Here is a 71,573-nt window from a genome sequence, read left to right on the forward strand (position 1 = left end):
TCATAACCAGACTGACTGGTATGGTAAGGTATTACCTTTCTTTGATAAAATGCTCTTTGCCTTTCTCAACACTTAACGTGACCTTTATAAATATGACTAAAGGACAAGCATCACGCTGTTGCTGTATCTCCAAATGTCAAGTCTACAAGCTGTCCTGGGTGAGTTTGTTGTGAGAAGCTGCATTTTAGTGGCGGCCACACCTCTTAACTAGAGGTCACCAGGGTTTAAGCGCTGGGGTGACTGTCACTCTAGCGTCAGAGGATTTTACAGGAACACACAGCTTTTCTTATGGTGGGCTTTTTGACGTTTGCTCTGATGGTACGGGGGTTAAGCTGAAGGCTTCGTGAATGCTGGGCAAGCCATCTGACACTGAGGTATGCTTTTTGTCCACTTTTTTTTTTTATTATTAAATAAAGTTATTGCTTAACTGCCCAGACTAGACTTGATCTCCCACTGTAGCAGAATAGCTGAGAATATGGTACTGCATTTTGTTTATTTGGAGTCAAGAGTACAGGGTTCAAATATGGCCCAGGCTGACCTTCTTCTTCCTGTCTCTGCCTCGTGAGTGCTGGGGTTACAAGCCTGCGCTTGTGACCAGCAGAAAGATAAAGTTCTTGCAGATGAAGCTGTTAGCACCACAAAGCACTCACTGCTCCTGTACTGTTTCACTCAGGAATCCACTGAGCCCCACTGTGTGGAGTTTTGGTGGAAGTGGGAGAAAAAAGAGCCCTTGTCCTTAAGTAGCCCACACTTAATCTAATAAAGTAAGGCAAAAAAAACTCATAAACATGCAGTATACTAAGTTCCAACAGGTTCAGGATAGAGCTGCAAAGAAAACTGAGCTCAGAAAGCACGTAGCAATGCACTGTGTGCGTGCGTGCTGTGGGAGGGAAACAAAACTGCAGGGTATCTGAAAAATGTGGACTACGACAAATTCTACGGAAGGAACTGTGAAGGATCAGGCTGAAAAGGCAAGTTGATCCACGTGAAGTATCCTTGGAAACCGAGGTTAAAGAGTTATTTCATCCCAAGAGAAAGTGAGACGCCCCGAAACTTTAATGTATTTTCAAATTTTACCTCTGGAAAATCATGGGAATTCCTGTCTTTAAAGTTAAAAGGAGACATTCTTTCTTTTCAGCTGCACTTTGCAGGACAGGCTGGCCTTGAACTCTAGGCAATTTTCCTGCATCAGCTTCTCCGGTGCTGAGATTACAGACATGTACTACCAACCTCTGAATAATTATTTTAAAAATAATTTTATTTTGGGATTATTTCTCAACATCATAGATGAAAATATTTTAATAACATACAATGAAATTATAGCAGTTTTTAGACGGGTACTCTGGAATATGTTGTGCTGATAGCATATCTAACACAATTTTGCATTTTTCTATTACAGGAAAAAACAACAGTAAATGTCGATTGGATTTGCTTTCAAAAGACACTGCATCAATGAACAGTTTTTTCTTTCTTCTTCAAATTAGTAACTTGAAAAAAAATAAAGGCTTTTCTACAAGCATATATGAAATGGATATAGGTTTTGTGATCAAGTCTGTTGTTTCTAGGGAGTTAGTGAGTCAGAAAACCTTGGCTTTCAGTTCCCCGACAAAGCTGTTATTGTACGTCATTTGCATGTTTTCTTTGAACTACTGTGGCAGTTAGGGCCATCCTTCGGTAACTGCCTGTAGGACTCTATTCACAGCTCTGTCTTCGGGTTACTTAGTAATCACTGGATAAATGCACATTTTGTTTGTAAAGATTCCAGTTTTGTTATCTTTATTTCTGTAACATGTATGGATTTGAATCATAAAGGGCCCTTTTCTCTTTAGCTTCTAGTATTCCATTGCTCATTAAAACTTTTTTCTAAATAAGGTCATGCTATCTTAATCCAATTTGCAGCATGGTCAGGTACAGTGGAGCTGGGTTTAGATAGCAAAGCTGTAAGGGAGTGTGATGGTCTGTGTTGCCAACCTCCTAATGTCTACAATTACCTGGGAGATGGTCCTCTGAGCATGTCCTGACTGGGATGGGAAACTCATTCTCTGAGGGGCAGCATTCCCTAGGCTGGAGAACCTGGGCTTTGTAGGACTGGAGGAAGCAAACTGAGTCTGTGCACATACGTATCCATTGTTCCTTCCTTATTACAGAGGAGATGTGAACAACTTCCCCAAATTCTTGCTACTGTGACTCCCCTGCTATGCTGCACTACAGCATGGAACTCTGAGCAAAAAGGGACCCTCGCTCACTTTCTCCCCATATTGCTTTTGTCAGAGTAGTTTATCACATCAGTCTGAGAGAAACTAAGTCCCAGAGTGATGTAGTTTAGTGGAGAGCAAAACAAACCTCAGTATACTTTCTAAACGGAGAACTTCATGACGTAAGTTTACAGACGTCATGCAGTTTCCTGGATAGGTGTAGGAGTAAATCCTAAAATAAAACAGTCCTGAATGGTAGTTCTGTGTCCAAAAGCCCACAAGTTGCCTCATGGAGAACCCAAGTTGGCCCTACAGTTGAATATATAGGTATACACATTAATGTAAATCAAAGCCCAGGACGATGCATCCAGCTACAATGAAAACCTTGTGCATTCTTAGAAGCCTACTTATTTCCAGCAACACTGTATACAACCCAGCACATGCAACAGAGTGCTAACTCCTTGTTCTTTTAGAGCTAAATCATTGAGTACTTGGATAAATTTATTTCCTTGCTGTGCTCAACATTACATGATAATATAAAATGAGTAGGGAAGTGGGACCAAAGAAATGTGCTTTTTTCCTTGAACCAAACTTGGGTAGTAACAACTATATGCTAAATGAGTATGTGTTGAATTTTCTTGCTTCTTACTTTTTTCTTGCTACAATGTCCAATTACAGACCTACCGGGTACCTTTCCATACTGTTTCTTTTGACTTAATGTGCTGGCTGGTCTTATGTTAACTTGACACACAAACTAGAGTTATCTGAAAGGAGAGGAAAAACCTCAATTCAGAGAATGCCTCCATAAGTTCCTGCTGCATGGCATGTTCTTAAGCAGTGAGTGAGGGGAGAGGGCCCAGTGCACAAGCCAGTAAGCAGCACTCTTCATGGCCTCTGTATTAGCTCCTACCTCTAGGTTCCTGCCCTGCTTCAGTTCCTGTCCTGACTTCCTTTGATGACAAACAGCAATAGGGAAGTGTAAGGCAAGCAAACCCTTTCTTCTCCAACTTGCTTTTTAGTCATGTGTTTAGCTGTAGCAATAGGAACCCTAAGACACCTAAATACAGAAATTCCTTTTCTTTCTTTCCTTTTTTCCCCCCTTCAGATTTTCAAAACAGGGTTTCTCTGTGTAGTAGTCTTGGTTGTCCTGGCCTCACACTGTAGACCAGGCTAGCTTAGAGCTTCTGTCTCTCAAATGCTCGGATTAAAGGCACACATCACCACCACCAAGCCAAGTAAGTACAGGCATTTCTTAAAATAATTTGCGATGAACTATGAAAAGTACTCAAAAGCACTGCAAAATCATTTTCTTTTACAACAAAAGCATCAAATATCCAGGGAACTTTATTTTTAAACCATATATCAGACACAGCTTTCAGTGACCCAAACATGCATAATCCAACCTGAATATAAAATGTACTCAATACGTAAATTACATGAGACACAAAGGGAATGTAATTTTACAAATGTGAAATGATTGCTGGCTATCGCAATTAAACAAAGTAATTAAAACACTGTATGTCTGAAAACAAAAGTACCTTAAAGCCAATTATCTACCGTGAACCAAGGGAAATTCTGATATGGAATGATTTGATTCAAAGGAAATAAGGCACCTGCTATAAATTTAGAGAATATCTTTCGCTTTTAAAGTTATAACAAAATAGAATCAGTTAACCAGGACTTGCTTCAGAGGGAATCAAGTGCAGGGATTCACTTCCTGGGTGAAAAGAGGCAGGAACGCATCAGCCATGATCCTGTGGACCCACAGCAGCTTTCTAGTTCAAACACACACGTTCCTGTGCGTCCCTAGCCACCTTCACTCTCCTCATCTGAGGGGATCCAAAGTCCCCTGTGAGGTTTACACTGCTTACAGCACAGGTGGCACGTTTCCCTTCTGTTCCTTTGAAAACAGCTTATTTCAAAAGAGATCTCCTGAGGCAAATAACAAACATAAGCAGGCTTCTTCCACCCCATAAGCAGACATCGCTCCATCGCTTGGCTTCTGCACTAAGTTCTGGCTAAGTACCAGAAAACCCCAAACCTGCCTCATCACTCTCACCCTCACTATTAGTAAAAAGAAAATTTGATCATTCACAACCTACAAAGTCACACAAAGGAAGACTAGACTGATTCTTATCAGTAAATTCATGTAATTCCAAATGCTACTTTAGATTTACCTACAGCCCTAAGGGCATTTCAATCATAACTTTTTACTTGATGTGCCTTTTTGGTTAAAAGTGCAATTAACATGCTAAGATATCATATGGCACACTGGACTCAACATGATCCAACGAGGCATTCATTTCTTGTAGTCTTTCCCCCTTAATTTTGTCTAGCACAGTAAGCCCCTTGATGAGTTAATTCTGGTGAAATTCATATGACATAAGCAAACCATCCCTAATTTCATTCCATCATGATAGCTTTTAGCGAACCTGCAATTACTGATTAAGTTACAAAACACTCAACTGAGTTTCAAATGGGATCATAGGTGACTATACGTACTCATGCAAAATTCAAGGCTGTGTAACAGAAACATTATAGCTAAAACAGATGTGGCTGTCAGCATCTTTACTTAAATTATGTCCTTGAAGCTTAAAGAAAAAATTTAGATGACAATGATTGTGGTAAAACTAGGCCGTTGTAGTTGTCCATTTATAAGCACTTTATTATAGGATAGTTAGATGACCCTATAATGGAGTGTGCTTTCAATTCAAGAGAGTAATAAAGTGCCTAGCTATATAAAATCTTAAGATTCCAAAATTTAAGTTAAGCTAATTGCATTTACACATTAGGGTTAACAAACTTTATACCCTGTCAACACAGATTTAACCTAATTAGCCATAAGTTTTAATAACCACATAAAACTCATTCTGTACTGGCGAAGTATGGTCTACTACTGAAACTTAATAATCAAATTTTATTGCTTTATTCATGTGGTGCTTTTGCAAGGCACTGTGGTATGGACTAGAAAACCTGGAATGACTCTTGAAGAAACCTTGGAATGACACATGAAGGATGATATGAAAAAGTCATTCTGAGGCAGGATGATTTACTGAATTGTTTTTATCCAGGGCATCGAACATCAGGAATGAGTTCAAGTTAAGATTCACAGGAGAATGGAAACATCTTAAGGTCAGTCACTTCACATGCCCATCCTGATACTTTGAATAATCTGGAAGATTGCTGTAAAGAGAAAGAGCAAATATTAAAACAAGTTGAATAGAACAGGCCTCTCAACTAAAAAATAATCTATTGCAGTAGCTGCAGAGTCCACAATAATCGAACAGAAGGTTAAAAATGATAATCTGATTTTACTATAATAGGAAATGAAGGCACATTTATCGTAATTAAACAATTAAGGGCCTGTTTATGATTATTTAAACTATCATTATCATCTTGTGGTGCTGGGGATGGTACCCAGGGCCTCATGCCCTCTAGGTAAGTACTCGGCAAGTGAGCTACATCTCTAATTCAAATTATTTCTTCAATCGCAGCCTCCTTGAATTTTACCTGTAAGGTGTCCAAGAGAGCTTCCAGACACGAAATTATTTCAGAAATAACTTAAAATCACCCAAACAAACAAGTTTTTCTACCATACTTTTTTTTTTTCAGTTCATTTCTAACACATCCTTAAGGGCCTGGTTTCTAACATATGCACCTTTCTTCATTCTCAAAAGCTGAAATTCAATAACCTTTGGGTTATATAAATTGATTGGCTCTTTGCCATATGTCAAGAACACTTCCAGTTTTTAGTTTAGGAAAAAAGGCAAGGTGAAATGTTTAATGGAAATCTCTGTAATTGTAGAACACGGCAAATAAAAGCATTTGTCTCAATAATAACAGCTTGCATATTAAGTAATACACACAGCAGAAAGATACTCTGTAACACATCTGCATAGGCAAGGGCCTATCGCCCTAAGTGCTGCCTTAGTAACTAATGTTTCTTAACATACATTTTATTAACCTGAAGGCATTTGTCTCATACATTACACTGCCAAACAGGTATGTTTCCTCTACAGATCATCAGTTCTTTGTTCTAGCCTTACTTTCTATTGACATCGAGACCTTAGATACCGATACAGTTCAATCGAGTTATAGTATCCAGATGTTTGCGACGTTCGTAAGATTTTTTGCAACACCACTGATAATGGAGTTATAATACAAATCATACTTATTCTAAGAGTTGTCTGGTCTTTATTTCATTTCTTCTAACTGATCATTAGGAAGACCTCAGCTCTCTTTTTTGATCTTCTGTGTTCACCAATCAAGGTGAGAGAAATTTCTGGAGGCACCACCCTCTGTGGTACAAGTAATCTGCTTCCCAAGAAACAGTTCTGTGAAACTCTCAGCAGGTGGGTTGAGAACCACGCGGGTAGGACTCACCACTGATCAGTCACCACGTCATTCCAAACCAAGGGAGCCCCTAAGCACTTACCAGAGCCACAGACAACAAAAATGAAGAGGGCCAATAACCAGGGTCCTACCGACGCCTTTTCTTCGGGGGCATTTCTCTGCAAAAAAGGAAAATCCAGTTTCAAACGTAGAGAAACCCCTTAGATCCCGGGTTCCCAAGGCCCGCACCCCAGGCCAGGTGGTCAGCCCGGGAACTCACAGATCTCTCCACCCGCCCCAGATTCCACCGCAGCTGGAGTCCAGAGTCAGGCGGGTCTCGGGAGAACTCGCCGGGGCCCCGATCCCGGCGCGGGCAGGCCTCGGCCCCCGGCCCCCGGCCCGGAGCAGGGTGCCCGCTTTTCCTTACCGAGGTCTTGGCAACGTTTCCGCGCTGCGTAATGTTCTTGCTGTGCTTCTCGTTGGCCATACGGATCCTCTGCTTGGCGACCATCTTCGCGGCGCCACCTGCCCCAAGAACCCCTCGGACTCGCTCGCTCGCTGCTCCCGGGCCGCCAGGAGACTCGGCTCGCGGTACCAACGCCGCCTACGGCCACTGGGCCTGGACGCCGAGCGCTGGAGCACCAGATCACCGGCAGCCGCCGACCACGGCGTTCCGAGCAGCGAGGGGCGGCGCGCCGTGGGAGAGCGGGCCCGCGCAGGGACGAGAAGCAAAAATCCAACCACCGGGCAGTGCAGCCGGCAGCCTCGAACTAGTCCGGGTTCGGCTGCCAACGTCAGCACTGGACAGACCCCGCCCCGCGGAAGTGCGGACTCCGCCCGCTCCAGGGAGGGAGGGCGAGGGCCAGCCGCCCCGCAGCCGGGCCCTTCCACGCGCAGCAAAGCCAGGGGCCGGAGCTGCGCGTGCGCGCTCGGGAACCGGAAGTGAATTGGCCGGGAGGCTGGCGGCGGCGGCGGAAGCAGCGACTCCAAGTCTCTGTGCTTTGGGTAGACGTGTAGGGGCCGGGTTCGGCCTTCCTTGAACTCTCACCCCTGCGCGTGGGTTTCTCTTTCCGGGACAAGATGGCGCCGTCCACACCGCTGTTGACAGGTGAGTTCCGAAAGAGCGGGAGACTCTTTCTTCCGAGCGGTTTCTTTCTTGGTCTTTCCGCTGGAGAACTGCCTTGCAAGCCTTGGGAGTCCGACTTGTCTTTTTTCGTGGCTTGTCGAAGAACTGGACCGTGTTTTCGTTTACTTGGTAGTAGCATGCCAAGGGGAAGTGAAGTCTCCGTCTCCAATATTCCCTCCTCCCAGTTATCCATCCATCGCTCTTTATCTTCCACAGGAATAGCCAGATGACAGACCGTGCTCGTTAGATGTTGGACATCTGGTCTGCAATACTGGTATTGCTTGGACCTTTCTTAAATCACATGTCTGTGTAATAGAAGAAACGTGACTCCCCACATCAAACTCACCTGAACTTAAGTAATTTAAAATCAAGTACTCCCAGTTTTTATGAGGTTCGTAGGACTAAATAAGGAACGAGAAATTGCCAATATAGGTTACATTTCATGATGAAGATGTGGCTTAGGGTGGCAGCGGTGAGCCGGATAATGTTCAGTTGAAGCAGTTGTGAACATTTTAGAAGTAGACACAATTTGTGATGCTTTAAAGAAAACAAACTCTTTGACAACACCGGGAAAGGTGCTTTAGTATGGGATGGCTTGGGTGTGTAAAGTTGAATAAAGAAAAGTATTGAGATAGAAAAGAATAGGCAAAGGAAAAAAAGTCTTTGATAACTATATAGGAAGAAAGACAAAATCATTAGGAAAACATTTTTTGAGAATTGGGAGTTATGCCCTTCTGAGACATGCCAAAGCTTTTATACTTCTTGCCATCCTAGGAATGCATTTTAAGATCCATCCTTACTCTTGTTCTGTTAGACTATCATAATTTATTCACCAAATATTTGTAAGATGGTAGCTGTGGTCTTCTTAACACTATGCCAGACAGAGATTGTTTTGTTTCCTTTAGATTTATTATTTATGTATTAGTGTGTCTGAATGTGAGCATGTACACAGGGGTGCAGGCCTTAAGAGGCTCAGAAAAGGGCGTCGAATTCCTTGGAGTTGGAGTTACAGATGTGAGCCCTAGCCTAAGTGCGTGTGGAGAACTGAACAGAGTTCTTCTGGAAGAGAAGCAAGTACTCTTAATGCTGAGCCATCCCTCCAGCCCTCTGAGACAGTTTAAATGGCATAATTATGTAATTAGTTTCTCTAGCTTCATAAAGATAACTTTATTACTTAAAAGTTTTAATATTAAAAAAAGTTTTAGTATTAAGTGAACTCTTGAATTCTGTTTCAGTGCATTAAAAATCTATTAAATGTTCTGCCCTTTTGAGGCAGCGTAAAGTCCATCTTGTTTAGCCTAGCAGACGGCTCACTTTTAAACTTGACATTATTGCTTTGCCACCCTCTAGGCATACACCCCACCTTATTTTGTGTCCTCTTGGTACTTAATTGTTGGGTGAAGTCCTTTAAACTGTCGTTTTGGATTATCATGTCCCTTCTGTTGTTTTGGCAAGCTTCTTCCAAGCAACTTCCCACATTTTCTGGATAGCCACTTTCTGAGATCTTTTCCCCCCACAAAGAGAAATAAACAATAAACAACCAACCAAACAAACCAATAAAATTTTCGCAAAGGAAATTCTCTGTTCAAGTATTTTCCTTCCCTGCCAGACTGTAAACTTGATGTTAGGGGCTATGTCTTATTCATCCCTGTCTTTTCAATGCCTAGTCCAGAACCCAGCAAATAATAGACATTAAATACAGGAGAAATAATCAGTGACGACTAGATTGTGTCTAATCAAATTAACAAATAACCATTTTTAATTACAGTATTCAAAGTTGAAGTCTCTGTTCTGACTCTCTCATCGTGTATTCTTTGTGTGTGTGTGTGTGTGTGTGTGGCCATTATGCTTTTAATGGAGATAGAAAACATAGCAATGCAAAAGTATGCTTTATGTATCATTAACATAGTGATTAACTTGTGTTTTAATAATGTGAAATACAGTGTGTTAGACCTCAAAAAAGAAACTACAAAGTTCCTTGCAACCCAAATTTTGGAAAGCCTCCTTGAATTGTTTTTACCCCCCCAACTTTATAATACTCAGTGGCATATGGGGGACATAAGAAAATATGAGGCTTTTTTTAGCTGTGATTCAGAGCTTTAGTGAAGCTGTATGGTGTGTCATCACTATGGAACCATAAAGTCTTCACGTGTTCTTAGATGCCCCAGGATTAGTTGGCCAGGTTTACACTACAGATTTGCAGAGTCAGTATTATACTCAGAGATTTCTATCCCGTGTGTGGTCTCTATCTCTGTCTCTGTCTCTCTCTCTTTCTTACCAGCAAAACATACTGCTTACTCATTTAGACATTCTTAGTTTAAAAATATTAAATTCCCAAGTTTTGTTAAATTATACTTATGGGATTTATAGATCTGTGAATAATTTGGAGTTTAACAGTAACTCTTATTATTATGACTTTAAGTCAGAAATGGAAGAAAGACCAAAACATATAAAAAGTCTGTTTTGGTTTTTGTTTGTTTGTTTTTAAGATTTATTTATTATGTATACAGCGTTCTGCCTGCATGTACACCTACAGGCCAGAAGAAGGCACCAGATCTCATTATAGATGGCTGTGAGCCACCATGTGGTTGCCAGGAATTGAACTCGGGACCTTTGGAAAAGCAGCCAGTGCTCTTAATCTCTGAGCCATCTCTCCAGCCTGAAAAGTGTGTTTTAAACACTTGTTAAAAATTCAAGTATTGACATGACTCCAAAAATCTATTTTCTTTATTTCCTGGTTCTTGCTTTTATTAAAGGAGACAGATTTATCCTCAGGCAGATATTCACCCAGCTTAGTAACTGTAAAGGAAAGAACTTCTCTTTGTTTGGCCCACATTCCCAACAGAAATCTCAAGGCTGGCTGTCTTTGCCTTGGCTTAACTCTTCTTCATCCTTGCATCGGTCAACTATTAATCAAGAGCTTTGAATTTTCTTAAAGGAAATTTGTGTTTCCTAAAGAGTGACTTGATACTATGTATGTAAAAATTATATCCATTACACTAAATAGTCATCAAAATCATGGATTCATACAGAGTGTGAATACACTATTTAATCAATACACTATTTGTATCTTGTTCACTTTGTTACATTCAAATGCTTGTAATTATTCAGAATTCCTTATCAGAATGCTATATATAGAGAAAATGTTTTGAGTCCTCAGGTTTTTGTTCACTGTTCTAAAAGCAAAGCCATTTTTGGTAAATGCTGAAGATTTATTTATTTATTTATCTATTCATTTATTCATTCTAGATAGGGTCTCTCTGTGTTAGCCTTGACTGTCCTGGACTTGCTTTGTAGACCAGGCTGGCTTCGAACTCACAGTGTGATCCACCTGCCTCTGCTTCCCCAGTGCTGGGATTAAAGGTATGTGCCACCACGTCCGGTGGTAAATGTTGAAGTTTTAAAGTTTCAGTTTGCTTAATTTCTGCTATCCTGTCATCAAAGTTGACTAATTTGGCTCAAGATTTACTTGTCCAACAAAGGCAGATACCAAGAATAGGAGACTGCATGAGACACCGACTGTTACTGAGCCAGAAAAACACAGCAGTTTCTGCACTGTCTTCTAAAATGCTGCATGTTTTTTTCCTAAGACTTCAGTTCTGTGGGAGAGTGTGGTTGACGTGGGTTTTATTTTTCTTACTGTTTTTTCTTACTACTACTATTTTGGGGTTTACCATCTGCCCTAGTATGATGTATAGATCTTAAATACAAATTTTAGAAAAACCCTTATGGTTGTCTAGAACATCCTGAGTTCCCATAATGTTGCCAGAAATGAACAATATAGAGGATTGTGCTACCTGTTAAAAGTGCCACTAGAGCTGGGGAAAAGCTTTCCCCTTCTTGAATAGGTGGTGAGAAGATGAGATGAGGAAAAGCTTTCTGTTCTTTGTCTGTCTGTTTAAGCACATGTACTTGGGCTAGCAGTGATAGCAACAGAACAGTTTGATCACATTCGCATGTCATGGTTGCTTTGCAGCCTCATTAGGACTGTACTGACAGTTTGCCATTCTATTCTAGATCTGTATGTAAAGTTCTTAGTGTGCTAGATTCTACTACAGGTTTGTGAGCGTGACCTTACACTGGCTACATTTCTACATAATGTACACCTAAGTTATGGTCTTAATAAACTCCCTAATATGAAATTTCTATTTGTGGTTTATCCCTCTAATGTTTGTTAAAATGTGACTTATGCCTTTAATCCCAGTACTAAAAGGCAGAAATAGTTGATTTCTGTGAGTTTGAGGCCAGTCTGGTCTACGTAAGAAAGTTCCAGGACAGCCAGAGTTACGTAATGAGATACTGATTTTTTAAATTAATTATAGTATTAAGAAAATATAGGAGCCGGGCGCTGTGGCAGCATACAGGTATAATCCCAGCACTTAGGGAGGTAGATGCAGGCAGATCTCTGTAAGTTTGAGGCCAGCCTGGTCTACAAAGTGAGTCCAAGACAGCCTAGGCTGTACAGAAAAAACTCTGTATCAAAAATCCCAGCATAATTAAAAATAACAATAATAATAATGTGTTTTCTTTACTTGCCCTGGCCATGGTAGCTTATAGGAGGGAGATCTTTGTGAGTTCCAGAACAGTGTGGTCTACATAGAGAGTCTAGGCCCCCTGAGCCTATATCATGAGGCCTTGTCTCAAAAAAAAACAACCTTTTCAAATCACAGTTTTAAAATCTAGGACATATTTTGGCACAGGAAAATTTACAAATTTCATTGTCTTTTATTAATGAGTGTCTTTAGCATTTGATTTGAGTTATAGCAGTGAATCAAACTGGCCTCAAACCTTATGTCACTGACTCAGGCACTTGAGTATTAGAGTGATAGGTGAATGCTACCACACTCACTAGAAATCGTCCTGAACACAGTGGCAAAGTCGTTTTAATCTCTAACATTTAGCACGTAAGTGGGCCACACAGAAGCACATCAAATACTTGGTAAGCCACTGTGTACAGAGTTTAAGTTTTGAAACGTACAATGTAGCTTAATAGGTTCCATTCTATTGGCAGGTAGTAATAGGGGATACCTTCCCAAACTAGCTCAGCTGGTATTCTGCATATGAGAAAGTGGCATCCAGCTCTTTGCTTACATATGTCTAACAAACTTGGAGTTTTTGATGTGTTTACTTGCTTTCTATTGCTAATTGGCAGCTTTATAAAGATGTAGATATTACTTTTATTATAATTATAAATTATTTACTGTTCTTTTAAATTTTTTTCGCCTCTCTCTTGCTTTTTTTTTTTTTTTTTTTTTTTTTTGAGACAGGGTTTCTCTGTGTAGTATTGACTGTCTTGGACTCATTTTGTAAACCAGGCTAGCCTCGAACTCGCAGAAATCTGCCTGCCTGTGCCTCCCTGAGTGCTGGGATTACAGACATGTGCCACCATGCCCAGATTTTTTAATGAATTAATTGTTATTTTATGTGCAGCAGTGTTTTGCCTGCATGTATATCTATGTGAAGGTGTCTGATCTAGCAGTTCTAGACAGTTGTGAGCTGCCATGTGGGTACGAGGATTTGAGCCTGGGTCCTTTCGAAGATCAGTTAGCACTCTGAACCACTCACTGAGCCATCTCTCTAACCTCTATTTACTGTTCTTTTGGACTGCCTGATATCTGAAATTGAGCTAGTTAGTTCTTAATCAGAGTATTTTTCTAATAACTGTCTCTTAACAGTTTAGGGGGAAGAAAAAAATGAGGATTAGAACTAGAGCCAGGCCCCACCTCATCTATTAGTTGCCTTGCTTTCCTAGTAGCTAGGAGGAGGGTGGAAGAATCTAACAGCAGAATTAGAAATGTAGTGGAAGCCATGGCATTAGTTAGATTTCTTCTCCTGGGTGTGTTAAAGTAGCACTGTAGCACTACGTCCTGTTAGGTTTTTTACATGGTGCATCCTCATTGCCTGCTTTTCATCCTCTGCTTCACTCTGAACCAAATGTCTACAATCTTCTATGTGACTACTATAGACTTTCTCCATAGTCAGCTCGTTTTCTGTATTATACCACGTTGGTTTTTTCAAAATGCAAATCTCGTTTTAGAAATCATCCTGAAACTCTTGAGCTTTTAATTTTAAGATACAGACCAACATTACTTAACTTTGGTCTCTGTCTGAGGCCTGCTTTCTTTTCCAACTTCTTTTACCCACATAAGTTTCTTTCTGGTTTTTTGTTTGTTTGTTTGTCTGTCTGTTTGTCTGTTTTTTTAGTGTTCTTTTTTATCTTTGCCTTGGAGTGTTTGAATTTGTTACCGCTCTCTTTGCCTAGTTGTATCCAGCTAAGTTTGTACCCCTTCCACTATGACAAAGTTGCTTTTGTTTTGATGGTGATACTGTTTTGGAGTTTTTAAGTTGCATATGTATTTCTATCCAGTTACATGATTTTTATGTGAAAAGGCTAGAAAGTGGACCTGAAATGTTAACATTCTATAGTATAAGGAAACGTTTCATGATTTCACTATATTTTGAAAGCCTTTGGCTTTTCAGTAGCCTTCAGTAATAAAGCTGGATATTTCTTAGCAGAGTAACCAACCTTTTTTCCCTTGTTTCTTTAGTCCGAGGATCAGAAGGACTGTACATGGTGAATGGACCACCACACTTCACAGAAAGCACAGTGCTTCCAAGGTATAGCGTGTGTCAAATGATATACAGGAAACATACAATACACACCAAAAGGTTTTTTGTTGATGGTGTGTCTCTTAAGATATTTTAGTTTTTATTTTATGTGTATGAGTATTTTCCCTGTGTACATGTGTATGCAACACTTGTGTGTGCGGTGCCCATAGAAGTCAGAGGAAGGTGTTGTATTATCTGGAACTGCAGTTACAGGCAGTTGTAAGCTGCTAAGTGGGTGCTAGAAACTTAAGCTGAATCTTCTAGAAGAGCAGTGAATGCTCTTAATTGGGAAACCATGTCTTCAGCCCATTGACGAAGAAGGAAAAAGAATAGATAAGCTAGTTTCTTGGGATGTTTTATTAACAAGATGGGAAGAATACTTATTCTTTGTCAAGAACAATAATCTTCAGATTTGAAAATCAATGGCTTAGAGTCTGGAGAGATGGCTCAGCAGTAAGGGCACACATTGCTCTTCCATAGGATCCAAGTTATGTTCCTAGCACTCACATCTGGCAGCTACACACACACACACACACACACACACGGAAAAAGAAAAAAAAAAGAAAAGACAAAGAAAAAAATTAATGGCTTGGCAAGAAAAGTATAGATGTTAGTGTAATTGAGTTTGCATTTAGTTTGGAAAGGTTTCATCTTAAATGAGAAAAACTTGGAAATATGATAGTTAAGTCACGATTAGTAATCATTATGCTGTCAAAAAAAAAAAAAAATGGCACCAAAAAAGAGGAAAGTAAAATATATGGGCATAATATGTATCTAAAGAGGTGTAATTTTTCCCAGAAAGAAACCATGGAAGATTAAGATAAAACTGAATAAAATGATAACCTGTAATTCATTACAAATTATACAATTCAGAAGATTTCTGTAAATGAACTTTGGTGTGCATATAATTTCATTGTTGGTACATATAATTCCTTTAAATAATAGAATTAGAAAGAATAGAATAATTAAAATGGCTAAATGAAACAGATAAATTTAGCTTATGTTGGGGTGATAGTATAATCTTTTTTGTTAAATATTTTTTACATATGCATTTATATTACACATATATACAATAAACTGCCTACAGCAAGAAGAACGATGAAACAATTGGGAATTATATATGTTGCATTCATAGTGTTTTGGCTATTTGTATTTGGCAGCCTTAAAGAAAACATCTTTCCTATCTTGGTGAGTCTAAAAATTCTGAATGTAAATCAGTAGCTATCATATCTCATCATTATCAACTTAAAACATTTTTCTAGACCTAAAAATATCTTAACCCCTAAACAACTAAGCTTAATTGCAAAACTAAACTATCTGGTCTTCAACACCATCACAGACAAAATTGATCACCTGAGTACACAGGAAGCGCAGGTTAGCAGCTCCCCAAATGAGAAGACGGCAGAGACAGTTAGCTGCCTGAACAGTCACCCAAAATTCTGTATAAGGTTGGAGCAGGTAGTATAATCTTATAAAGATCTGCAAAATTATTGAGTACATTCAGCAGTGTTATTGTTAGCTAAAAATTGTTATTGTTGCTTGAGGCTATTGAAGGATAAAATAATTTTATCTTTATGTTAGTATGACCAAAATACCCAAGTAAACAAAGGAAGGAGTTACGTGGGTTCCAGTCAGTGGATGACTGGTCCTTTGCACGTGTGAAGAACATATAGTGGCGGGTCTCAGAGGAAGTTCTTCACATCACGGAGGCCAGGAAGCAGAACTGAGCAACACCCAAAGGTACAGGGCAAGAGGTGGCCCCAAGGAATATACCCATTAGTGACCTTGCTCCAACAAGAGTCTGTCTTCTACAATTTGACCACCCTCCACTACTCTATTCACATTTTGAATCAGTAGATTGAGCCGTTTGTTAGATGAGAGCTCTTATGGCATGCTCTTATGTACATAACCCCAGGTGAGCTTTGCTAATCTTTTAGACATTTCTCAAGCCAATCGAGTCAAAATTAACCATTAGGGTAATTATATTCATTTAATTAGGAAGTACATGATTTTAGCATGAGAGTAAAGAGACTTGCATATATCCATATGAGCTCATGATTTCTTCTTATAAAGTTACTTGTGGGACTAGAGAGGTAGGTCAGTAGTTAAGCCACTTGCTCTTTCAGAAGACCGAGGTTCAGTCCCCAGCACCCACGGTGAGTGGTGACAGCCTCCTATAAATATAACTCCAGGGGAGCCAACTCTTCCTCTGGCCTCCAGTGGCAGCAATTCGCACATGGCTTGAATGAACACACTTACATACACATACACTACAAATAAAAACAAATCTTAAATAAAACATTTGATTCCTAGTTCTGTCCAGTTAAATGGCAGAAAGTAGTAATGAAAGAATAATGGGCATTGTGAAAGAGTGAGGAATCAACTAAAAAGAGTTTAATGCCAAGCTAAAAAGGCACAACTTGAAATTTTGAACATTAAGATTATTCTGGAGAATAAAAATATTGATATAAATACTCCAGGATAATAAAAAAAACTCTCCACCTCTGTACCTTATATATTCATGGTATAAAAAACCCTACCCCACCCCCACTCCAACCCCCCCAAACAGGATTTCTTTCTGTAGCCCAGGCTGCCCTGGAACTTGCTTTATAGACCAGGCTATCCTCAAACTCAGCACTCTGCCTGCCTCTGCCTCTGCCTCCTGAGGACAGGTACTTAAATGGTGTGCTGCCATATCTGGCTTAAAACCCACATTCACAGTAACCCGATAATTGGTGAGTGCAGGTTCTCTATAAGATTCATTAACAAATGCAGAAAGAATAACTGGATATTTTGTAATCAGAAATTATGGGTTTAGACTAATGCCTCTCACATTTTAGGATGTATCGAAACTATCTGAAAGGGTGAGAATATGGTTGTGTGGAGTACTTACCTAGTCTGTAGTTGGAACCCTGAGACATCTGTAATTAGATAGTGGGTTTTAGTCTCGTTTTGAATCTAAGTGTCAGCGCCACTCCTTTCCACAATGAGGAGCAATGATGGAACCAACATGCTCAAGTGCGGCTTTCAGCACCTAGAGTGGAAACAGGTGGTGGTATTAGAAGATGAGGTAGCCTGGTCTTTTCACATGAGTGGTTGAGGGTCAGGAGTGGATGGTTGAATTCAACACAGCCTAGCTATGCATAAGAGCAGAACAAGGAGATGCAGCAGCTTCCACAGGAGTTGGAACTTCCCTTCTCATAAACAGGGCTTTTGTTTTCTAGTCTTGGGGTTCAAACCCAGTTGGTACATACCTTTAATCCCAGCACTCAGGGCTCAGAGGCAGGAGGATCGCTGTGAGTTTGAGGCGAATGTCGTTTACAAAGTGAGTCCAGGACAGCCAAGGCTACACCAAAAAGAAAAAAGAGAAAGAAAATTTTTAAAAGATTTCAAAACTGAATCTTGCCAAGATTTTAGATGTATAGTTCTAGCTCTGTACTGGAATGACCTGGAGAGCCCTTCAAAAACAGATTCAATCCAGGCCTTCTTGGGCTTTTAGCCTCAGCATTTTGATGTGGAAAAAAGAAGAGCTGGGGATATAGCTCAGTGGTAGAGCATTGCTTTAGTTTCCCAAACTGGAAAATAAACAGAAACCTAAAAAACGAGAAAACCCAAATCCAATTCAAGTAATCAACAATTTCATGAGAGGGTATGGCATGGCTTTCATTACGATGTACTAAAACTGTCCTTATCAGTTAGGGATATATGTTAAAGTATTTGCATAAAACAATGTAACATTTGATTGAATATTTATTTATTTATTATGTATACAGTGTTGTGCCTGCATATACACTCACAGACCAGAAGAGGGCATAAGATTACACTGTAGATGGTTGGGAACCACCATGTGGTTGCTGGGAATTGAACTGAGGACTTCTGGAAGAGCAGTCAGTGCTCTTAACCACTGAGCCATCTCTCCAGCCCCTTGATTGAATTTTTTAAATATTTATTTTATGTGTCTGGGCAGCCCCACACCTTTAATCCAAGCATTCAAGAAGCAGAGGCAGAGAAATCACTGTGAGTTAAAAGCCAGCCAGACATAGTGAGACTCTGTCTCAAAAAACAAATAAATTATATTTGTATTTATTATTTATTAGTATCTATTAGTACATATTTGTATGGAAGTAGCCAACATTTTTCGTTTGCCAAGATTAAGAAAAGTAAGGAATGAAGAGAGAGCACAGTACTGGCTGCTTGCTCTTCCAAAGGGCATGGTTCAATTCACAACACTCTTATAGCAACTTACAACCTACTGGGACTCCAATCCCAGGAGATCTGATGACCTCTTCTGGCTTCCTCAGGCACTGCATGCATGTATGCACAGATTTATATTCAGGCAAAACACTCATACACATAAAGTAAAAATAAATAAAATCTCAAAAAAAAAAAAAAAAAAAGAAAAAAAAAAGAAAGAAAGAAAGAAAGAAAGAAAAAGAAGAAAGAAAGAAAAGAATTGGTTTCTGGATTCCATAATGTAGTAAAATTGATATCAGTCCTAAGCATGGTTCTAATACAAGTCCCTCCAAAGCCTCTGCACTGCAGCCCTTCAGCTTGCTCACACTCAAAGACAGCAGCCAATAACTTTCACATTCAATTTCATTGTTTTGGCTTCTTTGGTTACTGTCTCAGTCTGTATTGTGTTGCTGTGGAGAGACACCATAAGCATAGCAACTCTTATGAAATAATGCATCGAACTGGGCCTTGCTTACAGTTTCACAGCTTTAATTCATTGTCATCATGGTGGGGTGCATGGCAGCATCCAGGCTGACCTGGTGCTGGTGAAGTAGCTAAGAGTTCCACATCGGGATCCACAAGAGAAAGCCAATGGGCCTGCCTTGGGCTATTGAAACCTCAAAGCCCACCCCAGTGACATACTTCCTCCAGCAAGGCCACACCTCCTAATCCTTCTCAAGTAAAAGTTCAAATCCATGAGCCTATAGGGGCCTTTCTTATTCAAATGACCACACCAAAAATGGATTTAGTTCTGAAAGTTTATCTGCTTGAATGAAACAAGCTTGCAGCATACTTTACAATGCTTTCTGACATTGCATTTTAAAAGGTAAAGTATTTAAATAGATAAGACATTTTGGATTATTTTCTAAAATTTGTGTAATTATTAAGTCATTGAATTAATAGATGGTAGATGTTTTAATCAGTTTTTTAAATTTAAAATTATTAATGCCTTGTAATTTAAACTTTGTTTCAGGGAATCTGGGAAAAATTGCAAAGTCTACACATTTAGTAAGGATGGAACATTGTTTGCCTGGAGCAACGGGGAAAAGTTAGTGCTCATTTACCAACAATTTTATGTGCGCCATTAATATAACCATCGCAGGCATGATTTTAAATGCATGTACTTGGTTATCATTGATAAAGTCTGTCCTTTATTGTCATGTGTAGTGAGAGTACTTTAAACACCCTCTAAGGTAGGGTGTGTGTGTGTGTATGTATTTGCCATAAATTGAGTTTCATAGTCACTTAGAATTAAAAATTAATGTGAGAAAAATTATTACTAAGGAAACTGAAAAGTTATTTGAAGTAATGTTTTAAGTTATTGACTAGGGGTTAGGGTTTCTTAAATTTACTACTATCATGAAAATAATTATTTTTCACTTGTTTACTTTAGATTAGATATTTTGTATTTTTGCTGTTAAATCAGTTACTAAAGTTAGTACTATTGGTTTTATTCTGTATAGAATCACAGAAATTATTCAAGTATAGAGTACAAAATTGGTCTTGTAAGAAAATATTTTCACGTTTTTCTAAAATCAGTTATTTGGTTTTTTTGTTTTTTGTTTTCGTTTTCCACAAAGTCATTACATTTCATAAATCAAGAAACTGCTTATTTTTCTCTTGTTGTTTTCAACCACATTATGGACACTTTTCAAAAGAGAGAAGACTATATGTATTAGTCTAGAAATATGAATACTGGTAATCTATTTTTAAATCTTTAAATCAAATCAATTGTGATTTTTTAAATTAAGCATTAAAGATTGTGTTAAAATATTTGATTTGCTTTTTAAGTTATTGGCTCTAATAAAATACTTGCATTATATAAACAATATAATCTGAAACACATATTAAGGTTTTTTTGGGGGGGGTTGTTTGTTTGTTTGGTTTGCTTTTGAGACAGGGTCTCCCTACATAGTCTGGCTATCCTCAAATTTACTATGTAGACCAGGCTGGCCTGGAACTCACAGAGGTCTACTTGCCTCTGCCTCCTGAGTTCTGGAATTAAAGGCATGTGCCACTATGCCTAGCTCAATTTTTATTTTTTTAATTTTTTATTTGTTTACATGTATATGGGTTATATGGGAGTTTTGCCCACGTGTACATCTGTGCATCATGTGTGTAGTGCCCATAGAGGCCAGAAGAGGCAATAGACCTGGGACTGGAGTTCATCATGTGAGTGCTAGGACTCCAACGAGGGGCCTCTGGAAGAGCAGCCACTGCTCTTACCTCTGAGCTGTCTCTGCAGCCCCAGCCCCAACCCTGGAACGTAAATGTAATATAGGAAAGTAAGTCAGGACACACTGATTCCCAAAGCTTGGCTCTGGCATTTATCAGTAGTATGCTGATGAGATCGACCCATTTGATTTTTTTTTTTTTTAAGTCTAAATGAATTTGTTTATAAAATCAAGATGATCATGCTTATAAGGATTCAAATGAGAGATTTACAGAAAGTTGTTAGGCCACTGTATGGGATTATATAGGAAGCTTACAATATGAAATGATATCGAGCTACTTTTATTATATGATTACTGCCATTTTATCATTATCGTATCACAATAATTCTTAGTAAGTCTTAATTAACTCAGCGTGTTAGACTGCTTTTAAGATTTTCATAGACAGGGTTGGAGGAGAGAGGGCTCAGAGGTTAAGAGCACTGTTTTTCCAAAGTTCCTGGGTTCAATTCCTAGCAACCACATGGTAGCTCACAACCATCTATAATGAGATCTGGTGACCTCTTCTGGCATGCAGGCACACATGCAGACAGAATACTGTATAATAAAAACAAATAACTCTTTTTTAAAAAGATTTTAATAGGCATGCTTACGGAATTCCCCAACTATCACAACTGTTTACTCAAATTTAAAAAGTGTGCTTTGCTGTTCTGCCCCATGCCTCATTTCCCCTTGACTTGATGGCCCTCAGCTTCCCTGCAGCCTAGCTGTCTGCGCACTCCATTGGAAGTCATATCACTTCTAGAGCATTCTGATAATTCTGTACTATTTCTCAATATCTTTTCAGTAAAGTTTACATTCTTTTTTAAGTCAAAGTATTCCCTTGGTGTGTTTTGAAAGTTCCTGAAGAATGGTTTTATGAAAAGTGAACAGTTTGGAGCGTTCTGTATTTGAAAACAGGAATGAATGTTTTGGTTAGTGCTGGCTGATATAGATTGGTATTTTTGCTGAAGTAATTTCTTTTGAAACCAGAGTAAACATAATCAATGTCACTAACAAGGGACTACTGCACTCCTTCGACCTCCCAAAAGCAGTTTGCCTTGAATTTTCACCAAATAACACGGTCCTGGCAACATGGCAGCCTTACACTAGTAAGTATTTTCCCCTTGGAAAAATATTCTAACAGGAGCAATACCATTTGGTGGGAGGAAAACTAGGGTTATAACCTTACAAGATGGTAATTTAAGGTCAAGCAGGACACCCCCCACACCCCTGCCAACCAGCACACACATATACACCATGTACAAGGAATGTGATCTTCGTGTATGACTGAGAGTGCAAGTAAGCCACATCCTTTAAGTTGTCTCCATGCCAGTAACCTAGACTGTCCTCAAAGCCTCTGTAACCATAGATGGCCTTGAACTTCTGATCTTCCTGTGCATGCCCCCTGTATGCTGGATTTCAGGTGTATACCACCGTGCCCCATCCATGTGGTGTTGGAGACTAAACCCAGGACCTCGTGAATGCTAGGCAGCACTCTACTAACTGAGCCACATCCCAGCCCAGCCTTTTTTATCTAACTAAGTGCTCATTGTACTGTGACTATAACTTTTACTGTTTGAGAGATCACAGAAAAAATAGCACAAAAGCTTTGTTCATAATTACATGGATTCCTTTTCATTGACATCTTAACACCTGTAAGCGTGCAGCCTTTGCTTACATTAAATAGTTAAGACCTTTCACCATTTCACTTTAAGGAAGCTCTTTGTAGCTTTTCTAATTATTATGTAAAGTAAAGGTTTCTTGTTAGCTCCCCACCCAAGGCTGTTGGATGGGTAGAAGCATATGGATGTAATATAGATACACTGGACACAAAGATGGTTTCTGAGTCAGGTGGATCTCTGAATTCAAGGCCAGCCTGGTCTACATAGTGAGTACCAAGACAGCCAGAGCTATATAGTAAGGCCTTGTCTCAAGAAAACAGACAAATAAATAAATTTTTTAAAAGATGATTTATTAACAAGAAAGACTTATGTTCTAGTTAGAACTGATGGCTCAAGATTTTATCACTCAACCTGATGTAAAACTAATGAGTTACTTCTGGGATTTTGCTTTTAATACTTTTGGTCATGGTTGACTGTAAATAACATATGTTAGCTTATGAAGTGAAAATCTAAGTTATAAGATAAAGGAGAAGGAAAACTGCAAAGAAAATAAGGAAGGAAGGGGGACCCTATTCTCTAACAATGACAATCTTTCTAAGTAAGTAAATGGTAATAGTTCATTGTCGGGTTATAAACATTGGGTCTTTATTCTTTCCAAGGCTTGGACTCTAATGAATCCTATTTTCCAAGTATATTAAAGGGAAATAGAGCATCATGAATAAACTTTACGTAGTTACAAACCTTCATGACTTAATCTCTTTGTCAGTAAAATATGTCAGAATTAATAAATAAGAAATCCCTCAAGTACTCTCAAAGCTTCCCGTAACTAATCGTTCAGAGATGTGGGGCTGTCCCTCAAACAGTGGTCATAGTGTCTTGGCTTTAGCAGTAATGACCAACCCCATAACAAAGACAAGAAGAAAAACTGATATAAAGCAATTCTATTCAAGATTTTTGTGAGATTGAAATCTTGTAAGTGCTAGAAGACAAACACTATAAAATTATTTTTATTGTAGCTTCTAAAGATGGCACAGCTGGGACACCCAACCTACAACTTTATGACGTGAAAACTGGAACATGTTTGAAATCTTTCATACAGAAAAAAATGCAGAATTGGTAAATATATGCTTTAAAGTGCTATTTTTAATAAATTGTAGTTTTACAAATGTTTTGCCTGTGTGAATGTATGTACACTTTATGTATGCCTAGTACCCTTGCAGATCAAAAGACATGAGATCGCTGGAGCTAGTTATAGAAGATTGTGGGCTGCCATATGGGTGCTAGGAAGTGAACCCTGGTTCTCTGCAAGAGCAGGTGCATTAACTGTTGAGCTATCTATCCCCCCTGTAAAGTGATATTTTTACTGTACTGATAATGTCATTGTATATAATTGTTTCTCTGGTATTGACGGAAAATAAGTTAGATCAAAATCTAGGTCTTTAAGGGTTTTTAAGTATATAAGAATATATTATAGTAAAAATAGTATCTTTTTTAGTTTTTAAAAAGAAAGGAACAGTATACTTTTTAAGATACACCTTTTAATAAGACTATTCGTACTCTTGGTAGCAGATATAATGTAAGTGTTTTTATCTTAAACAGCATCATAAGCTTTAACATGATTCTACTTTTTTCTGATTCTTTTTCTTTTGATGTAGGTGTCCTTCCTGGTCAGATGATGAAATTATTTGTGCCCGGAATGTTAACAATGAAGTTCACTTCTTTGAGAACAACAATTTTAGTATGGAAAGACTTACTAAATAACTTTATTATTTATCTTAAATACAGTTTTTAAAAGTTTGTTTTCTTTGGTTTATCTGCAGTGCTAAGAATCTATCCCAGGGCTTCACACACGTTAGCTAAGTGCTCAGTAATGAGCTTGCCCTTATCTAAATATGTAGTTTCCCTTTTCTCAGTCATCATAGGGCTGCCCTAAATATAAATTGATGTGTTTTTAATTGTTATTTATATGCATTTGCATAGATCTTAATAAACCTGAATGCCAATGATATTCTGGAGCATAAAGATTTTCTTTTTATAATAACCATATTATTAGAAATAGACAACAGCTATTAATATTAGAATATTTCTTTTGTTCTTAGTTGCTGTTGAAATTCTGTGATACAATTTTAAATTTTATGTTTATTTTTATTTGTTTTTAAATTAATTTTTGAGACGGATTTACACTATATAGCCCTACCTGGCTAGAAACTCAGAGATCCTCCTACCTCTGCTTCTCAAATGCTAGGACCAAAGGCATGTACCATAAGCAGAGACAGATGGATCTCTGAGCTAGAGGCCAGCGTGGGCTACATTGTGAGTTCCAGAACAGCTAGATCTGTAACCCCGGCTAGCTTGGAACTAGAGTTACTAATGGTTGTGAGCCACCATAGGGTCCTGGGAACTGAACCCAGGTCCTCTGTAAGAGAATGCCCTTAACTACTGAGTCATCTCTCCAGCTCCTATTTTTATTTTTATTTTTTTAGGAGCTGGAGAGATGGCTCAGAGGTTAAGAGCACTGGCTGTTCTTCCAAAGGTCCTGAGTTCAATTCCCTTCAACCACATGGTGGCTCAATACTATCTATAATGAGATCTGCTGCCCTCTTCTGGTTTGCAGGCGAACTTGCAGGTAGAATACTGTATAAATAATAAATAATAAATAAATCTTAAAATAAAAAATAGCAAGAATAACTTAACCTCATCTATATTACATACTACCCATGTCAAAAGTCCTATTTCTTTTGTATATCAAACATAGTGATTTGAGAATATCATAATCACATAAGTGTTTGCTTTGTTCCACATTATCCGCATAATATTCTGAGAATAATACCAGTAGTCATACTAGTAACACAATTATTGAGAATAAAGAAAAAACAATTGCATTCCTTTGTCTGTACAGCATCTAATTAGTGATTGCACACTTAGTTAATTCTAGTAATATAGGGATTGGTAATTGTGCTTGTATGTGCCCAAGAAATCATGTAGCCTCCTTTTGTGCAGCATCTAGTCACTAGATACTACAGTATGCACCACATTTCCTTGTTTATGCTATTCCTACCCTCTTGCCTTTTGCCTTAGCTTGCTTGCTTGTCTCTTTGGGTCCTTGTTATCTTCCTGTTCCTGTGACCACCTTGGAGAAAGAAAGGGCTTATTTTATCTTACAGTTTACAAGTTCATCATGAAGGGAAGTTGAAGCAGGAACCTAGGCGGCAGGAACTGAGGGAGAGATTATGAAGGAATGCTGCTTACTCTCTTGTTCCCCGTGGGCTCTGTTTGTTTTCTTATAGAACCTAGGACTTTGTGCCTGGAATGGCACCACCTATGGTGGGTTGGGTCCTCCTACATCAGTCATTAATCAAAAAAAAAGGCTCCACAGACTTGCCTACAGTCTAATTTGACGGGGGCAATTCCTCAAGAGGTCTTCCCAGGTGATTTTAGTTTGTTTCAAGTTGATAAAAACTAATCAGCACTTCTTTAGCTTGCTACAGAAAGGGAAGTTACAAGTTTGATAGTTTCTTCTGCTACATTTGAATACCTCTTTGTTAAATGCAAGGTTTTTTTGTTTTTTGGTTTTTTTGTTGTTGTTTGTTTTGTTTTTTTCTGTGTCTGCCCTAGTTCCCAAATAATGACTTGGAGCTCTTTATATTTATTAAAAGCTTCAGGCACTGTAGCTGGGCAGGAACTCAGTTGTTCTAACACTGTCCTGGCCTACTTCCTGCCATGTGTCCTGTTGCCTGCCATCTTAGTCTCGTTATGGCACCTGCTTCTTCATCCATGTTCTGATGGTGACTTCCTTGTGAGACCCTCTCCTGGGCCCGGAAGTCCTGCCTTTTCCTCTCCTGCCCAGCTATTGGCTATTAGCCTCTTTATTTGACCAATCAGAAGGTGATGGAGCACAGTGTTTAAACATACCAGGACAGGAGATGCTTCATAATAATGACTATAACCAGATCTCTGGGTACAGAAATCAGCATTTGAATACACAGTTCACAAAAACATCCTCCAACACCTTTGGACATCTGAAATTAAATAAAGAAAATAGCTCTTTATCTTACTAACTACAGTAACACTTTTGCTTATTAACATGGGTTTTTGTTGCTTAATACAGGGTAATCTATATCATCTATCTTTATTATTATTTATCATATAAAATTTCTGTATGCACATTTTACACTAGCAGCCTGAGGCCAATCTTTCTCATCAAATGTGTTCTGTGACTTCTTTAATATGAGCTTGGCATTCATTGGAGCATATACCGTGACATTGTGTTCTTAAAATCAGTCCCTGAGGCTGGGCAGGGTGGCGCACGCCTTTAATCCCAGCACTCGGGAGGCAGAGGCAGGCGGATCGCTGTGAGTTCGAGGCCAGCCTGGTCTACAAAGTGAGTCCAGGATGGCCAAGGCTACACAGAGAAACCTTGTCTCGAAAAACCAAAAAAAAAAAAAAAAAAAATCAGTCCCTGAGAAGTAGGTGGTATAATTAGTATCGTGTTAGTTCTTGCCCAAGTTCACACACCCAGTAAATGAGTGAATGGAATTCAAGCCTAGTTCTGTCTGGCTCCCACCCCATGCCTTTTCTACTCGAGCCCTCTGCCTCATCTACATCAAACTACAATAAGCATTTGAAGTTATAGGAGCCTTTTATAATAAATTCAGAGTTTGATTTGTTTTGCTAACTTATTATAAATCTCTAACCCATTTCCTCTCATTTTAGACACAATTGCAAATAAATTACATTTGCAAAAAGTTAATGACTTTAATTTATCACCTGGAACCCAACCATATAAGGTAATTCTTGCTTTTATTTATTAATATAGCCCATAAGTCTTTTTAAAAAAAATATTTCTAAAAACATCCATCTTAGCTTATATGCTTCTAAAAACTAAGTACTGATTTATACATGTGTATCTTAGGTGGCAGTTTATGTCCCAGGAAGTAAAGGTGCACCTTCATTTGTTAGATTATATCAATATCCCAATTTTGCTGGACCTCAGGCAGCACTGGCTAATAAAAGCTTCTTTAAAGCCGATAAGGTTACAATGCTGTGGAATAAAAAAGGTATGATAAGTAACTTTTTCATTTTTGTTATTAAATATTAATTTCAGCATTCATATATGTGTAAATAAAGGTGATTTTTAACTTCTAGTTTATATCTCATTGAATACTGTTTTACTGTTATAGCTACTGCTGTGCTGGTAATAGCAAGTACAGAAGTTGACAAGACAGGAGCTTCCTACTACGGAGAGCAAACACTGCACTACATTGCAACAAATGGAGAAAGTGCTGTAGTGCAGTTACGTGAGTACTCTTTAACAGTTTTCCCATGTTTAAAAACAAAAGACAATAAAAACGAAAAAAAAAAATTAATACCATAAAGGCAATACAGTCTAAATTCTCAATTGAGTGAGTATACCCAAATACCATAATGTTTGTGATAAAATTACACTTCATTAGGAGAATAGGGTGAAATGGGGAGGAAGGGGGAAGTGGGAAGATACAAGTGAGGGGATAACAATCGGGATGTGATCTGAATAAATTATTTAAAAAGTAAACAAATGAAATTACTCTTCATTGAGAAGCGTGCCTGACTTTGACAGACTCCAATCAGTCGGCCAGCATTCTGCCAGCACTCACTCGAGTAGAAGTAAATCTGAGTGATGGGGTTTGCTGTGGCAGCCCCGCAAGCACTTAACTAGCACAGCAAGTATGTGTAATGAATTTGGTAATAGCTGCAGAAGTGAGAATCAAGTCCACCAATGCTACCAGTTCACTTCTTATTTTGATAAGCTAAAATAATAGTTATTTTACTTTAAAAATGTTTTTAGGTGTATTTATTACTTTCGTGTATGAGGGTTTTGCCTACATGTGTATCTGTACACCACATGCCTACCTGTTGCCCAGGAAGTTCACAAGAGGGGACTGGATCCCCTGCAGCCTGAGTTACGTTGGTTCTGAGTCACCATTGGGTGGTAGGAATTAAACTCTGGTTCTCTGCAAGAGCAACAAGTAGCTCTTAACTTCTGAGTCAACTCTCCAGCCCAAAATAATGGCTTTTAAATTCTAGCAGCTCCCTAATTTTTCACTTTGTATTGAGCATGTGTAAGTAGAGAAATATTCCATACTTCCCCCTCCAAAAGCCCCATATTCCTACTGAAATAAGAAATAAAACAATCTGATTGTGTCATGGTTCTTCTTGCTATAGGTAGTTTATTGTATATATGTGTAATAATATAAATGTATATATAAAAAATAAAAATAAAAAATAGAAATAAAACAGCGACATAAAATACCAAGTAAATGCAACAGATCAAAAGAAGGAACACACTAAATTTTGTGTCTTTGTATAAATGAAGTCACATTATAAACAACAGCCATTTAAACAAAGTAAGATATACCAGGAAACATATAAACTATAAGGACTCTAAACTTTAATAAAAACTTATACATGATGGCATTTCTCTTCCAGTTAATGTAAAATTTAATGTTTTAATGCTGGTAAGGTTTTGTTTTTCAGACTAGCCTGTTCTGAAGTTTGGTAATGAAAAGCTAACACACAAGAACATTTTGAAAGCTGTTAGGGGACATGGGAAATTCTGATGCTGTGCATTTACATGTTACATGTTACTCAGATACATTAAGATATTTGGATCTGGCTTATGAAAAAAGTATGGATGTGTAAAAAAGAAGTATCAAAATTATACCTATATATTTGGAGACATTACTGTGTGATGAAATTAGCAGAAGAAAATACTGGCTATTTAATTTGTGGTTCTTGAAAAATTGGCTAGTCATTTGGAACATAAATTTGTTACTTCTTTTTACCAAAATAAATTTAGGTTGCTCCTCAAAATTATATATGAAATTTTAAAGGAACTATTTATTTATTTGTTTGTTTGTTTTGGTTTGATTTGGTTTTGAGATAGGGTTTCTTTGTGTAGCCTTGGCTGTCCTGGACTTGCTTTGTAGACTCAGAGCAATCTGCCTGTCTCTGCTTCCCTAAGTGCTGGGATTAAAAGCATGTACCACCACTCCTGGCTGTTCAAAGGAAGGAACTTTACTAAAGAAAATATAAGAAAACTTTTTCTAACCTTAGAATAAAAAAAGAGATTTTCTAAACAAAACAAAAATGCTAAGAAAAAAAAATGATAACTTTGTAATACATAAATTATAGATTTCTGTATTAAAAGAATGTATTAACTAAGGTAAACAGCAAAAAATTTAAGCCAACAAGGGATACTAGTGAGTACTTTAATCCTAATATTTGGAAGATATAGGAGGGTCAGAGGTTCAAGGTCATCTTTACTTACATAGCGAGTTCAAGGCTAGCTTGAATTATAAGAGACCATGTCCTGACTGCTCCCCAACCCCCCACCCCGACCCCATCCAAAAATAGCAAAGCATGCAAGGGATGTATTTCTCAAGTTACCTAAATGGCTAGTCAGTTACTGTAAAGAAAAATAAGGATGATACAGGAAATAGTGAAATGATACCAGAAAACAAGTGAAATTAATTATTAAAAGATAACAATAATTAAACAAATGAAAATAAAACCAAGTCATAAATTTTAACCTAATAGGTTAGAAAGGTAAAAATAAGCTGTATAGTGAAAATGACAAGGAAACTAATGGACCAAAAAAATATGGCCTTGTGGGAGGTGGGGCTGCAGAGACTGATGCATCAACCAAGGACCATACATGGTGAGGACCTGGACTCCTTGCTCAGATGTAGTTGATAGCCAGCACAGTCTCCTTGTGGGTCCCATAATATGGGGAGTAGGAGCTGTCTCTGCCATGGACTCTGGTGCCCTCTTCTTGATCACCTCCCCCTGGTGGGGCAGCCTTGCCAGGCCACAGAGGAAGAGGATGTAGGCAGTCAAGATGAGACTTGATAGACTGAGGTCAGATGATAAGGGAGGAGGGCTTCCCCTTTCTGAGGACTAGGGGAGGGAGAGAGAGGTGGGGGGATGGGATTGAGAGGAGATGAGGGAGGGGGATACAATTGGGATATAAAGTGAACAAATATAAAATAAAAATTTTTAAAGAAAGCAAGGGAACCCCTTTTAACTGCTGGTTTGTATCTTATGTTCTTTTTCTAGCAAAAAATGGCCCAATTTATGATGTAGTTTGGAATTCTAGTTCTACAGAGTTTTGTGCTGTTTATGGTTTTATGCCTGCAAAAGCAACAGTTTTCAACCTGAAGTGTGATCCTGTGTTTGACTTTGGGACTGGCCCTCGCAATGCAGCCTTCTATAGCCCTCATGGACATATATTAGTACTGGCTGGATTTGGAAACCTTCGGGGACAAATGGAAGTATGGGATGTTAAAAACTACAAGCTTATTTCTAAGCCAGTGGCTTCTGATTCTACATATTTTGCCTGGTGCCCAGATGGTGAGCATATTTTAACAGCCACATGCGCTCCCAGGTTACGTGTTAATAATGGGTTTAAGATTTGGCATTATACTGGCTCTCTCTTGCATAAGTATGATGTGCCATCAAATGGAGAGTTATGGCAGGTTTCTTGGCAGCCATTCTTGGATGGAATATTTCCAGCAAAAACAATAACATACCAAGCAGTTCCAAGTGAACTACCTACTGAAGAACCTAAAGTTGCAACAGCATATAGGCCTCCAGCCTTAAGAAATAAGCCAGTCACCAATTCCAAGCTGGTAAGTATAGCACAGAAGAAAGTGGTTCTCTGTGTGTGACTCTGCAGAACCTTTCCTCCTTGCTTGTGTTGCTTTGCACCTACTTAGAATATACTCCAGAGAAATCACTAAGGGCCATAGAAGATGAAGATGCTGAGCAGCTCGTATAATAAGCAGGCAAATGGTTAATTTAAAGGGGCTCACAGTTTAAAAAACAAATTTTTTTATTCTTGCATTCCACACACAATGAAATATAATCGTGTACACCCTCTATCTCCCCATTCAACTATCCTCATATTGCCATTCCAACTTTGCATCTTTTTAAAAACATAACCTGAGTCCATTTAGTGCCGTCCGTATGTGCATATAAGTATGGGGCTATCTATTGCCAAATGGAAGTCCTACCAGTGGCCATATCTTCAAAAGCAATGATCTGCCTCACCCAGCAGCTCACAATTTCCAGTAACTCTTCAGTAAGGGCATGGGTTGCCCTTGTGCAGGTATTCCCAGCTGCTGTGAGTTTCTGAGTGCAAGAGCCCTGTCCTGACAGAAGACAGCATTTCACAGTACTCCTTCCCATCCTCCAGCTCTTTTCAACTCCTCTTCTATAATGTTGCCTTGGTGACAGGGTGGGGTCGATATCTTCTCCTCTTCAGGGCTAAGCATTCATCTCTTTTTCTTAACACTTTGACCAGTTATGCATCTCTTCCTTGACTTCTGCCCATTGAAAAAGGAGGCTTTTCTGACTAGTACTGAAAGGGTCTCTGGTCTGTGGGTGTAAATATAAAAATTTAGAAGGCAATTGTATAACATTACTATTTAGCAAAATAACAATCTCAGGACTTTGACCAGGATATATAGTAGCAGGCGTGAAATTTTCTGTTGAACAAGCCTCAAATCCAATCAGAAAGTTGTTACTGTGTAACAGGCATGCAACTGTTGCAACAGTAAGTACATCTTGCCTGGAAGGTCAGTGTTACACTATGCAGGAGCTAGTACTAGGTAAGACCATTGATGCCTTTTCTCCCCCTGTAGTGTGCATAGCACTGTCTTGCACCATGAACGCTACCCAATGAATGGGGAGGAAATGTCTAGTCAGTTTGAGATTGATTTCTCTTATGTCCCATAGCCAAAGTATGCAATGCCTTCAGCAATAAGGTCCTGCCATGTATTTATGATGGATGACTTAAGGTCATGACAGTAGCCTGCTGTTTTGGATTCATAGTTGTTTAATTTCTTGGAAAGACAACATGTTTCATTAGCTTTATAGGTTCAAGACTTAAGATGCTAACTAGGCGATGCTGTGATCCAAGGCAATAGTGAGCAGGAGGACATGGTGATCAGCCAGCGGGTCAGCAGCAGTCGATGGCCCATAGGGGACCTTAGGTCTAGTTTGCCAAAGTTGCTGGTTTTTTCAAGACAAAGTGGATCTGAATACATACGAAATTGTCCTACGTTTTTTGTTTGGTTGGTTTTTTGTTTCTCAAGACAGTTTCTCTTTGTAGCCTCAGCTGTCCTAGAACTCTCTCTGAAGACCAGAATGGCTCACATTCACAGAGATCCATCTGCCTTTTCCTCCCAAGTGCTGGGATTGAAGGCATGCGCCATGATTGCTTGGCTTTGTCTTAGTTTGTAAAACATTGTCTTAGTCAGTGTTCTACTACTGTGAAGAGACTACGTGAACATGGCAACTCTTTGGTAAACAAAAGCATTTAATTGGGGCTGGCTTACAGCTTTAGAGATACAGTCCATTATCATCATGGCAGGAAGCATGGCAGTGTGCAGGCAGACATGGTGCTGGAGAAGGAGCTGAGAGCTCTACATCTGGATCCATAGGCATCGGGGTGGGGGGGGCAAGGGGACAGATGGAGAGAGAGAGGGAGGGAGGGAGGGAGGGAGGGAGGGGGGAGCGCAAGCGCGCCACACCTCCTAATCCTTCCCAAGTAGTGCCACTCCCTGATGACTAAGCATTCAAAAATAATAATAATAATAATAATAATAATAATAATAATAATAATAATAATAAGCCTATAGGGGTTGTGTTTATTCAGGCCACCACAGACACTGTTGGTTTGTAAAAACACATTTATTATCCTCAGGGCATTAGTTCCTCGCCTTTCCCTGAATATTGGTTAGATTTATATATTTTAAAACAGTAATTTAGAACTCAGGGCAGAGCACTGTCAGTGCTATCAATTCTTGCGATAGTGTTAATAAAGGCCCTCCAAGGGTGAGCAGTGTGCCCTTGAAGCTATTGGAAAAGTGGGGCTGTACCATGGCTAAGAACTGGGAATGTTCCTTTTAAAGGAGCTAAATAAACTAGTAAAAATTTACCCAGGAAAGTAGATAACACTTTCAGCTTTTACTTTGTTCCTGGCTTGCACAAAAAACAAAACAGCATGCTTCCTTCTTGACCAAAAAATTCTTAAAGCCTCTCAAATCCTTGCTGAGATGCTTTGTTTCAACATTGCTTAACCTTTCAACTTCAGACTTTACCAGTGAAGATCTGTTCTGTGATTCTTGGTGGGAAGAAAACAAAGGAGGCAGCTGTTTTCTAATGATACTAATCTCATCAAAAAGACCTCAAAGGAACTGCTGTTGCTCAGCTTCATGAGAACCATGTGTCCCTAGTAGTCCTGAGACAGATTTCATTTTCTCTATAAATCAAAAGTGAATTTGCTAGGGCTTATATAACTAGAAGATATGGATCAGCTAATAGGAAGGCATTATTTAACTCTGTTCTAGGAACAGATTTGAAATGGTTGTTTTTTTGGGTTTTTTTGGTGTTGGTTTTTTTTTTTTGGCCTGTTTTCCTAAGTAATTCTGATAAAAACCATCATATGCTAGTAAAAGTGCATAGTGTACTATTGCATATGCTTTTCAAACCACGGACTCCACTTCAGATGTACTTGTTTTATATTTTCCGTAGCACGAAGAGGAACCTCCCCAGAATATGAAACCGCATCCAGGAAGTGACAAGCCGTTATCAAAAACAGCCCTTAAAAATCAAAGGAAGCATGAAGCTAAAAAAGCTGCAAAACAGGTATTTAGAGTGCTGAACTCTTCAAACCCAAGCAGAAATGTACTTAATCTAGCTTTAACCAGTATGTTTTTAACAGTTTTACTGCTAAAGATGGGACTATGATGTGTGTGGTTGGAACTGATGTAAGTGCCTGGGCAGCTTTCTCTTGTGTCGCCTGTGAGTTAAAGCTGCTAGCGTCTGTCACTTCAGTGGAGTGCCTGGGATGATAACGTTTTAAGGATGGAAGATTTAATGTCTTTGGTTTATAACAAGGTCTTGTCCTGTCGTACAGCGCTGGCCTTGAACTCAGGATCCTTCTCCTTCTTCTCCTAAGTATTGAGGATAAATGTGTGCCACTGTAGCTTACAAACATGAAGTCACCACCACCACCTTACTCACCGTGCTGCTAAAGACTGAACCCAGGGCTTTGCACATGATAGGCAAATGATTTGCCTCTGGCCTACATCCTCAGTTCTTTGTAATTCAGTTTTGGAGGTTGTAGTACATGATTGATTGGCCTTATTACTTTGGGCTTGTAGCATGTAGGATATTATGGCAGAAACCTGCTGTGCAGCAAAAAGGTTGTATCCTTATGAGCCAAGGAGCAGAGAGAAGAGGAGAAGGGCTAGAGACCTACTGTACTCTGTAGGAGAGAGAAACATGCTTTTGTGTTGATCCCAAGTGTGGAATTGGGAACAGACTAGTGAGAGAACAGGATGTTTATTCCCTTAGAGGTCGAACCACTTCATGGGGGAGCTTGGATGTTGCCAGCTGAAAATATCCTAGTAGAGACTCTGAGAGGATATATATATGCCCAAAACAAGAGGCTTGAGAGAGAGAGGACTTGGGATTGTTTTAGCTGTTCATCCCTGCACTTCGAGAGGCGCTCCTAGAGAGGACTGCTCCAGAGGACTGCTCCAGGGAAGGCTTCAAGGCTTTGGGCTCCGGCTGAGGCTCTGGGCCTCAGCTGCTGTTCCAGGGTCCAGCAGCAACCTTGGTTGAATTGTGGGTTTGCTGAGGAGAATTGTTCCTCGGAACTGATGTCCTTAAGGTTTCATTATTGTGTTCTTTAATATCCTTTCCCTCTTATTTAGGCTAGTAAGTTCATAATAAAAAATAATTATTAAGAAAATTGAGCCTACAGTACTCTTCAAGAGCATTCCCCCAATGACATGAAAACCTTCTATAAAGCCCACATCCTAAAGGCTCCCCTATTTCTTAGTAGCACTAACTTGGAGACCAAGCTTTTAACATGTGAATCAAAACTGTTGGATTAAAAAAAGAAAGAAAGTCTAAAGAAACTAGAGCTGGGGCTGGAGAGACGGCTCAGAGGTTAAGAGCACTGACTGCTCTTCCAAAGGTCCTGAGTTCAATTTCCAGCAACCACACAATGGCTCACGACCATCTATAATGAGATCTGATGCCCTCTTCTGGAGTACAGGTGTACAAGCAGGCAGAATACGGTATACATAATAAATAAATCTTTTTTTAAAAAAAGAAAAGAACGAAACTTAGAGCTGACCTTGAAACCTGAGCTTTCACTGGGATTTTGTAGTATGTTTCTTACTATAGTCTCTTGATGGAACTGTAGAGTGCAGGGTCTCTGTCTCTTTTTCTTAAGGCATATGTTTATTATGCCAGGCATGCTGGTGTGCACCTCTAATCCCAGCAGGCAGAGGCGGGCCAATTTCTGTGAGTTCAAGGCCAGCCTGGTCTACAGAGTAAGTCCAGAACAGCCAGGGCTACACAGAGAAACTCTGTCTTGAAAAATAATCAGAAATAAGAAAAACCTAAAAATACTAAGTAATCAGAATGGAAGTTGTGTAAAAATAATTTTTGTTTACATACTTAAACAAAAAACACTTATATACTTATAATAATTGACATAAATTACAGTGTTTTATGGTTCATTGATTCATGGTGACAGTGTGTTCAGCTCCATTGGGAATATCTAGTTGGTGCAGTCAGGGTAACCATATTATAGAGATTTAGGCAGAGCAGGTATCTTACTCTATTTAGACTAGTGGGTCCATATACCGTCCTTAGTATGGATAGTTTCTAGTCAATAGAAGCTCTTGCCCACAGTTCTTGTGGCTGTAGTCTCTCAAGGTGTGGGTAGACTCACTCTTTGGAGGAGGAAGGAAAGCTTCCTAAGAGTATTTACTGAATGAAGTTGGAGCACTCATGACTGAATTATTTTGGGTGGTGGCAGTCTGTGGGTGTGTAGCTTTCAAGAGCTACCTTCCAACCTTGCTGAGCATGGTCTCCTTGTTTCTGCCACTGTGCTGTATACTCCATGCTAGCTAGCACATGCCTAGGATTCGGAGTGTGACTCTTCTGTCTTCTGTCTCCTTGTCAAATGTATCAGGCTTTCTAAGTGGGTTCTGAAGATTGACCTTGTCTGAGCAAGCACACATAGGTAGAGGGGTGTTTGATGACAGGGTTTTCCTGGGGAGATGTAGCACACACATCTCTTTACCCCAGAAAAGGGAACCCACAATAGCCCAAAGTAACAATTGTACCAAAGCCCACCTTGCTAAAGCAGTAAATTTCTACTGGGGTACTAACAGGACTGTGGGAGAAGGGTACACCTATGAGGAGCAGGGATGACTCAAAACACTGCTACAGTCCTGCGAAGCCCACCTCCAACAACCCTGGCTCTCTGCACAGCCAGCAGACCGCTCCTCTGTCTAACATCTCTCTCTAGGTGGCTAGTCTTTCCCCTGGCAGTTGTTTACTCCTTTTAGAAGGCTGGGAGGGGCCCCGCCTTCAACTTTCTGCTTTTCTAAATCTGTGGCCCTTGGTTTCCTTCCTCCCCTCCTGGAAGGCTGTTTCATTAGGAGAAAAATGTACTTAAGTAAGGTCAGAGGGCAACCTAAGGGGTTAGCTCTTACTCCACCTTATGGGTCTTTGGGATAAACTTCAGGTTGTCAGAATTGGCAACAAGCATCTTTACTATTACCCCATCTCACTGGTCCAGTTATGTTATTTGAAAGGTTAGAGTTGCATATCTTCTTCTAAAGTTTGAAGTGTGAAAAAAAAATCATTGCTCCTTTTTCAGCTCGTATATTTCATCTCTAGGTAAGTGTCAGATTCAATAGTCCATATTCCAGTTTGATCCCTGACCACACAGCGGGAGGAAAGGACCAACTCCTGCAGGTTGTCCTCTGACCTCCACGCATGTGCCCTTGCAGGAGTCAGCTCTCTCCCGTGTGAGCCCTAGGAATTGAATTTTGGTTGTCAGGCTTGGCAACAAGCTCCTTTACCTACTGAGCTGTCTCATATACACAGAGAGTAAATAAATGTTCAAATTTGTTTTTCCTTTAGGAAGCAAGAAGTGAGTTAGCTCCTACTCCTGCCCCACAGAGTGCACCACGGAACACTGTTGCCCAGTCTGCTTCTGGTGATCCTGAAGTAGACAAAAAAATTAAGAATCTAAAGAAGGTGAGACCCTTGAGTGGAAAACAGGCTTCAGAGGCTTTTACATGAGAATTCCATAATTAACAGTGGAGTTCAGGTACTTAAAACAGGGATTTAAAAGTTGGTAGCAATTCTCATTGTTGCTTTTGTTCTATAAAATGTAATTCAGCTCCATCACAGATACTTTAGTGACTGAAACAGCTTATGTTGTGAATTTGAAGCAATGAGGAATAATAGGCGTCTGTGTGGGGAAGGCAGTTTGGCTGTCACTGCTGCGGGAGTAGCTACCCCCAGCCCTGAACACTTAACCTCCGCGTTTCACTGGAGTATTTGAAATATTTCCAATTCAAATATTCATCGAATTATTTTAAGTAAAAAATAATACTTTATTCCAGTTTTTAAAACAAACACACAAAAAATGGAGCTTATGGAGTATGGGGCAGCCCAGAGGATGGGGCTTCTCTTAAATCCAGAGATGTTGTCCTGTCACAGTGGAATGTTGAAATAGATGCTGAAATCTGTCTTGTACTGGTGTCCACACCCATATACTCAGACATCAGTGAAAACCTTACTATGCAAACCTGACAACCCAAGTCTCATCCCAAAACTCAGTGTTCCCTTGCTCTCCACATGTGTACCACAGCCTAGGTGCCTACACACATGCCCACACAGAGAATAATTAAACAAACAGAAAACTTGCAAAACTTGTTTTGCCCAATCCCATATTTTTTTAAACTATTTTTTTTTTTAGATTTATGTATTTACTATGTATAGCAAGTTCTGTCTGCACGTACACATGTATGCCAAAAGAGGTCTTGTCAGATCTCATTATAGATGGTTATGAGCCACCAACCATGTGGTTGCTAGGAATTGAACTTAGGACCTCTGGAAGAACAGCCAGTGCTCTTAACCTCTGAGCTGTCTCTCCAGCCCCACAATCCCATATTTTTAACATGTAATTTTATATTTCTATTTAATTTTTAAAAAGATCTTTATCCTAATATTTTAACAAATCATTTTTGAAAGAATTGTAGTATGGTTGTTGTTAATACATAGTTTGCATGAGAAAGTAACTTTTTCTTCCTTCTCCTTCCTCTTATTTGATTTCACAGAAACTGAAAGCAATAGAGCAGCTGAAAGAGCAGGCAGCTGCTGGGAAACAGCTAGAAAAAAATCAGGTAAAAATCCACTTGGGGTTGGGTAGTGGTGGTGCACAACTTTAATCCCAGCACTCAGGAGGCAGAGGCAGGTGGATCTTGTGTGTTCGAGATCAGCCTGCTCTACAAAGTGAGTCCAGGACAAGCAAGGCTACACACAGAAAAACCCTGTCTTGAAAGACAAAAAAAAAAAAAAAAAAAAAAAATCCAAAAATCCATTTGGGCTCAGTGACTAACACCCTCTCTTGTTGAGTATAAGCAATTGTTCAGTCAGCAAAAAACAGCACAGAACTGAAAAACTTGTCTAGGAAACTGTTTGCCAAATTCTTTTTAATACTTTAAAAAACTCTATGAAATGCTCTTCATGCTTTCTCTATGATGGGGAAGATTGGCCGTAGATTATGGGGGTTGATAAGAGTTTCCTCCTGTGTGCTGCACTGTCCTGCTTGCCTTTTCCCTCCTCTTCTTCTCAATGCTTTTAAGCCCGAGGTGATGCAGGAAATGGTGCACTGGAAGCGACAGACAGCTCTGTGCATTGCCCCATGATTCAGAGCAGAAACAGTAGAGTTGCTTTCTAATCTGCTTCCCAGTGGGTCTGACAAAGTGTAAGAATAGTCATTCCACCTCTAAATTTTATCCTTTATACTGCTTTTGTTACAGATTCAATAATTATTTTTTGTCCAATAACTTTATTGTCTGAAATGTTTCTAGTTGGAGAAAATTCAGAAAGAGACAGCCCTTCTCCAAGAACTTGAAGATTTGGAATTGGGAATTTGAAGATTCACAGAAAGCAAATTTATTGTGAGGAAACAGTATAAGCAAGCCTGTTAATCCCATGGTGTTCATGGAATCCCCACATGCTCACCTTTGACATCAGTCTGTATTTTTAACCATTTATCCCAGGTTGCATTTGTGTGATTATTTAATGATGTCTATTAAATTGACTTTTACATCTGCATCCTATATCATGTTAGTATGCAATAAAGAGAGATGATTTTTTTCCCAGATAACCTTAATGAATTGACATTTGTTTTTAAATAGATAACAGTATTTCCTATATAAACAAATAAAGACATTTTAAATTTGTTTTTGCCTTCAAGTTGTCAGTTAAGAAGTTCTATATAGCTGGGCAGAGTGGTACACACCTTTAATCCCAGCACTCAGAAGGCAGAGGCAGTTGGATCTCTGTAAGTTTAAGGCCAGCCTGGTCTATAAAGTAGTCCAGGACAGGCAGGGCTACCCAGAGAAACCCTGCCTCAAAAAACAAAAACAAAGGGAGTTCTTTACTATAAATGTACAAGATGTATTATTCTTATAAAACTATGAAGTAGATGTTTTAGTGAGAATTTTTGGTTTCTTTAAAAACATAGAAATGGCCAGGCATAGTGGTACACTCCTTTAATCTCAGCACTCAGGGAGGCAGAGGCAGGTGGATCACTGTGAGTCTGAGGCAAGTCCAGGACAGCCAAGGCTACAGAGAGAAATCCTGTTTCCAAAAAAACAAAACAGGACAACAACAAAAATCACCAAAAAAGCAATACATTAAAACATAGAAATGTATGGCAATGTGTTTTTGTTTTAATCCTGGGTGTGTGGAATAAGGGGCTGCTTTGGATTGTCCACAGCAGCTGACTGTGGTTTGCCTTGTGCTTTAGCAGGGGGTGTGATTTTTTAACAGCTGAAGATAATTTACCTTTGGAATTCTGGAGACTCTTGGGAGGGTATAAATTCTAGAGCCCTGAGAGGGCCGGTGGTGGCTGCTGCCTCACCTGTCGCTGTTGCTGGTTGCTTGTTGGAGATCAAATTTGCCCCAAGAAACTCAACACCGCTAATCAGCAGGAAGTAGTCTAATGAAACTGAGCCCCCTTTCCCCTCTAACCTTCTTTCTCTCCTACTTAGTGTTGGTGGGTTGGAAGGGACAGGGGTATGTGGGGAAGTAGAAAAAAGAATTCAATAGAGTAGCCAAAACTCTGGCTACAAGATGTTACTATAATGTCTATTTTATAAATGAAGAAACGCGGAAGTTCAGAAAATTAAGATACCTGTTGGGTACTTGTTCGGCGCGCGCACGCGCACACACACACACACAGAGAGAGAGAGAGAGAGAGAGAGAGAGAGAGAGAGAGAGAGAGAGAGAGAGAGAGAGAGAGAGAGAGAGAGAGAGAGCCTGGTCTGTTATGTGTTAGTCAGCTACTGAACATGAGCATGAGGCCTGTCCATTGGTAAAAACGGATTTTTCCCACTCCTAGCAGGTATAAATGGTAGGTCTGGTGTTAATCTTTACTCCAGTGCCTAGGTTTTCATTCGTTTGTTGGTTTTTTAAAAATGTAAGATAAATAAAAAATTATCACATTGAAGTTGGACAAGATAAACCAACAGGCCATCCTAGGAAAAGGCACAAGCATCACAGACCCACTCAGGAATCTCCTAACAACACTAAATAGGAAGCCATCACGTACATGGAAAGGACCGTGGCAGACCCAGGCAGGCCCTGTGCATGCTGCTTCTGAGTTCACAGGTGCGCTGCTCATAGAGATGTAGAGGGCTTTCTTGATGTCCTCCATTCCCCTTACCGCTCCTCCTACACTCTTACCTCCGTGACTTCCCCAGGGTTCCTGAGCTCTGAGGGGAGGGGGTCCTTGGGAACGAGAGTTCTCGAAGTGTCCGTGGACAAACGGGAGTGACAAACAGACCAACCCTGGGGAAAGTCTAAGTCTGAGTGTATTTTGCAGGTAAGCAAGCTAGATTTTTATACAGATTTTGAAAAGGGGAGTGTTTTTGTGGTTACATTTTTTTTTCATTCAAGGAAGTCATCGAAGCAGCAATTCAGGCATACAAGGTGCAAAATACAGGATGCAAAGTAACAACGTTATCATCGATCTTGAGTCACCATTGTTAAGTCATTAGCTTGGTATCAATAAGCATGTGCCCTCTTTATCAGAGGTCAGGGTTCTCTCATTATGTCAAATATCTGTGTGCCAAGACAGTTTTTTCTTAGTTCTACTTTTTGTCTGAGAGTCACTACCTGGGGCTTTCTTAAATACTTTATTTGTAAGTCATAATATAAACTGTTAACTGGAGAGTAATTCTTAGCCATGTTTGTTTTAACAAGTGGAGCTGAACTTGGTGGTAAACTCGCCTGAATGGCCCTTGGCTGCAGTCCCAAGTTAGGGCGTTCCCTAGCAACACAGTATGTTTGAAAAGTTCTGATATGAAAGTAGGTTAGGAGAAAAAACAAAGACAGAATATTCCAACACAAACGAGTACGAAAAAAAAGGGGGGCTGCAATCAGTTCCTCCTGGCAGGACCATCACACCCATTCCAGGAGGCTCTGCCTGGGCAGGGGTCGTCACCTCGGGTTGTGCAGTAACATTTGTCACACAGACTCCACTTTATACCTGTTATATTTTAAAATAGCCTTAGTTAACCTTGGGTAGTACAGATAATAATCCCCTCAACTACCTCCCATATTGTGGCAGGTATCCTATAACCTGCCCTAATCTCATGCCATCTGCTTCTAATAATTTCTATTAAGCTATCTCTCTCCCTTCCCTAATCCCAAATACTTGTTAATTATTATTATCTGGGCCAAATCTTCATCCACACTGGCCATATGCTTCTTCTCCGCTTAACCCATCATGCCAGCTTCCTCCTGTTCTTCTCTCCTGGTATCTTTCCCAAAAGCCCCCAACCCTTAGCCATGCCTAGCCCATTTGCCCTGCACAGGTGTGAGGGCTTTTTATTGGTCAAACAAGAATAAGCTTAGGCAAGGTGCAAACAATTTGGGGTAGGTGAGTCTGCTCATTTGGGCAGCAACCAGACCAACCTCTAACAGGAAGCTCAGAGTTAGGAATGGAGACGTGCTGGGGGTGGTGGAAGGCCATCACTTGAGTGAGGAGATCAAGATGTCCCATCAGCACCTGCTGAGTTAGTCCCCCAGGAATGGGGGCATTGAGTGAAGAGAGCCCACAACAGAAGGTCTGCTATGGAGCTGGGGACTTGGACTTGAAGAATGGAGAACGGGGTGAAGATCTGCAGTTAGTTTACCCGCTGCACCGGCAGGAGCAGCCTGTTGGGTTCCAGGCAGAGTCTGCTGGAACTGGGTGTTTTATAGGTCTACTATTCACCGTACAGAGAGATAGCCCTTGACTTACAATGGTTTAATTTTGAAGGGTTTCTTTTTTTAAACCTTGTAAGTGTGTTGGTTTATAAATGGTTATAAATACACTTTCAACTTACTTTGTTTTGGGCTTAATTTCTTACAGGAATCTAACCTATTTTTAATGTAGTTACAGAATTCTATGTCATTTTTTTCTGTTCTTCATTTACACTGGAACACATCAGCGACCCTGTGGTGCATCTAATGTCGTATGTTTTCTGCTTTGGATATGCATAATTCCTTCTTTCAATACTGAGTTTTCACTAAGCTTTTTTTTTTTTTTTCATTTTCCAGTTTATTTCAGTAAATATAGTGAGATGTTAGATACAAATAATGGCTGGTTCCACCGATATTTGTGAGTGGACCAAGAAGGCGGTACATTGGAAGCAACATCACTCATCACTCATTTGCTCATACAAGCGTGTAAATTCAAATTGGTGTAAGACCTTTCTGTTGGATGTGTTTTGGGTTGAATGAATTCCCGCAATATCCGTTGCTGAAACTCAGTCTCTAATAGGACAGCATTTGGAAGTGGAAAGTTTGGGAGGGGATTAGTGCTCAATGAAATCATGAAGGCAGGGATCTCTTTATGGGATTAGGATTCTGACAAGGGACAGTAGACAGCATACACACACACACACACACACACTTTAAGAAGCCTTAATTGAACACTTTTTTTTTTACCCCCTGCTAAAGAAAAGTAGTATTTGAGCTGGGTGTGGTGGTGCACATCTGTAATCCCAGCACTCAGGGAGGCAGAGGCAAGAGGCTCTCTGTGAGTTCAAGGCCAGCCTGGTCTACAAATGGAGTCCAGGACAGCCACAGCTACACAGAGAAACCCTGTTTCAAAAAAGCAAACAACAACAACAAGAATAGTACTCATAAGTCCCAAGAGATGTTTCATAGAAAGTCTGCAATGGGAGATAGGAAGTACATATGATGTGTTCTTGTGTTTGATATCATATGATTCTAAAACTGCTGTAAAAACAAAAAACAAAACAAAATATTAGCTGGGAGTGGTGGCCCAGGCATTTAATCCTACCACTCAGGATGCAGAGACAGGCAGATCTCTGTTTGAGGCTACCTTGGTCTACATAGAGAGTTCGAGGATAGCCAGGACTACATATTGAGACCCTGTCTTAAACAGAAACAAACTAGCAATCAAGCAAATGAACCCTAATATTTAAACATCAGTGCCAAAATAAGAAAACGGGTCAAGAAGACGCTTTGATGATAAAGTGATCTGAGTTTGGGTCCTAAGCATCTACACAAAAAGCTGAGTGCTCACTCAGTCCTAAGCTCTCCTTGTCTGTGCTGGTGAGATGGCGCAGGGGGTAAAGGCACTTGCTGTCAAACCTGACAACCTGTGTGCAATTTTCAGAAGTCATATGGTAGCAGGAGAGAAACTGTCTTCATAGGTTGTTTTCTGACCTCCACACTTGCCCAGAGCACATAACTACACACACACCATAAATAAATATGAAATTTAAAAAGCCAGCCATAGTGAAATATGCCTTTAATTATGAGGCATTCAGGAGGAAAAGACAGGTGGATCTCTGTGAGTTTGAGGCCAGCCTGGTCCAGACAGTAAGTTCCAGGACTGCCAGAGCTACATAGAGAGATTGTCTCAGGGGAAAAAAAAAAAGCTGGACACTGTAATCCCATCCCTTGGGGAGCAGAAGCAGGACAGTCTCAAGTTTGGGGACAGCCTGGGCTACATAGAGAGATCCAGGACTACTTGTACCCGATAGTAAAAATCCGTTTGAAAAAGACCAATCCATCCAAACCCAAATCATTTAAGTTGAAGAAACATTAGGAGAAAAGGACTTTCTTAGGAGATAATTGAGGATACTTCTGTGTTCCCAACCACATCCTCATTTTTAAACAGCTGAGAATGTATTTGTGATAGTTCAGGTAGTCAAGGCTATGGTTGGCTACCTAGAAGCCAGTCTGGACTATATGACAAGGTCTTTAAAACAAAAAGAGAGATGTCGAACTCATGCCTGCCAAGAGCAACAATTACGGGCCCCTTTAACATCCCACCAGCAAAATCTCTCCCTCTCTCCCTTGTACCCTTCGCGGTCTTTGCACACATCCAAGATGGTGGTGGAACAAGCTGGCGAAACAGGTCAGCTCTCCTTCCCGGAATGGGCGCAGACCCCGGCTGCGCAGGCGCATTCCGGCTTCCCTCGTCGACCTTGGCGGAGCGCGCCTGCGCAGTGGGGAGCAGTTCGTGGCTAGGTATTGGGCTGGCTGCAGTCTCGGTCTGAAGGCGGCCGGAGCGGCTGTCTCGGTTAAGATGAGGTTTCTGCTGCTCTTCCTGGTGGCGGCGTCGGCGGTGGTCCGCAGCGAGGCCTCGGCCAACCTGGGCGGCGTGCCCAGCAAGAGGTTAAAGATGCAGTACGCCACGGGGCCGCTGCTCAAGTTCCAGATTTGGTGAGTACGTGCGTCGACCCCGGCCGCCCGGCCCGGGCTGCGAGCTACCCGAGGCCCCGGCTTCGCGGCCTAGCTTTGCTGCTCGGGAGCGCGGCGCCCTTCCGCATAGGCGGTCCCGAGTCTGGGCGCTTCGGCTGGCCGCCGCCGCCTTCCGGGCGCTGTCCCCCTCCCCCCGGCCCTCGGCTCTCTCTGCTGTTCCTGACCGGGGCTACTGCGGCCGCCGACGCGGGTGGCCGGGCCGGGCCGTGCGGCAGCGCGGTGAGGACGCGAGGTGGAGCCAGCCGCTCCTAGAAACCGCGGCTCGCCTGGCTCTCCGCGGCTCCCGCACGCCTCCTGGGCGTCTCTCCACTTTTAAGGGTCTTGTGCATTCATAGGAAAAGGAAGGGAACCGGTCAGCTTTCGGCGCCGCTTGGTAATTGACTTTGTTGTTGAGGACTAGCTGAGCATTTAGAACCAGGACAGGGATCCATTTTACTGAGGAGGCAGGGCTTGGGGAAGATTTGAAAAGCTTTGGTTTAAAAAACAAAAAAAAAACGTCAAAAGGCTGGAGACAGTGAAGCCTCAAACGATGGTGTTTTCTCTGGGATGCCAGAACAGTAATTCTTTTTAGAATCTGGATGCTTTGCAGTGTTGTTATTGTCCAGAATTCATCTAAAGCCTACTTTTCAAAACGCGTGCCATTTAATCTTAAGTTTAGATTTTTACTTAATTATTTTGCTTAATCACTGAAGAGAAAACAAAAATTATTTCTAAAAAAATGTGTTTAAACCAGAGAATCAGAAAGTAAAACGGCAAGGCCTTAATTTTAGTAACTTTCTGATTACAAACAAAACTCAACTGCTACCTTTACTATATAAGCCTGGCATTTATGACAGCACAGTCGCTGATTTCTACTGACCTACACCCACAGCCCCTCGTCCTTTTTTTTTTTTTTTTTTTTTTTTAAAGAAAGTAGCAGCTACTTAACCAGCTGACAAAGATAGTTAATGATTAAGTATGATTGTTGGGATTTAACTAGGTTTTAAAACGCTGGAGTTTTCAACACATGTACTATTTCAATATCTACTGTCCTATCTGCTTTTTCTAAGCAGTTTTGCTTGCATTGGAATTCTTCAGTATATATGTATGTTTATATATATGCACACACACACACTCGCACACGCATGTATTTTTCCCACTTGCCAGTGCCCGTGGAGAAATCACAGGACAGCTTTCAGGAGTTGGTTCTCTCCTTCCACCATGTTAGGGATTGAACTCAGGTCCAGTTTTCAGATCTCTCTCACACAGTATTTATTTGGACTCTTGTTACAGTTTTACTGTGTGCATTTTCCTTAAGGTTTCCAAAAGAACAAACTCGTTTAAAACCTCACAATTGCTTTCAATGCTTAGTACCGTATTTCTTTGTACATTAGGCACAGACTTGTTTACAATGTTAAATAAGTGTGTTTTGCAGTTATCCTAAGCCCACTGTTGTTTTACAATATATACCCCAGGAATAGCTATATTATAATACCCTATCAAGTTGTTAATTTAGATTTTTGCTATTCCCTAGAGGTTAATCTACTCATAGTAAAGGGAGCATTAGGCTTCTGCTTTTGACAATCTTAAACACCTACTTGCAAGTTTGGGAAGGGAGAAGAAACAATATAATTGAACATAAACACCTGAAAAAAAAAAAAACAAACTTTCAGTGCTCTAAAGCTCATTTTTTCTTTCTTTCTTTCTTTCTTTCTTTCTTTTTTTTTTTTTTTTTTTTTTTTTTTTTTCTTTTTTTTTTTTTTTTTCTTTTTTCTTTTTTTTTTTTAGCAACAGTACTAAAAAAGTTCATTACAGTTGATTTTTGTGGTTTGTATTTATTGTAAGTGCTTTTTCTTAAATAGTCATAGCTCAGCTTACCCACCTACGAGCAGTTGCAACACAATACATAATGGCATGGGATTTGAAAGAGATGAAGCTGTGGCCAAGCTCTGCCTTCTTGTGCCTTTCCAACTGTTCATTCAGAATCTGCTGTGTCAGTAGCTAAAGATTTCACAGTGCCTGAAACATGGTCACCCAGGAAACTCTCCCCCCGCCCCCCAAATTTTGTTCTCTGTACATGAACTCTTTTTTGTTGTTGTTTTGTTTTGTTTTTTGTTTTTTTCAAGACAAGATTTCTCTGTCTAACAGCTCTGGCTGTCCTAGAACTCTCTCTCTGTAGACCAGGCTGGCCTCGAACTCACTGAGAGCCTCCTGCCTCTGCCTCCCAAGTGCTGAGATTAAAGGTGTGTACCACCACCGCCCGGCTTTTTAACCCTTGGTTTATTATGTTAGTTGACTGAGCAGTAGAATTGGGTCCTTTTGGTGTCATGGATTTCATACTGAGTATCTGGGTGTTTACACTGAATGCTGAAAAGGCCATCCTCTAGTCAGACCTGTGCTCAGCCCTGCCTCGCCTTCTTTCTTCTGACTGACAATATGCCTTGTGGAACATATTGGCTAATGGACACTTGATATTTACACAACTTAAATATTTATGCACTTACTCTTTCTAAGTGTGTTTTGTTGTTTTCATAGGCAAGAACAAACTAGCACATAAAATTGTAATTCTACTAAGTGCTTTAAGGGAAAGCTTTGATGGTAGGAGAGTCCCAGTCTGGGATCAGGAAGATTTCCTTAAAGAAATGTACTTGGACCTGAGGGGGAAAGGAAGGGGACAGGGAGAGGGAGGGGAAAGGGGCAGGAGGCTTGTCATTTCTTTTCAGGACCTTAGGAGGCCCATCTTGTTTTTGAGACAAGGTCTCATACTTGGGACCTGGCACACAAACTTGGCTTTTTTGTTTTTGTTAGTGCTAGGGATTGAACTCAGGTCCTTTTGCCTGCTTGGCAAGCACTTTCAAAATTGAGCCATCTCCTTTGCCCTTGAGCAGAGATCTGATAGTGAGATTTGTTTCTGTAGGGCTTTGTAGGCAGTGGCCTTATTGAAGAAAGTACACTTTACGTGACAAGGCCAAGACTAATATTGACTCTAAAGAGTGGGTAGCATAGACCCTTGAGGTTCCAGCATCAGAAAAGCTAGTGTTATTGTGGAGAGGAGGAGAATGGAAGGAAATACTGAGAAGAGAGGGGGCTTTTTAGAGTTGTCCAACTGAAAGGTGATGAAACTTGGAACAAAAACCAGTAATGGAAATACAAAGAGGTTTGAGGGATCTTTAAGAGGCTGGTAATTTAGCAGCTCAAGGTGGTGAATTGTAGTTGGCCGCATCTATGGACTTAGCCGTGTGTGTGTTGGTGGTGATGTGGTATGTGTGTTGCACTGGAGAACGAATACACAACTGTTTCATTGTGTTGAGTGTTAAAAGTAATCTACAGATTACTTCAGTCACACAGGAAGTGAGTGTAGGGTCTATGCAAATAGTGAGCCTTTTTGCATTAGATCTAGCCAAGCACCTGCCACCGAGAAATCTTGCACTTAGTCACAGTCATTGTTAGTGTTTGGTGAATTTCTGTGGTTTCACAATTTGAATAAGAATTTGATAGAAGCTATGAACTAAAGCTTTCTTAAACCTTTTCAGGCCAGGTGTGATGACACACACCTACTATCCCAATGTGAAGGCAAGTGAAGACAGCCCAGGGAACTTAGTGAGACCCTGTCTCCACAGAGAAAAAGACAGGGCTGTTCTGAACCACAGTGCTTTCCTAGCATAGTAGTTTAATGTTCTAGGTAGTTTTGGCAGGTGGAAAAAAATGAGAAGCAGGGGGTAAAGACTCCTGTAGTGCTTGTTGTAAGAATGAAAACAAAACCTGGTGGTTTGTTCTGTGTCCTGGTATGACAGTGTTTGCTTTCAGAGGCCAGAGAACTCCTTTTGTTAAACTTAGCATCTGTGTCACTCACAGGCAGGCTCTTCCTTGGGTGGTCTTTGATTTTGACTAGTTCATTTGCAAGGTGGTTGTATGGTCTGGGTGGAGTTACCTTCCTGTTGTGACTTTACTTCTCAGTTCACTCAACATTCAGTTAATCTAGTGCACGTATCCATGTCTGTTACTGCCAGTTTTGCTAATAAAGAGTAGGGGATAGAGATGATTTTATAACCTGAGAAAAGAGTGCTAGAAAGTTATATATAACAGTAAAATTGCAGCTACATTTTCACATTTACACGTGTTTGATTTATGCACTGCATTGTGGACTTGGCTTATGTGTTACCTTATAATTGTTCCCCAGAGTTTGCTCTGTATTTGTCTCTCTCAAATTATATTGTAAATGCCTTCAGGAGACTAAGAAATGTAATCTTTTTTTAAAAATTTTTTTATTAATTTATTCTTGTTACATCTCAATGGTTATCCCATCCCTTGTAACCTCCCGTTCTTCCCTCCCTCCCATTTTCCCCTTACTTTCCTCCCCCTGTATATGCTCATAGGGTATCAAGTCTCTTCTTGGTAGCCTGCTATCCTTCCTCTGAGTGCCACCAGGTCTCCCCATCCAGGAGACGTGGTCAAATATGGGGCACCAGAGTTCGTGTGAAAGTCATACCCCACTGTCCACTCAACTGTAAGAAATGTAATCATTTAAAGCACTGCTGATATGTCTCTAGTAACGGTGATACTCATTTTTCTACATACCCTGTGTCACTTTTACAAGCTTATCTTCAAAATACAGGGAGAGTTGGGTAGTGCAGGTATTCTCATTAGAGCAGAGTGAATGCTTTGTCAGAAGTTAATGGACTTACACTGTTGATAGTTTCAGAGCCTATTTCCTGACTCCATCCATTGACACATATTTAGCAGCCTTCCCATAGCACTGCTGCATTAAAACATTTTTTACTTCATTTTATGCATGGGGCTATGATCCATGTATGGAGGTCCAGAGAACAATCTTAGAGAGTTGGTTATCTTCACCATGGGTTGTAAATGATTAAGCACAGGTCATCAGGCTTTCATGGCAAACACTTTTTACTTGTTGAGTCATCTTACTGGCTCATAACATTTTTTTTTATGTCCACCAGTCTCTCTATCTAGAAATCTTTGGCTTTATTGTGTAGAGGAATGTTAATTTAGAACATGGCTGTTCTGGCAAGAAATCACATCCAAAAGTCTTCTAGATCTGTGTGATCTGGCTGTAATACAAACACACCTTTAATCGAGGAGACAAATGCAAACAGATCTGAGTTCAAGGCCAGCCTGGTATAGACCAGGTTTCAGGTATAGAAAAGCTTAGGTCCAGGCATGGTGGTACACACCTTTAATCCCAAACAATGAAGGTAAAGTTACTTTGTAGAAGGAAGCACCCATGTTTGAAAGTGATGTCTAATTGAGTGGCAGAAAAGGTGATGAATCAGAGATTTGACAGAATGGGATATGCCCCACTCTGACGTGAAGAGAGAGGAAAGGGAAGCTACTTAAGAGGCAGTAGAGACAGAACAGGCAGTTTTTACCAGCACAGTAATAGATGGGTTGCAGAGAGAGAACTCAGGTGAAGACAGAACGAACCAGAAAATGAGAAGAAGCCAGAAGACTAGCACAGATTGCTGAGTTAGTTTGAGGCTAAGCAGAGCAATTCATAGGTCGAGAGAAAAGCCAGATTGAATAAGTCAGCTGGGAGAGGAGTTTGAGTCAGAATAGCTGAGTTGAACCAGCCAGCCCAGAGTTTAGGAAGAACAAGCAAGGATGAGCTTATTAAGCAGTAAGTCTCAGGCTGAAAACATTCTCGGCCTAGGCTAGAAGCTTCCAGGACTAGGCCTAGGTTAGCAGAAGGAGGCAGTTAGCCTCCTAGACAACAATTGAGCCAGGAGAATAAAAGTTACCTTTACATTACTGTCCTTTGAAGAAATTGGCATTCCTTTGTTAATGGGCTCACACAGTTTGGTTTCCAATCTGGTTCTATCCTGTTAAAGCCTTAGATGATGAACAAGCCAACTCACCTTTCTGGGACCTTTCTGGGACTGCTCAAGTCTAAAGCAGGGGCGGCAAAACTCCACAGGCTTGCCTCATATTAGAGCCTGCTTCTTTGATCGGTTTTCATGGGATTTCAAAAGAGAAATAAGAATTGAAAAGCGGAGGCTGTATTTTGCATTCTTTCTTTTCTTTTTTAAAAGATTTATTTATTATTATGTATACAGTGCTCTGCTTAAATGTACACCTGCATACCAGAAGAGGGCATTATATCACACTAAAGATGGTTGTGAGCCACCATGTGGCTGCCGGGAATTGAACTCAGGACCTTTGGAAAAGCAGACAGTGCTCTTAATTTCTGAGTTGTCTCCCCAGCCCTTTGTTTTATTTTTTAAAGATTTATTTATTTATTTATTTATTTATTTATTATGTATACAGTGTTCTGCTTGCATGTACACCTGCAGATGCACACCAGAAGAGGGTACCAGATCTCATTATAGATGATAGTGAGCCACCATGTGGTTGTTGGGAATTGAACTCAGGACCTTTCAAAGAGCAGACAGACAGTACAGCCTTTGCCCAGTTTCTTGTCTTGCCTGTAGTTAAAATTTCATTTGTTACATTCTGCATTTACCTCAGTGTTGCTTTAGCTTAAAGCATACATGTTTGCTTTAACACAGGCACAGACTTGGCCGCAACTACCTTTCCCTGCTGAGTCAGCTTGCCCAGGTTGGTATTGACCCTGTTCAGGTCCTGTACTTTACTCTTTGGAAGTAATCCAATTCACAAAGCCATACATATCAAAACAGTGAGTTCACAGGAGCTGTTATAATAATGAGTATAAAGGGGAGACTGCTAACGAACGAGCAAGCGTGTGATGACATCAGGGTCGTGGGATGAGCTATATGTGGGAGATGGAGATGGCAGAAAGTAGTGGACAGGCAACAAATCGGGCTTACCTCCCAGCTGGCAGATTAGCCTGTTGGAAGGCTTATCCTGAACCAAATGGAATAACCAGAGCACTTAATAAATAGTTGGCTCAGGGTGTGGACCAGCATGAATTTGTATGAAAAGATTTTTTGGTTTTTTTTGGGGGGGGGGGTGCGCATATGCGCGTGCGCACGCGTGTTAATGATTTAGGGAACTGAGTTAAGCAAATCAAAGATTTCTTGAAAACATAAGCTATGACAAGAAATGGAGTATGTGTTGGCTATAATAGTGTTTTGGGAAATGACTGTAGAATTTAGTATTAGGAAAGATTTCATTGGAGAATAAGCAAACTTGAAAAGTTTCTATAACGTTTTATGTTTATTTATGTAGACTAAATACTTGTGTCTGCAAAACATATTAAAACTGATTGTCAAAATCATGGTCCTTGAGTAAATCAAACTATGTCAACACTCATGAACTGTTACCTTAGTGTGCACTAGGCTCTGGGAGCTCCAAAAAACAGTAAGAGGTGCTTCTGGTCTTGAGTGACAGTATATTTGGGGAGAATTCATGAACACAGTGGAATTGGAAACAGGAATTCTAGAAAAGTCTTTAGACTGTGCTATCTCAACTCTACCAGCTTAGTTGCCTAACCAGGTACCAACCATTTCACTTCTCTTTCCTCTGCCTTCTTCTGCCATGCCTGCTAACTATAACCAAACATCTACTTAAACTAAACTCAGACCTGTTACAAGTCCTTATGGCCTCCAAACTAAAGGTTAAAACTTGGCCAGGCTAAGAAGTGTGACTCAGGGGAGGAAAAACAGGAAGGAAGGGGGAGAAGGGAGGAAGAGAGGACAGAGGACAGAATCTCAGGCCTTTACATTTAGGAAAAAATAATGTGACTTCTCCCTACCCTTTTCTTCTACTCCCTTGATTCCATTTTTCACAGTCCACTGCAGAGGCTACCTCCTACTTATAGGAGATGCAGCCCCTGGCCATCCCCGCCATGGTGCAGAGTGCTTGCCTAGCAGAGGGCAGCCTGGAGTGTGTCTAGAACTGAATCTGGGTGTTTTACAAAGTTATTCTCTATTAAGTAACATTTGATACCAGAGTCTTTGGAGGAAATACAGTCAAAATCTTTCAATAGGACTGAGAAGAGAAAAATACATTTTATTGGAGAAATACAGGTGTGAATCAGAAAAAGTGTAAGGGAAGCCTTCTCAGGTTTTCGGATTTCCTGTTTGGTCTCTCACAGGCCCTGCTGCGTATTTGGGTCCGAGTCACTTTCAGGAGTCTTGAGCACACGTCCAGGGTGCTGTGTAAGCAGTTCCAAAGGGCTTCTGCCACTTGCATTTCAATCAATATTTTCTGTACTCTTTACAAAGGATCAATTGATGTGAGAATTCACTATGCAGACATACATAAATTGGTGTTTGTTCTTGTCTAACCCATAGCTATGAAATATAGTGTTATAACTGGCTGGTTTATCTGCTAGGGACATAATTATATGAAATTTATAAAATATATATCTGTATCTGTATACAGATCTGTATCTGTATATATCTGTAAAATATATCCCTGTATCTGTTGTCTGGGTTTAGTCATGAATTGTGATGGACTCTGAGAAAATGTCTTAATCTGATAATAACTTTTAGACTTTATTTGACTTTAAGTCTAGATACATCCAGAACAGTTGATGGAAACTTTTTTTTTCCCCAGCGTATCCTGAGGGTACAGGCGGGTGTTTGAGGAGTACATGCGGGTTATTAGCCAGCGGTATCCAGACATCCGCATTGAAGGAGAGAATTATCTCCCTCAACCAATTTATAGGTGAGTGAATTTCAGTGATTTGAATACACACTTAGAACCTACAAGTTTTGTAAATGCGTTCAGTCACCTTTGTTGGGTTCTTGTAATTTCTTGTTTATAATAATACACAGAATACTACTTCATAGATGACACTGGGGTGATGTTTTTTCTTTTTTTAAGATCTGTTTTCTTATGTAATTTATGTTTGGGAGTTAGGCTAAGATTGAACAAAGGCTGTTGCACCTTCTGAGCATCCATTTTCATAATTGAACCACGCCCTATCCCTCCCAAATTTCCTAGAAAAATCACTGATAGTAAATTTAAGGTAATTAATAACTTAGCTTTTATATCCAGAAAATGTCTTCTCATAAACATTAACAATTAAATTTCAAAATAGACAAGAAATTGTGTTTTTGATTAACTTGTTTCTTTTCTTTTGATAGGCACATAGCATCTTTCCTGTCAATCTTCAAACTAGTATTAATAGGCTTAATAATTGTTGGCAAGGATCCTTTTGCTTTTTTCGGCATGCAAGCTCCTAGCATCTGGCAGTGGGGCCAAGAAAATAAGGTATGTGGCTTTGGTGACTGCGAGCTTTTAGGTTGTAGCGACTGTGTGTGTGTGTGTGTGTGTGTGTGAGAGAGAGAGAGAGAGAGAGAGAGAGAGAGAGAGAGAGAGAGAGAGAGAGAGAGAGAGAGAGAGAGAGAGAGAGAGAGAGAGAGAGAGAGAGAGAGAGAGAGAGAGAGTTTGTGTGTGTGTGTGTAAGAGAGAGATACAATGGAGTGTGTATGTCCTAGGAAGAGTGAGTGAGTGTGTGTATGGTTGTTGTGATTGTGTCATCACTATTAGTGATGGACCTGTCCATGTGTTCTGTTTCAACTTGCACCGTTTGTGTCTCTGGGAAAGCCTTGTACTGTCCTTTGCTTCAGCATAGAGATGCTGAATACCTTTCAGGGCAATTGTGATACCCTTTTGGTTTACTAGGATAGGGGCTGTCTCTCTAGTAAAACCTAGGCTCACAATAACTTATTACCTGATTTTGATTATAACTTAGATCAAATCATATCTAGCAGAGCTTTTATATGTAATGTCAGCTTTTTATGCCAAGTAGTAGTAGTAGTAGTAGTAGTGGGTATGAGTTTCCGTTAATTTGTTCTTATCAAAACTCTTTTCTTAGTATTTATCCTTTGACTTTTCGGTTCATGGAGGTTTATTTAAGAAAGTGCAACCAATGAAAGAATCACTGCAAAGATTCAATGTGAATACAGTTGGAAATTAAGCGCTATTTTTTCATCTGTAGAATTTTGAGGCCCACGTTTTAGACCACTGTCTGTCTGTCTGTCTGTCTATCTATCTATCTCATTTTTCGGGGGGTGGGGGACAGTTTTGTTAGCATTCAAAAGAGAAACAAGCTATAAAACCTCAGCAGCTGCTTGGAGGGGAGAAGGAGAAGGCCATGTCATTTAAGCTGGTGTGGGAGTCAGACCCGTGGTTAGCGAGCAGCAATACAGAAGAGGGGGAAGCTTTAGAGAAAGGGAGGCCAACGTGGTAAGGCAAACATGCTCAGGGTAGAGGAAGAAGGAAAAGGAGTTCTGCCTTTGTACCCTTAGGCTTGTCTTAGTTACTCAGCCAGGTGGGCAGGCTTATTGCCTACATGGCTGCAGCCTGTCACCTGCTGCCACTTAGTCTTCTTTGTCTTTTCCTTTAAAATCTGTTTTCCCCCAGTCATTTACCATCATTGGAAATGGGTCTAATATTATTTCTCTCCTGAATGCAAGTGTTTTAGATACTTCCCTGATGAAGCAAAGTGTCTTTAACAGATTCCTATATGGTTCTTCTCGAACAGGCATTGTTGACATAGACATCTTTAGGTGTCTCTAGGAGAAATGTGTCTGTACCTCATTGTTAAGCACATGTGGGTTTGCAGTTCAGTGCTTACTGTATTCTGTGCTGTGCTTACTTGAGTGTATATAGCACACTCTGTCTATTGCATTGGCTTCTATAGGAATAGTTGCCATTCTTGGTTGGCCATGGAAGAGCCAAAAGAGTTAAGGATAGAGCTTTTATGACAATGCCTTCTGTGTTCCTGTAAAAAGGTGTGACATCAAATACCACCTGGCTTAAATAGAATAGGCAGGCAAGCCCTTTCTCTTATGGACATTTACTTTCTGAAACAATGTGTTATGAATTTACATCTTTACCATATTCAACCTTTTACTAAATTAAGATGAAGTGCTTCTTTCTGTTCTCCTTTTGAAGAAGGTAGATTTGCCTTCGAAGGGTGAATGCATGTGCTTCTATTGCTGGGGCACTCTGAGCCTATAGATGGTTTTAAAATGAGTTTTTAAAAAGCCCTTAAATAGTTTGTATGTAATAGACATAAAGTTGCCAGTGATTGCATCACTATTCTCTTGAGACTGCAGACATTTTGCATTATCAGATTGGTAAAGCAAACCATTCTTAAGTTGGCATTTTTAAAAATTTCTCTTCGGTTACTGGATGTTTTAGAAATTCTGTATATAATGTGTGTATGTTCTTTCACTGGTAAAGAACTGTGAACTTTTGATGTGTAGATGATATCTGAACCTGTGAGATACCATTTTATACAGACATTTTTAAAGTATATTAAAAGAAAATACTGTCAAATTAAGATTGAAACTGTATATCCAAGCAAATGAACATGTCTCATGCTCTGTGCTGTCTGACTTCTAGGTTTACGCATGTATGATGGTTTTCTTCTTGAGCAACATGATTGAGAACCAGTGTATGTCAACAGGTGCATTTGAGATAACGTTAAATGGTAGGTTATGAGCAGTGTGCGTTTGTGATGACTTTTCCACGCTTAATAACAAACGTTGGGCTTTGTAATTTTCGTGAGAAAGTTCTTTGATGTTCATATAAAAGAGTTTATATGATAGAAGTTGAAACCTCAAGAGAAGACTCGTTATTGCTACTTGAGGTTTTAGGATTCCTGGACGAGTTGGCTCCCATGTGTTAACTGTCTGGCTAATATTTTCAACTCCAAGGCTGTAAAATAAAACCTGTAGGACGATTCTTGAGTGCATAGCCTTAGGGTGCTCTAGACCTGTTTTGAGTGCTTTACTTGGGAATCTTTGTAGTTTTTCAAGACAGGGTTTCTCTCTGTTACGGGGCTGTCCTGGACTTGCTATGTAGACCAGGCTGGCCTTGAATTCCCAGCAATCCACCTGCCTCTGCCTCCCAAGTGCTAGGATTAAAGGTGTGCACCACCATGCCTGGCTTTACTTGGGAATCTTAAACAACTTACTTCAAAATAAGCTCTTAGCTGCCTTCTTTGATTCCTGTGTGCTGCTTTGATTTTCTTCTGGGATTCTTTGTTCATTTATTTGTTTCATCATTTGTCTGCCTAATTTCCCAGAAACCTAGGATTGTTCTCCACTCTATGGTTAAGGGATTACCAGATACCCTAAATTCTATCTCCTACATTGCTTATAAATCTACTTCTGCTAATCTTCACTGCTGGCATCCTAGTCCGTGTTACATGACCTCATGGTTCTCCGAACAGTAGGCTGGCAAATACACCTTTAATGATAATTTAAGACGGTGTCTCTGTGTGACAGCCCTGGCTGTCTTGGGATTTGCTTTGTAGGCGAGTCTGGACTTAAACTCATAGAGATCTACCTGCCTCTGCCTTCTGTGTGCTGGGATTAAATGATGAAAATAATACATGAAATTTAGATATCTGTGTTTATAACAAAACATTGGAGCTTCATCAAGGAGCATTTCAAAGAAATTTGTTCTCTATTTATACAAATGTATCTTAATGACATCCTTGTTTTTGCCTTTTGGTCTGTAAAGCCTTAGCTATTTGCTGTCTGGCTTCTTAGAGAAAAACTTTCCTATATCTGCTTTATCCCAAAGTTAAAGTGTTTTTGTTGTTTGTGGTGTCTCGAGGATCTCTGTGTCATAGCCCCCACTGACCTAAAACTCCCTATCCTCTTCCCACTCCCTCAAATGCTGGGCCTGCGGGCACGTGCCCGTCCTGGCTACAGTTACTTGCTTAATGAAGATTTCCTTGTTTCACTTGAGTGTTTAAAACTCCTTAAGCAAGTTCTTTTTCAAGATAAATGTCAATGTATTCAGTGTGAGCAAAGTCTTGCAAAATCTGATTTGGGGTTAGCTGACCGTAGTCCTGTGTTTCATATCCTGTTGCCTGTCTGATAGTTTTATTCAATACAACTATGCCCAATGTATTTGCATTGCTGCCTTGGGATTGCTGTGTGAGTTGAATGCAAGAGACACTCTTCTCTAGGCAAAATGTTTACTTCTTGGCTTTTTGCAGTTTTTTGACCCCAGTTTAAGTATGTATGCATCCTCTGTCTCTCTTGTATATAATCCCTTGCATGTCTTGTGCAGGCCTGCACTCCTTCCACTTCCACAAGCCTTTATTCTAGCTTAGTGGCTTCTCTTTTTCTTTACAGATCTAGTCTAACTGATGTCCTTTCCTGACCAGTCAAGAAGAGAGGCTAGTCTTTGTGCTCCTTGTCGCACTGTAGCACTCTGGTTTTAATCCCTGTATACTTTTGTGGTGATTTTGTAATGCCCTTGTTTCTTTGCTGCAGCAAAAACCTCTAAAGAGGGAGAAGCAGCACATGGTTGTATCCCTAATTGTGTATGAAACTCAATAAATATTTGTGGGTGTGATGTCTATTGTGGAATTGTCTTTAATGATTTCATGTTTTGGGGTTGGGGTTCTGGCTGTTTATTTTTGCAGACGTGCCGGTATGGTCTAAGCTGGAATCTGGTCATCTTCCATCCATGCAGCAGCTTGTTCAAATTCTTGACAATGAAATGAAACTCAATGTGCATATGGATTCAATCCCACACCATCGGTCATAGCCCTGCCTATCAGCACTGAAAACTCTTTTGTAAGTAGTTTAAAAATACAGAGGCTGTTTATATGTTGCCATTAATTCTTAGCACAAACGCTAGTATATGTTGCATATATCATCATTTAGATTTCCAACTTAAAGTCAAACAGATGGCTGGCTGTATCTTTCAGACTCTGAACTCCTTGTAGCCAGCACTGATGTGCTTTATCACATAGCTTCTCCTTACTTTCAAATAATAGTTCCTAAGTATGTGCACCATTGTTAACATGTTTAAAATAGAAAATTTATGAGCAGATGTATAAATGTGAAGAGGCTTGGCTAGCTTTTGCTTAGTGGTACCAATCTCTGTTCCTTTCTGATCAGTGGGTTAGCTTCCCAAGAGTTTTAACTACTGAAATAAAATGGTTTTTTTTCCCCATTTGTTTCAGACACTAAGGGATTTTGCAAGAGCAGCGTGACTGACACTATGAAGGCCTGTACTGAAGACAGCAAGCTGTTAGTACAGACCGGATGTTCTTGGCAGGCTCGTTGTACCTCTTGGAAAACCTCAGTGCAAGACAGTTTTCCATGCTGGCACATGCTGAATTCTGCACACACATGGAGTGCAGTGATACTGTGCAGTGTCCCCGAGCCCACTGTTGATAGTTTCGTCTTCTTGACATAGCATTATTACTTGTAACTCTTTTCCTGGTCGTGTTTGAGAAAGTACAGAGTTGAGTTACAATTTAAAATTTTTTCAAGATGTGTGTTAAGCCTGTTGTGTTTTTATATGAATTTTCATTTTTAAAAAATAGTTTAACATCAGTTTTCTTGGGTAAACACCTGAAGTTCCCAAATAATTTTTAAAGAGTTTACAGATAGCTCTAATTTGGCCATGTTTAATACATAGTTTTCAAAACATTGCAGATTGTAAACAGTGAATTATACAGGATTAGGGGAGGGAATCCAGTATCCAGAGTACTCTACCAAGTGTGTGGTGTGTGTTTGTGTGTAGAGTATGTGGGGTGTGTGTGTGTGTGTGTGTGTGTGTGAGAAAGAGAGAGATTGAGAGATTGAGATTATCAGGAACAACAAAACCAACTGCTTTTAAAATCCTATTGTGTAGTTCAGATGTCTTGCCTTGACCAGTCTAATGAATTGATTAATGGGCCTTTACACTAAACTAATAAAAAAAACCTGAGCAGATGTAAGTTAAATGGGAAAATTCACTGCTTGGTGTATATGCTAACATTATTTTTAATAACCATCTGCCTAATTTTTTTTGACTTACAGGTAATTTCATAACATATTTTAGATTTACATACAAGTAATGAGCTAATTTACTGTTTTTAGAACAGTTGAAACACACCTCACTAAAGAAAAATTCAGTGAAACCTCTTTACAAAGTATTTATTATGTAAACGGAGATCATTTGACTAGCAATTAAATTGTCTTAACATCGTATATCGGAATTTTATTGTATTAGAAAGACAACATTTAAAATATTTTAATGTTTTCATACTGTTCCAGAGTTCTAAAAGGAAACAGAGTTGATAAAGACAATAAGAATGATTTAGCAGAAATAGAACTATAATTTTGAGTAGCAGTACCTAAGCTGTGGTAACAGACAGGGATTAAGAGGAAGAGCCAAATGTAACCCTGGATTTATGAGCGAAAGTTGAGAGCTCAAGGGAAGGAACTGCAGTGGGTGGCTCCTAACTCTTAGATGTTAGGAGCAGCTTGACTGCAGGATGTACATGAAATGCATTCAGACAATGCATCTTAGTGTGACAGCCTAAAGTGGATGCTACTGTGATCTTCAGGACAGCAGGAAGATTACTGAAGTGATTATTGAAGAAAACGATGCACTATCACCCTTTTGATTAGGGTTGCAGCACTGCTAGCTCAGGCTCTTCTGGGGATAGACATTGTCATTTAAACTGAAGGCTCCGTATATATGTATATATTGACTAGATATTAAAACCTTGCTAATATGGTTGCCTACCACTTCAGACTCCACATCCCGCAATGTGTAACATCGGGGGGGCTTTCTACAAGTAATGGACATTCCATTTGTGACACAGCTAGCTTTATGGCACATAGACATTCAGAACTTGTGACGTGGATGTTCATGTGTACTCGGCAGGTCAAACTATGAAGAACCTAATGTCAAATCCAACTTTCTCCATGTTTGCCTTAGGTTGAATAATTTGTCTCCTAGTTAATAGCTTACTGACTTAGACATCTAGTAACATTCAGCTGTTTTATCCACACTCATCTCCATTTTATTTTATGCTTAGTCATATTTAAATCCAGAATTTAAATAGTCTTCTAGACAAATAAATGAGATGCATGAATATAAAAATATATAAGGAAGAGGAGAAAGTAAACTATTTATAACTATTATATTACTAACAATTCAAAATTTATTAGTTGTTTATAAATTGTATAGTTACAGAATGTCTGCTCTATTAATCAGAAGATCGTGGACTTGTCAACAGGCTGGCTAATTATATTGGAGTTTTCAACACAGTTGCCGTTGTGGAAGGTTTTGCATTAATTTAAAACTTGGTAAAACATGGCTTTAACCCTCAGTGTGGAAAGGTACAGAAACACACGTTTCAGAATGTGAGTGGCATTGGTTATGGCACCAGCCTAAGAGCTGGGAAATGTGATGAGATCCAGTGATGGTTGATTCATAACTTGAAAGGTTTATTAGTTTGGAATTTTGATTGACTGGCACATTCTATCATTGTCATAACTTAAAATAATTCAGTTAAACTTTTTTTAAACATGATTTGATATTCTAGGGCTTTTCTTTTTTAAAAAATGAGAAGCAGGTAAAGAATTGTAAAGATTTGGGACTTCTTTGTGGCATTGTGAAAATAAATAAGCCAATGTGAAAGAGACCCTGCTTTGTATGGTTATTTCTGTACTAATGTATTTTATATAGTAAATGTGTTCGGGGAATTCTGCATTTCAAAAGTTGGTATCCAGTAACCTTTACTTTGCAAAGGCTTCTTAAGCCAGTCAATGTTTTTACCTGCCCCCTCCCCCAACCTCTGATTGACACTAAATCTTAAAACTGTTAGACCTTAAAATTGTTTTCTTAAGCCTTCTAATTTGCAGGTACAGTGCTGAACATCCAATGATGTGTTCTGGGCTGCACTATAAAGGAATAGCATACATTGTCCATCTTCAGTTTTTCTGAGAAATTTATGTAGTAGCATCCCCGAATCTAAAGAGAAAATACCCCAATTCCTGTCTTGGCCAGCAAGTGAATTAAGTAATCTTAGAAGTAAGTAAAGATCATTTTGTTTTTAATTAACGCAATACTTAACTTTACCAGAAATGAGAGAGACACCCCCCTCCCCCATCTCCTTCAGAATACTAGGCCCAGTTTTAAAACTCTATCTCAGAGAAAAAAAAAGTCATTTCAGATGTAGTGTGAAGACTGGAAGCCTTGCACTCTATACCAGAGCTAGTGGGGTGGATTTCTGCTTTGCCTCTGTTAAGAGTGAGTAATGTGAAAAGCATCATGGTGGCTGCAGTGTGCTTCCCCACACTGCCCTTTCCGTTTCTGCCTAAGCATTTCTAGGACAGTCTCTGGAGACTCAGATTCTCTTCTCTGAAATGGAGCCTAGTAATTTGCATTTCTTAGTAAGGTTCAAGTTAATGTTGATAATCAGTTTGAGCTACACTGAGCAGCCCTGTACTTCAGGCTCATGGTTCAGCCCAAGGGGGGTGGGAGGGGGACCTGGAAAAATTACTTGTTTTTTCAGAAAAACACTTATAAATAAGTCATTTGGTAAAATGGTAATTTAGTGAACAGAATAACGCAAAAGGGGGTTGTTTCTTAGAAAATGTTATCCCAATTAATATTCTGTGACTGCTGCCTATCCTTTCCTGTGGGCTATTTGAAAGCTTTCTGGATAAAAAAAATACAAATCTCTTGAGATGGATACATTTTAAATTATATAAACATGATTGCTCCTTGGTATAGTTAAGGGGAAGCTACTTACTACAGAACAGCCAGAGGCATCTGGAGGAGTTCAGAGCAGGAGAAAAGTAGATGAACATGGCCAGGGCCATGAGAAGAGAATAGCAGGTGATGGAGAACAAAGAAAAAGTAAGAGGAGCAGAAAGGTGAGGGGGCATGGGGGAAAGCAGGGTTATAAGTTCAGGGTAAAGGAAGAGATTAGGAGGGCAAGGTAGCGTGGATTTTGAAATGTGTAGCCAGTACTTGTGATGCCAGCATGAGCTTTCATGTACTTATGGGTAGGTACCAGGGTAGCCATGTATTCTTTCTGCCAAAGGTAAGGGAAGTGACTCCTTTTGGTAGAGGGGAACTGGCTTCGCGAGTTGCTTTTATCTTACTGCCAGAAATTCTGCAGTCCAGGTTGAACCCCTTCCTGGCTCTTTGGACTGTCTTTGGGAGTTTGGGGAATTGGAGTCTCCTTTGGACCCAATGAAAAGGAAGTGGTCATTGATTATAATATAATTTAACTGATTTGAATTGCTAGGTTTTCTTAGGAAATAGTGAACTTGATTTTTATATTAAAAATCTTCAAATTCTCATGATGCTGAGTACAGGAAAATGAACACATTTGCTTTTATTCATGTAGTTAGCCATAATAGCACTCTGAATTAGTAGGGAACACTAAATCTGGACTATTTTATACCCATCAGGAAGAAAAGGATCTATTTTTTCATGTAATTAAAAAGTCTCATAGGACTGCCTTGGATTCTTACACCTCAATTGTCAGAGCTCCTGCTTTGCTGATTCAGGCCTCCCCACGAACCAGCTCCTTGGCTCTGCAGAGGAGTGGATAAGGAACCCAGGACCTGGCTCCTGTTTGTGGTTCCTGCCTTCATTAGTTTGTGGGATTGGTTTTTTGTTTTGTTTTTTGATGCTGGAGATTGAACCTAGCTTTGCGTATGCCAAACTACACCTTATGCCCTGCCATTTCCTGTTTGTTTCTTACTGGATATCCACTTGCATTTATTTATTGTTTATTCATTCATTTTTGGTCTGATACTCCCATTTCCCTTCTGCTTTTCCTTCCTTCTTTTTTTTTTTTTTTTTTTTTTTTAAAGACAGGGCTTTATTTTATATCCTAAACTCAGTCCTTGAACTCAGATCTGCCTGGCTGTCTTCCTTCCAAGTGCTAGGATTAAAGTATGCCTCCATGCCTAGCCTAGTCTCATTTCTGACTCTGCCTCCACCTAGCCTCATTCCTAGTTATGAGCTGCTCAAATCAAACACTCAGCTGTTTTATTTAATCCAGCTGATGGTTGTCTAGCGCTTGGTGGAGTCAGCACTTGGGTGCTTGCTTAAGAAAGGATTTGGAGCCTCAAGGGCATGTTGCTGCTGATACTCCCTTGGGCCGGTGTCTGCTGAACTGCCCTGTGTCCTAGCAACTCTTAAAAGAAAATAAAAAAACAACTGCAGGTTCTTTGTTTATTATTCCTAAGCTGCTAAGCGCAAGAGTGTAGGAAATTGTGCTAGCTTTACCTTCCTCTTAGTCCCTAGACAGTATTAGCAAGTGCTGCTAAATTTTATCATTTAGTAGCCCATAAAATCTAGAGCTGAGAGGTTGTTTTAAAGACACTAAATTACAGGCTGGGGTGATAAATCACTCATCTATCTGTTCATGCAGAAGACCCAGGTTCATTTCCCAGTACCCACATGGTGTTTCATAACCATCTGTAACTCCATTCTCAGGGCATCCAAAGGTACCATAAACTGAGTGTGGCATACTGACATGCATGCTGGCAAAACATACACATAAAAATCATATGAATATATATATATGTATATATATATGTGAATAGTGCTCTATGATGTAAATATGACCACCATCTTAGCCCTAGCCTGGCCCCAATCCTAGCACTAATTCTAACCCTCCCCCACACTTAGCTCTCTATCCTCAACCCAAGACCAATCTCTAACACAAACCCCTTAACCCTAGCAGTAATCTTGGCCCCAGCCATAACTCAGGTTCTAACCTTGCATTAGTCCCAGCCCTATCTTTAATCCAGGCCTGACCATAATCCTAACACAAGCCCTAACTCTAACTGTAGTTGTAGTTTGAGTGCTAACCTTTGGCCTAGTCCTAACTAGCTCGAATCTTAACCCTAGGAATAAAGCTACCCTAACCTAGCCTAACCCTGACCATAACACCAGCCCTAACCTTGTCCCTGAGCCTAACAAAAATACTAGTGTAGTTACACTGATTCTACTATTAACACTAGACTTAGCGCAAGTCTAAAACCCTAACCTTAGTCTCAGCTCACACTGTAACCAGGTCCTAGCCATATTCCTAGCCTGCTCTGGTTTAAGCCATAAACCTACCCTAACCCAAATCTTTGCCAAGCCTGGCACAAACCTTAATTGTAACACTTATCCTGGCCTAGGCTTAGCCAACGTTAGCCTAAACTTAGCTCTAGCCCTAGCTATAACCCCAGCCGTAATCATATACACAGACAAGTCTATTTATATCATCTTAAGCCCTAAATTTAGCCACAGCCATAGCCTAGCCCTAACTTTTCTATTGTAACCCCGAACCCAGCAGCAGCCCTGGCCTTTACCATCGTCCTAACCTAACTCATGTCCAAACCCTACCAGAGTTTAGCCTTAAACCTACACCCTTTCCCTAGTCCATGCCTAACGCTAACTCTGAGCTGACCTAATCCTATTTTATTGAGACATGGTTTATGTCAAAAAGGAATCTTGACTCTTGGTAAGGAAAAACAGTAAATCATAAAACTTTGAGAAATTTTTTCAGCTGAGGGATATATTAGTACTCTTCTCATTCCTGTAACAAATACCTCACAAAAGCAACGTAAGAACAGACGGTAGCTGGGCGCGCCTTGAATCCCAGCACTCTTTCAGGAGGCAGGGGCAGGCGGATCACTGTGAGCTCGATCGAGGCCAGCCTGGTTTACAAAGAGTCCAGGACAGGATTCTGTGCAACAGAAAAAGTCTGTCTCAAAAATACACCCCCCAATAGAATCAAAAAATAAAAAGGGTTATTTTGGGGCCACAGTTCAAGAATAAAGACTATTATCACTGGGTGGTCCTGGCAGCAGCTAGGAAGCCATGAGCAATGAATGCTGAAGCTCATCTCTCTCTCTCTCTCTCTCTCTCTTTCTCTCTCTCTCTCTCTCTCTCTCTCTCTCTCTCTCTCTCTCTCTCTCTCTCTCTCTCTCTCTCTCTCTCTGTGTGTGTGTGTGTGTGTGTGTGTGTGACCTTGGCTGTCCTAGACTCGCTTTGTAGACCAGGCTGGTCTTGAACTCACAGTGATCCACCTGCCTCTGCCTCCCGAGTGCGCCATCACATCCAGCTTCATCTCTTTTTTTTTTTTTTTTTTAAAGTCAGTCCAGGACTCTAGATGATGGAAAGGTGTCATCTAGTTAGGTGAGTCTTCCCACTTGAGTTAACTTAGTGTAGACCAGTGGTTCTCTACCTTCCTAAAGCTAAGACTCTTTACCACAGTGCCTCATGTTGTGGTGACCCCAACAAAATATTTATTTGGTTTTTCGAGACAGGGTTTCTCTCACTTTGCAGACCAGACCAGGCTGGGCTGGAACTCAGAGATCTGCCTGCCTCTGCCTCCCAGTGCTGGGATTAATGGTGTGCACCACCACGCCTGGCTTGGGTGGGAGACTTCAATGACTGCTTCTGTTTCCATAGGGGTTATGGGTCTATTTAAATGTTTGTGTGATCTTGATCTAACTTTGGAAGTGGTAAATTGTCCATTTCTTTTAGATTTTCCAATTTTGTGGAGTACAGGTTTTTAAAGTATGAAATTGTTGCTAAGAGAAAGTTATAGTAATAAATACCTTTAAATAAGTTGGTATAAACAGAATGACCACAATGACAGGTCCACAGCTACATCATATTTAATGATGGAAAGCTGGGAAGATATTCCTCTCAATTTCAGGAGCACACAGAATCTCTTACTCTTTACTACTTCTAATTAACAAAATACTGGGATGTCCTATCCAAAGCAGTAAAGAAAAAAGTCAAAAAGACAGAAGGAAAAAGTCATGGTTTATAGATTGTATGGTTGTATAAATAGAAAACTTTACTTCACCCAAAAACTGTCAGAACCAATTGATTCAGTGAAGTTGAAGGATAAAAAAAAAATCAGCATGCAAAAATCTTCATGATGTAACCATCTGAAAAATGAGTTAAGAAATTAGTTTCACATAGACCTCATCAAAAGTCATGAAATAGAATACATTAATGCAAGTGAAAATATTTGAAAAACAATTTGAGAAACAGATAAATGAGAAGATTTCTTATTTCCATGAACGGGAATTGGGTGTTCTCAAAATGTCAGCAATCCATCGATTCAGTATCACAAATACTCCACATCAAAACCACGAGGGCAAGCGCCACAAAAATAGAAAAGCAAGCTTAAATTTCACATGATGCCATGGAAGACACTAGATAGCTTGAGAAATCACATGAATGTTTGCTTCATTACGTTTCAAATTTCAAATTCTATTTCAAGGCTCTTATAATCAAAATGGTATGGTGCTAGTATAAAACAGATATATAGACCAATGGAACATATTTGGGAACTCAGAAATAAAAACTGTGTGTGTGTGTGTGTGTGTGTGTGTGTGTGTGTGTGTGTGTGTGTGTGTTACTATTTGATAACGCCATCAAGAATAAACAGTGGGTGCATTCAGAAATTTAGATGCACCAAGATAGGAAAGATGTCTTCTTCAAGGCTGTCAAATACAAATAGCCAAAACACTGAGAACGTGACGTTTATATACACACAGTGTCACGGTTCTTCTTGCCATAGGTAATCTATTGTATATGTGTGTAATATAAATGTATATGTACAAAAATAAAATAATTTAAAAAAAAGAATAAACAGTGAGGAAAATAGCTATTAACTAGTACTGAAAAAATGTCATGGCTACATGTAAAGAATGAAATTATAAAAGTTAACTTGAAATGCATGAAAGACTGTGATATAAATCCCAGAATTGACTGGATGTGATAGTGCATACTCTTAATCCCAGCACTCAAGAGGCAGAGGCAGGAAGATCTCTGAGTGTGAGGCCACCTTGGTCTACATAGCAAGTTCCAGGACAGCCTGGGCTACATAGAAAGACCTCATCTCAAAAAGAAGCAAACAAAATACAAAATAAAACAGCTGTTATCATGCCTATAATCCCAGCACTCCGGGAGGCAGAGACAGGCAGATTTCTGTGAGTTCAAGGCCATCCTGGTCTACAACGTGAGTCCAGGATGGCCAAGGCTACACAGAGAAAAGGAAACAACCAAAAAACCAAACAACACACCAAAAGCAAATACGCAAGCAAAAATAAAGCCCCAAATTGTCAGTCCCCTCCAAGGTGTAGGATTGGTGTGCCTGAAGCCATGGTGCATTTTGAGACTGGTATGGAAGCATTGATGGAGATTTTAGACTAGAAAAATATAAAACTCAACAGATGCAGGGCAATCTTAACTGAATTTCCTTATTGAGTTCCCTGAGAATTCCTATTACCAGAAGGTTGTGGAAAGAAGTTATGCTTTGTGAAATTTCAATACTATCCCCTCTTCCATTCTCCAAATTCACAGGCACCAGCACCTAAGATGATAGCAAATTTTCTTCCCAGTGTGCTTATGTGTGTTCGCTCTCCTACTGTGTGTGTGTGTGTGTGTGTGTGTGTTCTGCTTCACACTGGTGGCAACATCAGAAGCACTGTACTTAAGAGGTTAGTAACACTTTGGTGTTGAGCTGAAGGTTTCACTCTGAGAGACTTACTCAGTGATCATCACACGAGGGCCAGGGAGACATCAGGAGTACTAGTTTCCAGGTACAGTGTCATGAGTCTTCTTTAGAGGTGAGTAGATAGATTGGACACATAGTGAACACTGTCTGTGACTCCCACTAGAAGAAGAAGGAAGAAGTAGGAGGAGGAGGAGGAAAGGTGAAAGAGAAGAAGAAGAGGAAGAAGGAAGAAGAAAAAAGGACGAAGAAGAAGAAATGCACCCCTAGTCCATATAGGGACTCACTGTGGAGTGTCCCAGGGTTCCACCCAAGGGGTGCATTTCTTTTTTAAATTTTAGTTTTTGAAAATTTCATACAATATTTTGATCATATTATTTCCCCTCCCCCAACTCTTCCCAGGTTCTCCCCTAACTACCTACCCAACTTCATGCTGTGTCTCTTATAAAAGAAACAAAACAAGCTGACTTGTTAAAGAGGCAAAAGGGGACAAAACAAAGCCAAACATCACACACACACACACACACACACACACACACACACACACACACACACACACACACACACCATGGAGTTTGATTTTGATTGGCCAGCTACTCCGGAGCATGCGGCTTGCGGCTTGCCCAGGAGTTCATACCACTGAAGTCATTTCCCCTTCTCACAGCACTTATCTATTACAAGTAGCTTCTTGGTTAAGTGTGGGGCTTTGTGCCCCCTCCTCCTCCTCTGTGCTGGTATGTTGTATGTCTTGAGAGTGTGTTGGTCTTGTGCACAATGTCACAGTTTCTGTGAGTTCTTATGTGCATCAGTCTGGTTGTGTTTGGAAAATATGCTTCCTGGAAGGCATCCACCTCCTCTCTGACCATCTTGCTGCCTTCTCTTCTGCAGGGATTCCTGCGCCTTGAGGGGAAGGAGAGTGTGATAGTAACAGTCCGTTTAGGGCTGAGTGTTCCAGGGTCTGTGAGCCTCTGTGTTAATGAGGATCTACTGCAAGAAGATATGTCATTAGAGCCCTTTTATTGCTTTGTTCACTTAGCAGAACAACAGGTTCTTTGCTTCATTAACTGGGGGGGGGGGGTGGCAGGGGCGGGAGGCGATATGAGATGTCTTAGGCCAATGACTTAAAAAGATGGAACCCAAGTTGGGCACAGTGGTGTACGCCTGTAATCCCAGCACTTAGCGGGGCAGAGGCAGGCAAATCTTTCTGAGTTCTAGGCCAGCCTGGTCTACAAAGTGAGTCCAGGACAGCCACGGCTACACAGAGAAACCCTGTCTCCAAAATAAACAAGCAAACACAGATTTCTGGAAAAGATGTAACCCACGCCTAGTGCTGGGGTTTATTTAGTAGCATGTGGTGTTTAATTAAGGTAGTGTATCCCCCATTATATAGTAATTAAATTTAACCTCTTTTTATATGTATATATTTTGGAAGCTTCTTCAGTAGAAGGTTTCCACCTGGCTTTTCAAAAAGCCTTGAGTTTTTGTTGTCCCCCCTTCTGTTCCCTTCTCCACCCCAGTCTCCCATCCCCCAGTCCATTTAATCCTATTCTAATTTTCCTTTACACCATTATAATACTGTATTATATTTTCCAAGGAATAATATCTTTGTAGGAAATATATTTATTTATTGAAAATAGATTTTTTTTTCTTACATAATATATCCTGATTACTGTTTCTCTTCCCTCTATTCCTCTCAATTCCCATGCCCCCATCTCCTCAGAAAACAAGCAGGCTTCTAAGGGATAAGAATAAAACATAACAGAATAAGATATAATAACAGAAAACAAGACTATCACATCAGAGTTGGACAAGACAATATTTTATATTACATATGTACTTTAAAATTTTTTTATTGATTCTTTCTGAATTTCACATCATGTACCACAATACCACTGATCTCCCAGTCCCTTCATATCTGCTCTTAGCCCTTGCAAAAGAAAACAAAAAATAAAAAAAATGAAAATAAAGCAACAACGACAACAACAAAGCCCACCAAAAAACAGAAAACCAACCAACCAAAGCCCCATCTCCCTGTGGGAGCTGTGATGTGTCACAGTGTATCACACAGTATACCCTTTCGTCCAAACATCTTTACTTGCAAATGTTAATTGCAACTTGAGTCGCTGGTATAGTTCAAGCCCTCTGGCTTCTACTTTAGCAATACTGGATCCTCACTGGGACTCTGGATCCGCACTGGGACTCTATCTTGTTGTTGCTCTGTGTCATGGAGATCCTGCAGCTTTGGATCTGCAGGACCAGCCCCTTCACATGCTCTAGCAGTTCAGAGATGGGGGTGGAGGGGGGTAAATGTTGGGGCGGGGGTAACAGCATGGCCTGGTGCTTTATATTTGATTGTTATTATTTTGTTTCCCAAGATCTGGTTGCTGCCCAGAGGAGCACATTCTCACATACACCTGTTCTTGTCAAAACCTTGCTCTACCTAATTTAAAGTTGGTTCTTTTTTAAAAAGGCCTATACCCTGGGCAGGGCAGAAGTGCAGGGCGGAGCTAAGGTTTGCAGGCTTTGGGGAGAGAAAGATCTTGGGTAGGAGGAGAGAGTTGCCAGAAGGGAGGGCGGGAGGGAGAGGGAATAGAATCACCATGGGATAAGTAAAGACCACGTGAGCCAGGAGGAGGAACTTCTCCCAGATGAACAGAATAAGCAAGTACTTTGGGATTGTGGATGAGAAGGAGCCCAGATAAAAATGGTTAAAGCAGATGACATGGGACGGGACTGGGAGGTAATGGTAGGTAATGTTGAAGGTTAGTATCTGTCCAGCCCCAGGTAAAATAAGGCTTATTCTAAAATACAACAGGTGTCTATGTCTTTTATTGATTTATGATAGCAGATTAGATAATACTGCCTAATACCATAATAATTATAGACTATTAAATAATAAACATTATTAGTTATTTTTTAAATTTAATACAAGTGGGCTAACTCAGAGCCCCGGAGGTTGAGTTGGTTAGTCCTCCAGCACTCTTGTGCCCAGTCGCCAGGGCCAACTCTACTGTGCTGCCAGACAAGGTGCAGGACCCACACTACAGAGTGTTGCAGCCATGGAGGGGTGGGGCCAGCTCCACTGCCTGCCTGCCACAGGTGGTGGTGAGAACATACGTACAATTTTAAAAGTAACTCTAGTGACTGAGTGACTTGTGTTAAGTGGTTGACAGGTCTTTGTTTTTAATC

The 71,573-nt window shown here is 40.1% G+C and overlaps 3 protein-coding genes across 4 annotated transcripts; 2 read left to right on the forward strand and 1 right to left on the reverse strand.

Moving 5' to 3' along the window:
• Nucleotides 1-3,500: 3,500 nt before the first annotated feature.
• Nucleotides 3,501-7,409, reverse strand: Serp1 (stress associated endoplasmic reticulum protein 1). Its single transcript, XM_051157197.1, has 3 exons — nt 6,955-7,409; nt 6,631-6,706; nt 3,501-5,378 (listed from the first exon to the last, which is right to left on the reverse strand). Exons 1-3 carry the CDS (start codon nt 7,036-7,038, stop codon nt 5,338-5,340), a joined length of 201 nt encoding a protein of 66 aa, XP_051013154.1. The 5' UTR covers nt 7,039-7,409; the 3' UTR covers nt 3,501-5,337.
• A 73-nt stretch (nt 7,410-7,482) lies between these two features.
• Nucleotides 7,483-39,543, forward strand: Eif2a (eukaryotic translation initiation factor 2A). Of its 2 annotated transcripts, XM_051157194.1 has the most exons (14): nt 7,484-7,635; nt 14,202-14,271; nt 19,469-19,543; nt 21,699-21,817; nt 23,347-23,446; nt 23,986-24,068; nt 27,044-27,117; nt 27,243-27,387; nt 27,511-27,627; nt 30,425-30,996; nt 33,905-34,018; nt 37,325-37,441; nt 38,530-38,595; nt 39,286-39,543. In XM_051157194.1, the coding sequence occupies exons 1-14, from the start codon at nt 7,608-7,610 to the stop codon at nt 39,349-39,351; spliced, it is 1,746 nt and encodes a 581-aa protein (XP_051013151.1). In that variant the 5' UTR covers nt 7,484-7,607; the 3' UTR covers nt 39,352-39,543. The 2 variants fall into 2 exon arrangements, with proteins under 2 accessions (XP_051013152.1, XP_051013151.1); XM_051157195.1 differs by lacking the exon at nt 21,699-21,817 and having other exon boundaries at nt 7,483-7,635.
• Nucleotides 39,544-44,936: 5,393 nt separating this feature from the next.
• On the forward strand, nt 44,937-59,632 carry Selenot (selenoprotein T). The gene is made up of 6 exons (XM_051157198.1): nt 44,937-45,169; nt 53,687-53,797; nt 54,220-54,346; nt 56,489-56,576; nt 58,530-58,683; nt 59,076-59,632. Exons 1-5 carry the CDS (start codon nt 45,033-45,035, stop codon nt 58,652-58,654), a joined length of 588 nt encoding a protein of 195 aa, XP_051013155.1. The 5' UTR covers nt 44,937-45,032; the 3' UTR covers nt 58,655-58,683; nt 59,076-59,632.
• The last annotated feature ends 11,941 nt before the right edge of the window (nt 59,633-71,573 follow it).

This window comes from Acomys russatus, chromosome 15 (genome assembly GCF_903995435.1).
Source record: "Acomys russatus chromosome 15, mAcoRus1.1, whole genome shotgun sequence".
In the NCBI taxonomy this organism is placed as follows: domain Eukaryota; kingdom Metazoa; phylum Chordata; class Mammalia; order Rodentia; family Muridae; genus Acomys; species Acomys russatus.

Coding starts and splice junctions, on each gene's coding strand:
- Serp1 (XM_051157197.1), bottom strand. CDS start 7,038: ATGGTCGCCAAGCAGAGGATCCGTATGGCCAACGAGAAGCACAGCAAG. Junction 6,707..6,954: donor GAAACGTTGCCAAGACCTCG/GTAAGGAAAAGC, acceptor CCTTTTTTGCAG/AGAAATGCCCCCGAAGAAAA. Junction 5,379..6,630: donor TTTTGTTGTCTGTGGCTCTG/GTAAGTGCTTAG, acceptor TTCTCTTTACAG/CAATCTTCCAGATTATTCAA.
- Eif2a (XM_051157194.1), top strand. CDS start 7,608: ATGGCGCCGTCCACACCGCTGTTGACAG. Junction 21,818..23,346: donor AACATGGCAGCCTTACACTA/GTAAGTATTTTC, acceptor TTTTTATTGTAG/CTTCTAAAGATGGCACAGCT. Junction 34,019..37,324: donor CTAAAAAAGCTGCAAAACAG/GTATTTAGAGTG, acceptor TTTTTCCTTTAG/GAAGCAAGAAGTGAGTTAGC.